Source organism: Pistacia vera, unplaced genomic scaffold, assembly GCF_008641045.1.
Source record: "Pistacia vera cultivar Batoury unplaced genomic scaffold, PisVer_v2 Contig947, whole genome shotgun sequence".
Classification (NCBI taxonomy): Eukaryota; Viridiplantae; Streptophyta; class Magnoliopsida; order Sapindales; family Anacardiaceae; genus Pistacia; species Pistacia vera.
Window position 1 is genome coordinate 621,574 of NW_022196831.1, and position 69,183 is coordinate 690,756.

Sequence of the window (69,183 nt, forward strand, 5' to 3'; positions counted from 1 at the left end):
GATTATTTTACCTTTAAGCTAACGAACAAACTCCGATAAACTTTTGTGTTAAGCTCTACTTATTTTACTTGATATACTGGTAGTTGATTCAAGTCCCCAGTGCTAGCTATCAAGTTAGTGCAACGTCACCTTCCATGCTGATTATATTTGATCATAATAATACCATTTATCAAATAAGTCAAACTAGGCTGCAGTGTCTGTACACTCCGAAACTTCCCTCTTGCCAGTAATGTGATATGCGCGTTGGCCACCGACGAAATTGCCAGGCCACTAACAATACATTTTATTTTATAGAAAATTGTCACATTTATGTTTCTATTTCATAGTCACATCGCTTCCAAAATATCAAACCTCACTTCCCAGCTACCAAAGTTTCTGGGTTGCAAAATTTCAATTGGGAGGAGGGCATTCATAGAACATATCTTAAGAGTATCTTCTAATTATGGATCTTTATCTTTTTATAACTGCAAAAAGGTGAGAAGGGTCCCAAGTTCTCATGATATGAGTGAGACTTTCCCTCTTGATAACATGATTTGACCTCACCAGTCTGTAAAAAGTTTTTTATATGCCTTCAAAACAATGGCATGATGTATGGAGCGGTCATGGTCTCAAAAAATCGATCAGATCATAATTAAAAACCTACATTTAAATATTTTGAAATATTCTAAGTTTGTTTGCACGTATTCTTTTTATTATGAGTATGCACAATGTTGAATTGCAACCAATGGTTGATTGAGGATGGCTCTTTGGTAGGTCTACCTATCAATTTGGATTCTGTCACTTTTCTCTGCCTTTATTTATGCCAGTTATGAAATAATGAATTAGTTAGAACAGTAGCTTAAACAAATGGGCTAAAGAGACAAGGATACTGAGTATACATTTCTTCTTCTTCAACTTTTTATTTTGAATAATTTCTTTTAGTACAATGTACATATCGGACATTTCCAAAGCGAGGAGAGCCAGTGTACAATTAATCTGACATTGTCATAAGTATTGCATTGTATTATAACATCTAGTCATTCCTAATATGGACGTCCGGGAACTTTTAAACCAAAGGTGAGCATTTAGGTATTCACTTCACAAACCCTACAATCAACAATTGAGCTTTAAAGCATTCACTTTTGATCTGCACGTTAAAAATTTCAGAATATCCAGAGAATTTTCATATAACATCTAAATATAAATAGAAGTTAAAGAATGTAACTATAAAAGAAAAACCTTTTTGGCCCATAGTTTTCACCAAGTGATCTCCATGTTATAAAGTAAAGAAATGAGCCACTTTTACATGACGTGGGGAATCAAATATCAAAATCATATGGACGTCCGAAAACTTTTAAACCAAAGGTGAGCATCTAGGTATTCACTTCATAAACCCTACAATTAAAAGTGTGCACCAAGATCTTTACATTTGATCTGCATGTTAAAAATTTCAGAATATCCATATTAAAGAATTTTCATATAACATCTAAACATAAATAGAAATTAAAGAATATATATGTATATAAAGCTAAATACACATATGAGTTGATTGACACGTGACACATTTTTTAAGCTCTAGAGATTAGAATTGCTCTATTTTGACACATTAGATTGACAAGCCAATCAAATTGTTTTATCTTGACACGTTGGATTGATATTTATTCCTCTATCTATAATTATTAATTAATTAAAAAAATGGGATATGTATTAATAATTATTAATAATAATAATAATACAGGTGCATTGCATCAGTATTCTAAAGGTCTAACCATAATAACACCTTGGATTTGTGATTGTCATGTAGTTGAATTTTATTGGTGATAATGTAGACAATATTAATTGTTGCATTGGTATTCCAAAGTCTAAATAAATAGACATAAAGATTGAATTACATAAATGCATTGCATTGATTGTATTAATAATTAATAATAATACTAATTATATAGGTGCATTGCATTGACATTCTAGAGGTCTAAGTATAATGACACTTTGGATTTGTGATTCCCATGTGATTGAATTTTATTGGTGATGATGTAGACAATATTAATTGATGTATTGGTATTCCAAAGTCTAAATAAATGGACATAAAGATTGGATTAGATAGGTGCATTGCATTGGTAGTAAAAGCATACTTATTTATTAATAATTATATAGGTGCATTGTATTGACATTGCAAACATTTTTTCGTATTCAATTCATATTTAATGGTGTTGGCATTTGAATTGTCTAAATAAAGGGTTATAAAAGAGACGTATGTTCAGTTGTGTAGTATCGAATATGTTAGTTGGTGTTAATAATACACCTAGTCTTTTGTTAATTGTTTATAAGTCATGTTAGTTTGTGTCAATAATATGTTTGTTCTTCATGATTTTGTTAATCAATTATTTTTTATTTATTTATGTTTTTGTTGTTGTTTACAGGTCAAAGATTCATGAATTGGCATGGAATAAAGGAAGGATGTTCGATTGACATTGTCAGATGAGTTGTTATTTTGATTTGTTCTTCTGAACTGTAAGTATATCTTCTAATTATTTTAATACGAAATTGTAAGTATATCTCATAACTATTTTAACGGTTATTATTTAGTTGAATGATTGTTTTTGTTCAGTCAATCTATTTGAATGATTAACAATTTTAATATGAAGATTAATTAACTTTTGTTGATGTTGTCTTCAGTTAACGGTTGTTATACGAATGAATAATTGTTCCTTAACAATCTTAATATAAAGATCGATTAAATTTTGTTATGTTTGTTTTCAAGGAAATGTTCATGTACTTTACTAAGATCAAATCGAGGATGATCCTATTGTCAACCCAACTGTGAGTATGTGTCACATCTATATTAGCAGAAACAATTCATTTGTGTTGAATATGTTTTCTGTAAAAAACATCTGTGTATTTTAATTTGTTATATGAATGATTAACTGTTTATGTCCTGCTGATGTGCGAGTATATATGTTAAATTAATTAATTTTGGCTGATTCCATTTGCCAATTAATAGATGTTATTTGAAATATTTCTTATCAGTTCTAATATGATAATCCCTTAAATTTGGGTCAAGTAAACCATGCATTTTATCATCACACGTATTTCGATTTCCACTGAACAATCAGTAGTAAATTGACCATAACTTGCTCAATAAAAATCCAATTGATAGAAGGATTGAATCTTTAGAAACTAGATAGACAGTGCTTTAATTTGATATATTATACGCTTAATTTGGATAACTGTAGCCCACTGTCGAACCATTCATTTTATCATCACACACATTTTGGCTGTCATTGAACAGTTAGTAGTAAATTGATCATAACTTGCTCAATAAAAATCTAATTGATGAGAAGTTTGCATATTTAGAACCTAGACAAACAGAGATTTAAATTGATACACGCTTAATTTGGATAATTGTAGCCTCACTGCTGAACCATTTCTTTTATCATCACACACATTTTGGTTTCCACTAAACAATCAATAGTAAATTGATCATAACATGCTAAATAAAACTCCAATTGATGAGAGGTTTGAATATTTAGAAACTAGACAGACAGGGCTTTAATTTGGTATATTATATACTTAATTTGGACAACTATAGCCCCACTTCCGAACCATTCCTTTTATCATCACACACATTTCGGTTTCCTCTGTTTCTCGATTTCCACTGAACAATCAGTAATAAATTGGTCATAACTTACTCAATGAAAATCCAATTGATGAGCGGTTTAAATAATTAGAAACTAGAAGGATAGAGCTTTAATTTGATATATTATACAATGAATTTTAATAACTACAGACTTGCGGCCGAACCATTAATTTTATCATCACACATATAAAACCAATTCAATTTTAGTGATGGCAAAGGAAAACAAATATTGATATGTAGTTTTAATTGTATTTGTTCTATCTCTTTTTGTTTACTATATAGATAGATATATTATATATATTATATTAGATATATATATATATATATATATCTTATTATATATTATATATATTTTTGGTTACATACATATAAATAGGTTGTTGTTGGATAGAACAAATTTTATTTATATCACAAATATCATCTGATGTTTGTTGCCGAACTATGCGCTTTAGTAAACCATTATAATATGCCGAACAATTATTATTATCCTTAAGGGAAAACAATATTGTATGTAGTTTTAATTGTGATTATTCTATCTCTTTATATATATATATATATAATATAATATAAATATATTATATATAATATATATATATAATATATATATATATAAATTATATATATATATAATATATATATATATATATATATATATATATAACACTTTTTATGTTACATACATGCTGAATATAAGTAATTTCATTTATTTAACACACGTATTTCGGTTTCCACTGAACAATCAGTAGTAAATTGATCATAACTTGCTCAATAAAAATCCAATTGAAGGAAGGATTGAATCTTTATAAACTAGACATACAGTGCTTTAATTTAATATATTATATGCTTAATTTGGATAATTGTAGGCCCACTGCCGAACCATTCATTTCATCATCGCACACATTTCGGCTTCCACTAAACAGTCGGTAGTAAATTGACCGTAACTTGCTCAGTAAAAATCCAATTGATGAGAAGTTTGTATATTTAGAAACTAGACAAACAGGACTTTAAATTAATATATTACATGCTTAATTTGGATAACTGTAACCCCACTGCCGAACCATTCTTTTTATCATCACACATTTCCATTTTCATTAAATAGTCAGTAGTAAATCGACCATAACTTACTCAATAAAACTCCAATTGATGAGAGGTTTGAATATTTAGAAACTAGAGAGATAATTATTTAATTTTATATATTATACGCTTAATTTGGATAACTGTAGCCCCACTGCCAAACCATTCATTTCATTACCACATACATTTCGACTTCCACTGAATAGTCAATAGTAAATTGTCCATAACTTGCTCAATAAAAATTCAATTGATGAGAGGTTTGAATCTTTAGAAACTAGACACATAGGGATTTAATTTGATATATTATATGCTTAATTTGGATAACTGTAGCCCCACTGCCGAACAATTAATTTTATCATCACATATATTTCGGTTTCTACTGAACAGTCAATAGTAAATTGATCATAACTTGTTCAATAAAACTTCAATTGATGAGAGGTTTAAATCTTTAGAAACTAGACAGGCATGACTTTAATTTGGTATAAATATACACTTAATTTTGATAATGGTCTCCCTACTTCCAAACTATTCATTTTATCATCACACACATTTCGGTTTCCACTTAATAGTCAATAGTAAATTAACCATAACTTACTCAATAAAACTCCAATTGATGAAAGGTTTGAATATTTAGAAACTAGACAGATAGGGCTTTAATTTGGTATATTATATGCTTAATTTAGATAACTTTAGCCCTACTACCGAACCATTCATTTTATCATCACATACATTTTGGTTTCCTCTATTTTTTTATTTTCACTTAACAATCAATAATAAATTGACCATAACTTACTCAATAAAAATCCAATTGATGAGCGGTTTAAATCTTTAGAAACTAGAAAGGTAGAGCTTTAATTTGATATATTATATGATGAATTTAGATAACTATAGATCTACGATCGAACTATTCATTTTATCATCACACACATAAAACCATTTCAATTTTAGTGATGACAAAGGAAAACAAATATTGATATGCAGTTTTAATTATATTTGTTCTCTCTCTTTTTGTTGATATTTTTTTTTGTTACATACATATATCAAAAACAGGTTGTTGCTGAATATAACAAATTTTATTTGTATCACAAATATCATTTGATGTTTATTGCCGAATTATGTAGCTTTAGTAAACCATTTATAATATGCCGAACCATTATTATTATCAATTGGAAAACAAATATTGATATGTAGTTTTAATTGTAATTGTTCTATCTCTTTTTGTTGATATTTTTTCACGTTACATACATATATCATGAAAAGAGGTTGTTGCTAAATATAACTAATTTTATTTATTTAACAAATATCAACTGATGTTTGATGCTGAACCATGTAGCTTTAGTAAACCATTCATTTTATCATCACATATATTTAGGTTTTCACTAAACAATTAGTAGTAAATTGACCATAACTTGCTCAGTAAACTCCAATTGATGAGAGATTTGAATTTTTAGAAACTAGACTGATAGGGCTTTAATTTGATATATTATACACTTAATTTGGGTAACTATAGTGCCACTGTCGAACAATTCCTTTTATCATCACACACATTACAGTTTTCACTGAACAGTCAATAGTAAATTGACCATAACTTTCTCAATAAAAATCCAATTGATGAGAGATTTGAATCTTTAGAAACTAGACAGATAGGGATTTAATTTGATATATTATATGCTTAATTTGGATAACTGTAGCCCCACTGCCAAACCATTTATTTTAACATCACACACATTTTCGTTTCCATTGAATAGTCAGTAGTAAATTGAGCATAACTTGCTCAATAAAAATCCAATTGATGGGAGATTTGAATCTTTAGAAACTAGAGAGATAGGGCTTTAATTTGATATATTATACGACAAATTAAGATAACTATAGACCAGCTGCCAAACCATTCATTATATTATCACACACATAAAATAAATTCAATTTTAGTGATGACAAAGGAAAATAAATATTGATATGTAGTTTTAATTATATTTGTTCTATCTCTTTTTGTTAATTTTTGGATTGATTTTTTTGTTTGATTTGTGGGTTTTACAATTATCGTCTTTCTTTAGGATGTTATCATCAAATACTTTTTTTGCTATAGGTAGTGGTCAATTCTAATTTTAGCAATTAGATTTGTATCATAGGACTTTTATCTTCATGGCTTTTTCAATGCTTCAATTAAGTTGCCTTCAGATTATACAGTTGGAGTTGTTGTTGTTTTCTATGTGAGTTGTCTTCTCAACATTCTTAATTTTTTTTTTAATTTCTAAAATAATAATAATAATAATAATTCATTTTTTCTTCTCAACCATCAAAATCAGTTTTTTCCTTAGGCTCTGCAAGTCTCTTGCTTAAAAGTTCACATTTTTCAACAATGTTTCTCTTTCTCTAATTGATTTATAGACTTATCAACAATGGTTATCTTGCAAATTTATTTTTTTGCTTTTCTTGACAAAGTTGTAAACTTTGGTTGCGGATTTCATATGATGACATATTTGAGATGAACCATGATGATATAGACTTTGAGTTCAATTTGTGGATATTTCAATTATTGATTTTTTAATTATCAATTCAATATACAATGAACTGCAACACAAAAATATATATTTAAAACACAAAAAAAAAAAAACCAATAATAATGTAAAAAAATATATAATAAATATACCCGCGCAACGCTACTTGAGAATGAATATAAGTTATAGAAATTGCGAAAAGTCAGTATAAATTTTAAGTTTAAATAGTTGATCTTGATAATATTTAGGTGATCTTAAATATCATACACAATTTGTTATAAAATACTGACATCAAATATCAAAGACATGTCTACAAAAATAATATCAATTGTATAAGATGATGATTCTAAAAATATAATTAGACTATGTAATATTCTAGTGATCTTCTCAAGTTGGATAAATGATTTAATGACATTTACTTATAATTAATATTAATAATTATACAAGTACAATTATTAATTTTATTTTAACACAATTTTGTATATATATAAAATTTATATTTACTTTAAAATTAGTATAATTTAATAATTATTATGTCTTAATCTAAATAATTTATTTTGTTAAAATAAATTTATTTACAATTTATTTCAAAAATATTGAATAAACATATTCACATGCGCGCCTCATATCTAGTGGGTTTATATTATATATATATATATATATATATATATATATTATATTATATATATATCTAATATATATATATATATTATATATTATTTTTGGTACATACATATATAATAGGTTGTTGTTGGATAAAAAATTTTATTATATCACAAATATCATCGATGTTTGTTGCCGAACTATGCAGCTTTAGAACCATTTATAATAGCCGAAAATTATTATTATCCTTAAGGGAAAACAAATATTGATGTAGTTTTAATTGTGATTATTCTATCTTTTATATATATATATATATATATATATATTATATATATATATATATATATATATTAATAATATATATATATATATATTATATATATATATATATATATATATATATATAATTATATATTTTTTATGTTACATACATGCTGAATATAAGTATTTCATTTATTTAACACACGTATTCGGTTTCCACTGAACAATCAGTAGTAAATTGATCATAACTTGCTCAATAAAAATCCAATTGAAGGAGGATTGAATCTTTATAAACTAGACATACAGTGCTTAATTTAATATATTATATGCTTAATTGGAAATTGTAGGCCCACTGCCGAACCATTCATTTCATCATCGCACACATTTCGGCTTCCACTAAACAGTCGGTAGTAAATTGACCGTAACTTGCTCAGTAAAAATCCAATGATGAGAAGTTTGTATATTTAGAAACTAGACAAACAGGACTTTAAATTAATATATTACATGCTTAATTTGGATACTGTAACCCCACTGCCGAACCATTCTTTTTATCATCAACATTTCCATTTCATTAAATGTCAGTAAATCGACCAAACTTACTCAATAAAACTCCAATTGAGAGAGGTTTGAATATTAGAAACTAGAGAGATAATTATTTAATTTTATATATTATACGCTTAATTTGGTAACTGTAGCCCCACTGCCAAACCATTCATTTCTTACCACATACATTTCGACTTCCACTGAATAGTCAATAGTAAATTGTCCATAACTTGCTCAATAAAAATTCAATTGATGAGAGGTTTGAATTTTAGAAACTAGAACATAGGGATTTAATTGATATATTATATGCTTAATTTGGATAACTGTAGCCCCACTGCCGAACAATTATTTTATCATCACAATATTTCGGTTTCTAATGAACAGTCAATAGTAAATTGATCAACTTGTCAAAAAACTTCAATGATGAAGGGTTAAATTTTAGAAACTAGACAGGCATGACTTTAATTTGGTATAAATATACACTTAATTGATAATGGTTTCCCTACTTCCAAACTATTCATTATCATCACACACATTTCGGTTTCACAATAGTCAATAGTAAATTAACCATAACTTACTAATAAAACTCCAATTGATGAAGGTTTGAATATTTAGCACATTTTTGAACCTCTAGAATTACTCTATTTTGACACATTAGATTAACAAGCCAACCAAATTGTTTTATCTTGACACGTTGGATTGGTATTTATTGTTTCATCTATAATTATTAATTAATTAAAAAAATAGAATATGTATTAATAATAATAATAATAATAATACATGTGCATTACATCAGTATTCTAAATGTCTAACCATAATGACACCTTAGATTTGTGATTATCATGTGGTTGAATTTTATTGGTGATAATGTAGACAATATTAATTGTTGTATTGGTATTCTAAAGTCTAAATAAATAGACATAAAGATTGAATTACATACATGTATTGCATTGATTGTATTAATAATTAATAATAATACTAATTATATAGGTGCATTGCATTAATAATCTAAAGGTCTAACTATAATGACACATTGGATTTGTGATAGCTATGTGGTTGAATTTTATTGATGATGATGTAGACAATATTAATTGATGTATTGGTATTCCAAAGTCTAAATAAATAGACATAAAGATTGGATTAGATAGGTGCATTGCATTGATAGTAAAAACATACTTGTTTAATAATAATTTTATAGGTGCATTGTATTGACATTGCAAACCTTTTTTCGTATTCAATTCATATTTAATGGTGTTGGCATTTGAATTGTCTAAATAAGGGGTTATAAAATAGGCGTATGTTCAGTTGGGTAGTATCTTAATATATTAGTTGGTGTCAATAATACGTCTGGTCTTTTGTTAATTGTTTATAAGTCATGTTAGTTTGTGTCAATAATATGTTTGTTCTTCATGATTTTGTTAATCGATTATTTTTTATTTATTTATGTTTTTGTTGTTGTTTACAGGTTAAAAATTCATGAATTGGCATGGAATAAAGGAAGGATGTCCGATTGACATTGTCAAATGAGTTGTTATTTTGATTTGTTCTTCTGAACTGTAAGTATATCTTCTAACTATTTTAATACGAAATTGTAAGTATATCTCCTAACTATTTTAATGGTTATTATTTGGTTGAATGATTGTTTTTGTTCGGTCAATCTATTTGAATGATTAACAATTTTAATATGAAGATTAATTAACTTTCGTTGATGTCGTTTTCAGGTAACAGTTACTATACGAATGAATAATTGTTCCTTAACAATCTTAATATAAAGATCGATTAAATTTTGTTATGTTTGTTTTTAAGGAAATGTTCATGTACTTTACTAAGATTAAATTGAGGATGATCCTATTGTCAACCGAACTGTTAGTATGTGTCATATCTACATTAGCAGAAACAATTCATTTGTGTTGAATATGCTTTTTGTTAAAAAACATATGTGTATTTTAATTTGTTATATGAATGATTAACTGTTTATGTTCTGCTGATGTGAGAATATATATGTTAAATAAATTAATTTTGGCCGATTCTATTTTCCAATTAATAGGTGTTATTTGAAATATTTTTTATCAGTTCTAATATGATAATCCCTTAAATTTGAGTCAAATAAACCATTCATTTTATCATCACACGCATTTCAGTTTTCACTGAACAATCAGTAGTAAATTGACCATAACTTGCTCAATAAAAATCCAATTGATGGAAGGATTGAATCTTTAGAAACTAGATAGACAGTGCTTTAATTTGATATATTACACGCTTAATTTAGATAACTGTAGCCCCACTGTCGAACCATTCCTTTTATCATCACACACATTTTAGCTTCCATTGAATAGTCAGTAGTAAATTGACCATAACTTGCTTAATAAAAATCTAATTGATGAGAAGTTTGCATATGTAGAACCTAGACAAACAAAGATTTAAATTGATATATTACACACTTAATTTGGATAATTGTAGCCTCACTGCTGAACTATTTCTTTTATCATCACACACATTTTGATTTCCACTAAACAGTCAATAGTAAATTGACCATAACTTTCTAAATAAAACTCTAATTGATGAGAGGTTTGAATATTTAGAAACTAGACAGATAGGGTTTTAATTTGGTATATTATATACTTAATTTGGACAATTATAGCCCCACTGCCGAACCATTCCTTTTATCATCACACACATTTCGGTTTCCCTTATTTCTCGATTTCCACTGAACAATCAGTAATAAATTGGTCATAACTTAATGAAAATCCAATTGATGAGCGGTTTAAATCATTGGAAACTAGAAAGATAGAGCTTTAATTTGATATATTATACAATGAATTTTAATAACTATAGACTTGCAGCCGAACTATTCATTTTATCATCACACATAAAACCAATTCAATTTTAGTGATGACAAAGGAAAACAAATATTGATATGTAGTTTTAATTGTATTTGCTCTATCTCTTTTTGTTGATATTTTTTTTTTGTTACATACAAATTTCGAAAATAGGTTGTTGCTGGATAGAACAAATTTTATTTATATCACAAATATCATCTGATGTTTGTTGCCAAACTATGTAGCTTTAGTAAACCATTTATAATATGTCGAACAATTATTATTATCTTTAAAGGAAAACAAATATTGATATGTAGTTTTAATTGTATTTGCTCTATCTCTTTTTGTTGATATTTTTTTTTTGTTACATACAAATTTCGAAAATAGGTTGTTGCTGGATAGAACAAATTTTATTTATATCACAAATATCATCTGATGTTTGTTGCCAAACTATGTAGCTTTAGTAAACCATTTATAATATGTCGAACAATTATTATTATCTTTAAAGGAAAACAAATATTGATATGTAGTTTTAATTGTAATTATTATATCTCTTTTTGTTGATATCTTTTTATGTTACATACACGCTGAATATAACTAATTTCATTTATTTAACACATGCATTTCGATTTCCACTAAACAATCAGTAGTAAATTGACCATAACTTGCTCAATAAAAATCCAATTGATGAAAGGATTGAATCTTTATAAACTAGACAGATGGTGCTTTAATTTAATATATTATACGCTTAATTTGGATAATTGTAGCCCCACTGCCAAACCATTCCTTTCATCATTACATACATTTCGGCTTCCACTAAAAAGTAGGTAGTAAATTGACTATAACTTGCTCAGTAAAAATCAAATTGATGAGAATTTTGTATATTTAGAAACTAGACAAACAAGGCTTTAAATTAGTATATTACACACTTAATTTGGATAACTGTAACCCCACTGTCGAACCATTCCTTTTATCATCACACATTTCCATTTTCACTAAATAGTCAGTAGTAAATTGATCATAACTTGCTCAATTAAACTTCAATTGATGAAAGGTTTGAATATTTAGAAACTAGAGAGATAATTATTTAATTTTATATATTATACGCTTAATTTGGATAACTGTAGCCCCAATGCCAAACCATTCATTTCATCACCACACACATTTTGACTTCTACTATATAGTCAGTAGTAAATTGTTTATAACTTGCTCAATAAAAATTCAATTGATGAGAGGTTTGAATCTTTAGAAACTAGATAGATAGGAATTTAATTTGATATATTATATGTTTAATTTGGATAACTGTAGTCCCACTGCCGAATAATTCATTTTATCATCACACATATTTCGGTTTCTACTGAATAGTCAGTAGTAAATTGACCATAACTTGCTCAATAAAATTTCAATTGATGAGAGGTTTAAATCTTTAGAAACTAGACAGACATGGCTTTAATTTGGTATAAATATACACTTAATTTTGATAATTGTCTTCCTACTTCCAAATAATTCATTTTATCATCACACACATTTTGGTTTCCACTGAATAGTAAGTAGTAAATTAACCATAACTTACTCAATAAAACTTCAATTGATGAAAGGTTTGAATATTTAGAAATTAGACAGATAGGGTTTTAATTTGGTATATTATATGCTTAATTTAGATAACTTTAACCCTACTACCGAACCATTCCTTTTATCATCACATACATTTTGGTTTCCCCTATTTCTTAATTTTCACTTAACAATCAGTAATAAATTGGTCATAACTTACTCAATAAAAATCCAATTGATGAGCGGTTTGAATATTTGGAAACTAGAAAGGTAGAGCTTTAATTTGATATATTATACGATGAATTTGGATAACTATAGATCTATGATCGAACCATTAATTTTATCATCATACACATAAAACCATTTCAATTTTAGTGATGACAAAGGAAAACAAATATTGATATGCAGTTTTAATTATATTTGTTCTCTCTCTTTTTGTTGATATTTTTTTATGTTACATACACATATTGAAAACAAGTTATTGCTGAATATAACAAATTTTATTTGTATCACAAATATCATCTGATATTTGTTGCCGAATTATGTAGCTTTAGTAAACCATTTATAATATGCCAAACCATTATTATTATCAATAGGAAAACAAATATTTATATATAGTTTTAATTGTAATTGTTCTATCTCTTTTTGTTGATATCTTTTTATGTTACATACATATATCATGAAAAGAGATTGTTGCTAAATATAACTAATTTTATTTATTTAACAAATATCAACTGATGTTTGATGCTGAACCATGTAACTTTAGTAAACCATTCATTTTATCATCACACACATTTAGGTTTTCACTGAACAATTAGTAGTAAATTGACCATAACTTGCACAATAAAACTCCAATTGATGAGAGATTTGAATTTTTAGAAACTAGACAGATAGGGCTTTAATTTGATATATTATACGCTTAATTTGGATAACTGTAGCGTCACTATCGAACAATTCCTTTTATCATCACACATATTGCAGTTTCCACTGAACAATCAAGAGTAAATTGACCATAACTTTCTCAATAAAAATTCAATTGATAAGAAGTTTGAATCTTTAGAAACTAGACAGATAGGGATTTAATTTGATATATTATATGCTTAATTTGGATAATTGTAGCCCTACTGCCAAACCATTCATTTTATCATCACACATATTTTGGTTTACATTGAACATAACTTGCTCAATAAAAATCCAATTGATGAGAGATTTGAATCTTTAAAAACTAGAGAGATAGAGCTTTAATTTAATATATTATACGATAAATTAAGATAACTATAGACCAGTTGCCGAACCATTCATTTTATCATCACATACATAAAATAAATTCAATTTTAGTGATGACAAAGGAAAACAAATATTGATATGTAGCTTTAATTATATTTGTTCTATCTCTTTTTGTTGATTTTGTTGTTTGATTTGTGGGTTTTACAATTATCATCTTTCTTTAGGATGCTATTATCAAATTGTTTTTTTTTGCTATAGGTAGTGGTCAATTCTAATTGTAGCAAATAGATTTGTATCATATGACTTTTATCTTTATGGCTTCTTCAATGCTTCAATTAAGTTGCTTTTAAATTATACAGTTGGATTTGTTGGTGTTTTCTATGTGTGTTCTCTTCTCAACATTCTTAATTTTTTTTTTAATTTCTAAAATAATAATAATAAAAATAATTCATTTTCTATTCTCAACAATCAAAATCAGTTTTTTTCTTAGGCTTTGCAAGTCTCTTGCTTAAAAGTTCACATTTTTCAACAATGTTTCTCTTTCTCTAATTGATTTATAGACTTATCAATAATACTCAGTGGGTTATCCTGCAATTTTTTTTGCTTTTCTTGACAAACTTGTAAACTTTGATTGCGAATTTCATATGATGACATATTTGAGAAGAACCATAATGATATAGACTTTGAGTTCAATTTGTGGATATTTTATTTATTAATTTTTTAATTATCAATTCAATATAAAATGAACTTCAACACAAAAAGAAAAAAAAAAACCAATAATAATGTAAAAAATATATATAATAAACATACCCGCGCAACGCTACTCAAAAATGGATATAAGTTATAGAAATTACGGAAAGCCAATATAAATTTTAAGTTTAAATAGTTGATCTTGATAATATTCAGGTGATCTTAAATATTATACACAATTTGTTACAAAATACTGACATCGAATATCAAAGACATGTCTATAAAAATAATATCAATTGTACAAGGTGATGATCCTAAAAATATAATTAAACTATATAATATTCTGGTGATCTTCTCAAGTTGGATGAATAATTTAATGACATCTGCTTATAATTAATATTAATAATTATACAAGTACAATTATTAATTTTATTTTAACACAATTTTGTATATATATAAAATTTATATTTACTTTAAAATTGGTATAATTTAATAATTATTATGTTTTAATCTAATTTATTTATTTTATTAAAATAAATTTATTTATAATTTATTTAAAAAACATTGAATAAACATATCATCGTGCGGCCTCATGTCTAGTGTAATTATATAAAAGAAAAACTTTTTTGGTCCATAGTTTTCACCAAGTGATCTCCACGTTATAAAGTAAAGAAATGGGCCACTTTTACATGATGTGGGAATCAAATACCCAAATCATAAGAAAGAAAAGAGATTAAAAAGCTAATGTTGTGCGCATTAGCTCACTAGGATCAAATAAAGCATCACCAAGTGGTCACAGTTGGAAAATTCTTTCGTTTTCGACGTACCAAATGACAATTCGTGCGCTCTGTTTTGCACTTTCACCATACATTCCCTGATATCGAATATAAAGCACACATTTCTCGATATTCAATAGGAGAATATTATACCTAAATTAGAAGGTTTCAAAATTATCATTTTACGGCAACTTCCGTATTTTTTATAAATAGAGCCTCAAAGTTTGGAAATTCAAAACTAAATCAATAATACCACGTCACTGATCCTCTCACTCAAACAGCATGTAGCAGTCACAAATAATTTGTTGGTTTGGGATTTTTATTTTTGATTTGATTTGGAAGAAAGAAGATTATTCCTTTGTATTTGGAAGGGGCCAAAATCAATTTGTTTTTTTGCTTGTGTTGCTGGTGTTAGATGGATTGAATTGAAGTGGGTGTTCAAGTACTTGTGTTCATATTCTAATTGAGAAAGATTTGACTTGAAAATATTGGAAGATTGTTGTAGCAACAGTGGGGATGGCAAGCTTTTTGATTAATCGAAGCCAATGGGCAACCAACCACGGTCGGGTAGCGACTAAGCCGGCAACGATTATGTAGTATTTTTTTTTTTTAAATTTTTGTATGTTTATAATTTTAAATGAGCGAATTGAGGTTTGAATAGTTTTCGAAGTGTCTTTGTTTATTTAAATAGCATATTATTGTCTTTAATGACTAAATCACTCTTTAATTGTTAAAGTTAACAGTCAAAAATGAAAAATAGATGGAACAGTGATAGTTTCTCAAACCAGGCATTTCACCAAACTTTGGGTGACAAAATGTATTTCAGCCTATATAATAATTTATAAAAAGTGAAGGGTAATTTTCGAGGAGAAGAGATAGCAAAAATTTGTGAGAGTATTGCTTATTGGACAACATCGCCTAAAAGGGAGCAAAAATTTGATGAAGTGACATGTCAAGCAAGGATTGGAAGTACCAAGAAATTGGCTCTTGCCAGTAAGACGTGTTAGAACTCAACATATTTGATGCTTGAAACTGCTTTTATTTATAAAGCAGTATTTACTTGTTTAAAGCATCAGGAGCCACCGTATAAATGTTTGCCAAGTAAGGAAGAATGGGAGTTGGTAGAGAAAATTAGTGAAAAGTTAAAAATATTTTACGACACCACACTCTTATTCTTTGGAATTAAATATCCCATTGCAAATATTTATTTTTTTTAGATTTGTGAAATTAGAATGGAGTTGTCTAGATGGCTTACATGTGAAAATGATGTGATAAGGAACATGACAACACGGATGGACTAAAAGTTTTCCAAATATTGAGATGTGATTCGTGGTGTTATGTTAGTTGCAATTGTATTAGATCCTAGATATAAACTGAAGTTGATAAGTATAGTCTTTCCCATGATCTATGGAGAAGATAATGGTCCAAATGAGATTAGGAGGATTCAAGAATTATGTAGTGATTTGTTTTTAGAGTACCAATCTAAACACATAAGTTGTGAACCTCAACCCTCATTATTTGCAACTTCTTCTTAGTCCGAAGTTCCTAATTCTAGTGGTCATCGGAGGATGTTGGATACTTTAGTTGTGCTTATGGAGAAAGAATCTAGTTCTTTCCATGGAAGTCGGTGTTAGAATGTTACTTAGAGGAGAAACTTGTTCCTAGAACTTGTGACTTCGATATATTGGCTTGGTGGAAGTTAAATGGGTTTAACTATCATACTCTACAAAAGATTGCTTGAGATATCCTTGGAATTCTTGTGTCCATTGTTGCTTTTGAATCGGCATTCAGCACTGCTGGCAAAGTAGTGAGTCTGCACCGCAACAGACTACATTCTGATACATTACAAGCGTTGAGGTGTTCCCAAGATTGGTTTGGGGCTGATATAAAAGGTAATCAAATAAAATTTTGATTTCTTCAATGGAATAAAGATTAAAAAAAAACTGATTATGATTTGTTACTCATTAATGTTTATTTATTCTTATGTCAAGTGAAAATACTTGTTCCACAATTTATGATGACAGTGATGTGGACAATAAGGTGTGGTAAATTTGAGAAATGATTTTCTTTCTTTTTTCTTTAGTCATTTCAACAAAAGATAATACTACTTTATATAACCATATCAATTGAACTATATTTTTTATTTGTTTAATAGGAAATTAAAATGATTGAATTATGATGAAAGTGAAGCTTGATGGTGTTGCGGTGTCTGGGATTTGGGACTTCGTATATCTGGTTGTGTTATTTTGTTGGGATTTTGGGTGCGTGCAAATTACGGAATGCGATGGTTGTTCGGTTGGGATTTTGGGTGTATGTGAAATGTGCAGTCGGAATTTTGTACTTTTGTGAACTTGTGATGTGCTACATGTTGTAGTTGGGTTATGACATTGGCTTTGGCTTGTAGTTTGACTCTCTAGACTTTGCACCAATTTGATAGAAAGTTTCCACAAATGTTAAAAGTGATTATTATGTTTGTTTTTATATATTTATATGGATATATAAATATGACTTCTAATGATTTTTTGGGATTTTTACAACAAAAGGTTCTGAATATAGGTTATGTCCTATGCAAGACTATGTTTAACTTAACATCTAAACTAATTAGCCCTTTTCTAGTTTTTATTTTATTTATTTATTTATTTTGGGTATTTGGATAATTGTTGGACTCATGGCAATTGTAAGTTTCTCACTGTGACTCTTTAAGATGTTTAAGGCATTAAGCTAATGAAATTTATATAGAAAATGACCAACGGTGATTAATCCCCATTCACGGGGAAAATTCCTCAAGTGGACTACTTCCCATTCGGGGGAAAATTCCCTATGGGCAGTATCACCCGAACAGGGCATGTAGGGGATGGGGGATCATCTCATCCTCGCATGTCGGGGATGGGTATTCCCCAACACCCCCAACTCTTGTACAATTATTTCCCCTAGGGTCAGGTACTAGTACTGGGGACCCATTCCTCGTCCCCAATCCGACTCGTGCCCATCTCTATTGGGAAGTAGATGTGTGGGGCAGCTCTATGTTTAGATTGGTTTCCAAGTTGAAAAGGGTGAAAGTGGAGTTAAAAGTGCTTAATAAAAGGGAGTATTGGAATCTTTCGGAGAGAATCAAAGAAGCTAGGGAAAATCTTTTATTAGCTCAAAATGAACTTTCTCATAACCCTCTTCTTAATGAGTTAATTCTTGATGAGAGAGACAAAGCCTTGAAATTCAAGACCCTTAGTAAAGCCAAGGAGCCCCTTGCTAAGCAAAAGTCAAGAATTTAGTGGCTTAACCGCTTAAGGAAGGAGATCAAAGCACAAGTTATTTCCTTAAGTGTATTAATGGCCGCAATAATAGAAACAAGATTACCAAGCTTTTTTCTTGAAGATGGCACTTTTAGAGGATGATTTGAGCATAAAGGAGTCAATAGTGAATCATTTCAATAGGGTGTTCGAAGAGCTGTGTAGTGCTAGAGATTTTGGGGTCTTAGGGACTTAATTGAGTCATGTATTCCAAGTAATATGGCTAATGATATGGTGCCTGAGGTGACGAAGAAGGAAATTAAGAAGACGTTGTTTAGTTTTGGAAATAATAAATCTCCTGGTCTGGATGGTTTTGGAGCCTTTTTCTACAAATAAGCTTGGGATGTTATGGGTGGGGATGTGGTGTGTGATATCAAGAGTTCTTTAGGGGGGGTCGTCTTCTTGAAGAGGTAAATTGCACTTCTATTGCTCTTATTCCTAAGTGTGCTAATCCCTCCTCGTGTAAAGATTTTAGACCCATCTCTTGTTGCAATACCCTTTATAAGTGTATTACTAAAATCATTGCCAATAGAGTAAAGAGTTGTCTACCCCTTTTTATTGATCATGCTTAAGCAACCTTTGTTGGGGATAAGAGGATAGGGAATAATATTCTTCTTTGCCAAGAACTTGTCCACAATTATAATAGGCCCTTGGCCAAGGAGAAAAAGGTGTACTCTTAAGGTTGACTTGATAAAGGCCTATGATTCAGTGAATTGAAGTTTTCTTCTTGAAACTCTTAATTGTTTTGGTTTCCCTAACAATTTGATCTCTTGTATTGCTAGTTGTATTACATCTCCCAAATTTTCGGTGGTTATTAATGGAGAGCTTGTGGGCTTCTTTGGTAGTTCTAGAGGTTTAAGACAAGGGGATTCGTTATCTCCCTATTTATTTGTCATTGTGATAGAGGTTCTATCCCATTAGCTCAATTAAACGGCGGCTCATCCAAGCTTCAAGTTTCATTGGAAGTGTAAGAATTTGGAGATTATGCACTTATGCTTTGCGGATGATCTTATGCTCTTTTGCCAAGCCAAAGGTACATCTCTTTCTCTTTTTAAAAATGTTTTATTGAAGTTTGAATTGTGGTCGGGTTTGAGAGCACCCTGATAAGAGTAATATTTTTCTGTCCGAAGTTTCTAGCGGTAAAAAGAGGGAGCTTTTGAAATTTGGTTGAGTATGCCAAGGACAAATTACCTATAAGATACTTGGGAGTCCCCCTCATTACTTCTAAGTTAACTTATGGCAATTGTCAACCTCTTTTGGATAAAATTTTGGTTAGGGTCTCATCTTGGAGGAGTAGAATTCTTTCGTATGCAGGAAGTGTTATTCTCAAAAAGTTTATTCTTTAGAGTGTTCAAATTTATTGGGCTTTTCTCTTCAGCCTTCCCTCTAAAATTCATAATGAAATTGATGCTTGATTAAGAGCCTTTCTTTGGTCCGTAGTGGATATGAATAGACATAAGGCTAGGATTGCTTGGGAAGACGTTTTTGTGCCTAAACTTGGGGGTGGTCTCTAGTTTATGAAGTCTAAGGAGTGGAATATTGTTGCCTTTTTAAAACATTTTTGGAATTTATGCAACTATAGGAGACCTTCTATTTGGGTGGCTTGGGTGAGGACTTATCTTATTAGAAATAGGAATATTTGGGAAATCAATGTCCCTCAACATTGTTGTTGGTCTTGGAGACATATTCTTAAATTTAAGGTGCTAGCTAGGGAGAGAATAAAAAGCATTATTGGTAATGGTCATCTCACTTCTCTTTGGTTTGACAATTGGCATCCAAATGGCCCTTTAATATGCAAATATGGGGATCGAATAATTTATGATTCGGGTTTGGGAAAAGATTTCATGGTTAGTGAAGTTATTGATAATGATTGTTGGAGGTGGCAAGTGGCTAATTCATGGGCTCTTATGGACATGAAAAATTCAGTCAACTTTAGTCCTTCTTAAGGGGAAGACAAGGTTATTTGGTCTCAATTCTCTTCAGGTTGCTATTCTATTAAATCGGCTTGGGAGGTTATTAGAGGAAGGAAGTCGAGAGTTGTTTGGAGTGATCTAGTATGGTTCCAAAATTCTATACCTCGGCATGCTATGATTTTGTGGATGGCTATGAAAGGTAGGCTTCTTACTAAAGATAAACTCATGAGATATGGTGTTATCTCTAATGTCAATTGTTGTTTTTGTAATGGGGGGCAAGAAACTTTAGATCACCTATTATTTGCGTGGCTGTTCTCTTATTCCTTATGGTGTAGTATTATTGAGCTCCTCATCTAGGCTATTTACTATGACCTTGGCAAGAGGATATCTTGTTTCTTGCTAGTAGATAGAAAAGGAACAAGTTGAAATATGTTATTGGTAAGTTTTGTTTGGGAGCTACCATGTATTGGATTTGGAGGGAGAGGAATAGTAGGATGTTTGAAGGTGAATGTAAGGAGATTCAATCTATAATCGACTCCATCAAATGCCATGTTAGAGAAAGGGCCATGGACTTCAAAATTTTCAAGGCATCTTTCAACAATAGAAGATTGACAGATTCTTGGGGCCTTCGTAGGGCTATTTTCAAGTCGTCATTCTTCAAGCCCGTTCATGTTAATAGAAGCTTCCTTGGAGCAGCTTCGGTATCTTTTGGTGCAAGCTTGTTTTGGTTAGTTCTTTGTTTTTAAAGGAATTTGTGTGTTGTTAGTCTTGTTCTTAACCCAGGGCATGTCCTGAGGTAGGTCTTTGTTGTTTATTTTGTTGCAATTTTGGGTGTGTTCCTGTTGGTTTTTTTTCTTTGGAACTCAAGGTTTGTCTTGAGTTGATTGGCCGTTTTCTTTCGCTTTTGGCCTTTGATTTTGGGTGGGTGGTGTTTTTAGGTCTCCTCTTGTTTCCAATCTCTTTTTGGTAGATTACATAACAAGAGGAGAGTGATTGTGGGGCTGCCTTGTTTGAGTTCTCTTCTTGGGGCTTGCTGCTTTGAATTGATTTTAGCTAGTGTTCTTAGAGATTACTTGATTCTTTTGTATGTAACATAAGGCATGTTCTATGGTAGGTTGGCTGATTTTTTTTCATGGCCTTTTTACATATTTTTCCTTTTTAATAAATATTTACTTAAAAAAAAAAAAAAAAATCTTAATTTCGGTAGTTGAAAGAATTAACAGAAAAGTTTAATTTAAAGAAGTTGAATGAAGAATAGAAGATGTTGTGGACACCGATTGGCGATTACAGTGGAAGAATCAATACGCAAAGCAAATTGATTATAATTTACATTTCTTTATTAACAAGGGGAACTGGAAGAAGATGAAGAAAATCACCTATCAAACCAATAGCGCAAACAAGTCTTCGTTAAGCATAGTCTTCAGTTGGGGCTGGGGAATAGAACCCAATGAAAATGTCACCATAAATAAGCCCAGCCAAGCCTCCTCCAATGAGAGGCCCAACCCAGTAGATCCACATCTGTGAGAAGTCCCCGCTAACAACAGCTGGACCGAATGATCGGGCTGGGTTCATTGACCCACCACTGAATGGGCCAGCAGCGAGAATGTTTGCACCAACTATGAACCCAATTGCAATTGGTGCAATTGTTCCCAGTGAGCCTTTCTTGGGGTCTACGGCTGTGGCATAAACTGTGTACACCAGTGCAAAGGTTATAACGATCTCCATTACAACACCTTCCAGAGCACTCATTCCTGAAGCAACTCCGTGGGTTGGGGTCTGCCGATTCCACCATATCAAAATCAGCTTTTATTATGATAAAATTTTAAAAATATTTCTAATTCAGTAAAGTTTTAAAGCAATATAACCATTTTAGTTATAGCGAATGATATTGACTTATATGTACGTACAGCGGAACTAGTAACGAACTGTCGGAGGAGGCAAGCAACGATGGAGCCAAGGCATTGGGCAATCCAGTAGAAAATTCCGGTAAGGATGGTGATATTGCCTCCAATAGCCAATCCGAAGGTGACGGCTGGATTCAAATGGCCACCAGAGATGTTGGCAGCCATGGAGACACCCACAAATAAAGCAAATGCATGGGCCACAGCCACTGCCACCAGCCCAGCCTCGTCTAATGCTGCATCCGATGTTAACTTACCTAAAACACAAATATACAAAATCAAACACATATTTACCACTGAATAATATTTATCATGATTGTTTTAGTTTTTTCTTATTTTGTGAAAGGTTCGTGCCATGCAACGTCATTCAACTCACCATAAGCAATAGCGGATCCAACACCAGCAAACACAAAAAGAAGAGTGGCAATGAACTCGGAAAGATAAGCCTTCAGTGACCCAACACTGAAAGAGTCACCAATACGGCCAAAAGCTATCTTCACCATTTTGTTTTTAATTAAGAAGAAAACTTAAAGAAGACTCAGGTTGCTACTATTTCTTGAATGTGTGCTGCAGATTAAGCTTGATGGCCTAGCTTTTTATACTGCTAAATAGAATATACAAAGTAAGAAAGGCCACAGCTGGCACCGACTATGGGGCCGCAATGAGTGTAATAGTGATATTATTGGATGCCGACCAACCGCCTTTTATTTGATAAATATAGGAATTATGAGCACAAGACAACATACTTAACTAGTAATTAATGAACATAAAATAAAACAGGTTATTGTTTTATAAGTATATGATTGAGGATAAGCATGTTCTGATGGAATATTTTTCACAAAGTTAGGTCCATTATATGATGATGATGTTTGATGTCATTCTTCCAAACCCAACATTACATTAATAGCAAAAAAAATACGATTACTTTGAGGGAGTTCGTTTTGTTGTAGTTAGTGCTGTGTAAGGAGACATGGTCGAGAGAATTTCAACCAGAAATTTAGTGTATTAAAACAGTTTGAGATCTGATAAAATCATAGGTAAGAATTCATATTTTGTCATATATATATATATATATATATATGCAATGGATCGATATAGAAGTGGCAATCCCATCGATCAAAAGATTCTAAAATGACGTTATAATAACATAATTTCAGTTTTAAATCACATAGAGGTTTGATATTGTTCCTTCATTCAAAAAACTTTCAGTTACAGAAAGAGGATTCAAGAATATTTTAATTAAAAGATGAAATCAATAGATAGGTTAAGTAAATTCATCACGTAATCCACTGAGAAGAACAGGTGTCCTCGAGATTCGCAAAAGTTTCTACTTTCTACCACTCATCCATGAACTATTTAATTGTAATGTATTAGATAAGTTTATACTAATGTATACTTTGGGGATAACATTTAATAACATGTAGTTGGGACTTAGGGTGATATAGTGGAACTTTTTTGGCATTGTGGAAATGTTTTAATAGACTTTTGTTTATAGAATAACCATAAAACAGACTCCACTTTTCATTTAGCTTCAACTGAATTGATTGATTTTCATATTTGATAGGTGAGAATTGATATATTACTATGATAATGTCGTTTCCACCAATCTTAGTCATCTTTAGGTTAAATTAATTACATATTTTAGTAGTGATATGATGTTAATAATTTTTCTAAGATAATAGAAATCTTAGAAAATATATCGTTATCGTTGTGTTGCTTTCAGACTCCATTGAAATATATAAATCCTAGTTGTTATGTGCTTATATAACAATGTTAGCTCATAAATTCTTATAGGATGATTCAAAACAATCCACCAATATATTTGGAAGAAGGCTTATGTGTTGTTTGTATTTTTCACTTATAATTCGTATCTAATTATATTTAATCTTTAGGTTGTTTTTTTTTTCCTTTAATTTATCATTTATTTTCATAACTTTACATTTGAATTAACAACTAAATTTAAATCACCAATTCACTTATATATATATTGTTGTGTGTGATTTTTCCATTAAGCTCGAAGAAGTCAGAGTCTCGCGAGGTTATAGTTCAACCCAAAATCAATTGGGCTTAACACTTGTTTGACCGAGCATAAGCTAGTCATGACCAACTTTGACAATTGTTTGAACAGATCACAGATAAGCTCAAATCTCAGATATTTCAGAAGAGATCAGATCAATAGTAATGATAGCGTGATCTTAGCGCTCAATCGCTTGAATATCGGAGTTGCACTTTCATCTTGATTGTAATTCTTTAATTTTTCTTTCCTTTGTAAGAAACTTGTATATAGACCCCCTCCAACGATGGGAGAGGGTTAAAAAATAATTCTAGGTATATTACAATATTTCTTGTAAGCTCTCTAAGCAATAAGAAAAACAGTAGACTTAGGCTTAAGATTCAAACTTGCCGAACCACTTTAAAAACCAATTGTGTTTATTACATTATTGTGCTTCTTTTATATTCACTTGCTGATTATCTTTAATCATGCACACATACGTTCCGATTCCGCTAAGGTCAATCAAATCACTCTAGTTGGTGTAAATCTTACATCAACATTTTGGTGCTGGAAGGAGGGTCTCCGCCTACTTTACATATTTCTGGCAAGAAACAAGCAATTTCAGTGAACCGATCACCTGAAATTTCAAATGGCTCGTACTAGATCTAAAACCACCACCAAAAATCATGACAACGTGGAAACTATCCATCAAGAGGAGCAACAGATTGCTTCTTCGAGTTGACCACCAGTGTTGCCAGTGCAGTAGGTCGTGAATCAACAGAGAGTAGGGACTTCAAATCCCAAGAATGGCTAGCTGATGGAGATGATAAGGACGATGGTTGCACATGCGGTGGAACAGAACGTGGCTGAAATAAGGAACCAAAAACCGGCCCACTAGGACCTCGATCAGCCATGCTTTATAGAAGTTAGTCCAACGGGTCGAAATAACTCGATCAACACCAAGGAGCGATCGTCACCCTTGACACCACAGGGCACCTTCTGCTCATGAGCATGAAACCCGTGGGCAAGTTAACCCCGGGAGGTGACCAGGCAAACGACCCATGGGGGAAGATGAAGGTAATGGTCGCCAAAGGGTTTCTCACCCTAATCGACAATACAACCAACGCCAACATGCCGATTTTAACCCATGTCAAAGGCAGGCTCAAACTTTGCAAGCTTACGAGATGAGCCATGCACGTCAATCTAGCAATGATCGATGTTCCAGTTTTTACCAACGTCGTAAGCAACACATTGATGAGCATGACAACACCTACCAACCCAACCATCATGACTCCATCTCGCACATTAATGCACACGACAGAGCAAGCTCACAAGCAATTGATCTCCGAACTCATCTACTTGAGGTAAGGCTGAACAGAGCTCGCAGCCAAAATACTCCTCACGATGAGGACTTAGATCAAGTAGGCTCAAACTTTGCAAGCTTACGAGATGAGCCATGCACGCCAATCTAGCAATGATCGACATTCCAGTTTTTACCAACGTCGCAAGCAACACATTGATGAGCATGACAACACCTACCAACCCAACCATCATGACTCCATCTCGCACATTAATGCACACGACAGAGCAAGCTCATAAGCAATTGATCTTTGAACTCACTTACTTGAGGTAAGGCTGAACAGAGCTCGCAGCCAGAATACTCCTCATGATGAGGACTTAGATCAAGTGTAAAAAATGCTCGACGATCTAAGAGCCCACCAGAATAATTCGGTGGAAGAGATAGTAAGTTCTCTGTTCATGGAGGAAGTTTGTCAAGCCCCGCTTCCCAAGGATTCAAGGCCCATGAGAGCAAGTTTGATGGGAAAGGGGATCCCGGAGACCACCTTGATTCTTTCAATGACTTGATAGAGCTACATCAAGTCTTTGACTTGGCAAAGTGTCGTTGTTTCATGGTCATTTTAGTAAGAGATGCTAAAAGGTGGTATAAGAGGCTCAAGGCAAACTCAATACAGTCTTGGCAATAATTCTCCCCGCTGTACTTACAACAATTCCAAGCGAGGAGACAATTCACAATGTTACTCAACTACCTAAGTAGTATTCATCAAGAAAGAGACGAAACTCTAACCTCGTATTTAATGAGGTTCCAGAACGAACAGGCAAAGGTCACAGATGCACCTAAGAAGTCAATCTGCACTTTGCTTATAGCAGAATAAGGCTATAGATGGAACTACGGAAAGAGATTCAAAGCGAAGACCATGTGAGCTTGGCCAAGTTCTATCAAATGGTCGTCAAACATCAACGAGTAGAAAGCTCGATGGTTGCCTTAGCCAGAAGCTTACCTAAAAGAGCCCCCTAACAAACAAAAGGAAGGGCTAAGATCATAACAATAGGGACCGAAATAGGTTCCAAAAAAGGCAGAAAACAGAATCCCGCGAAGAAAGGTAACTTTTTTTGCGGTATGCATTATACACCCTCTTAACGCAAGACGTAGCTCACATCTATGAAGTCTCTCACGAGGCTAGGAAATTACCTGTGCCAGAGAGAATAAAGGGGGCACCAGGCAGAAGAGATCGCTATAAATATTGTAGGTACCACCGAGACATTAGGCACAACACTAATGAGTGTCGGGCTCTGAAAGACGTCATTGAGGACCTGATTAGAAGAGGTCACCTGAAAGAATTTGTCAAGGAGGAGCCAGTTCGCGAAAATCCTTGCGAGTAGAATAATCAGATCCAACAAACCTAGTCGAACAAGGATGTATTGATGGGTATGATCAATGGGGGGGCCCAACATTGCAGAGAGCTCCAAGCTCTCTCGCGAGCAATATTGTGAGAGGCCAAGACAGACTCGGTCCCTAGAGTAATGAATTGTGAGCAAAAGTCGTCAAAGCGACCTAGGCTAGAAAGCAAGGTAATAGGTTTCACCAAGGAAGAATGCGATCAATCCTGCCACCACAAGCATGATGCGATTGTAATCGTAGCGAGGATTGGCAATGCCTGAGTACTCAAGGTAATGGTCGATAACGGTAATACAGCGAACATCATTTTCTTGGGAGCTTTTCAAGAAATGAAGTTCACCGAGTGAGATCTAAAGGCATGTCTGTCGCTGCTATACAGATTCACTAGGGATAGCTTAGCCCCAAGGGAACAATCGAGCTACCTGTAACTCTGGGGAAAAAGCCTCAAATAAGGACAGTGATGGCAGAGTTTTTAGTAGCCGATTGCCCAACCACCTATAATATCATTTTGGGAAGGCCACTCCTAGACGACCTGAGCGCAATCACCTCAGTACACTATCAGGCAATGAGATTCCCTACTCTTGACAGAATCACAATGATCAGAAGTTGTAGGAAAAACTCAAATGAGCGTTACAATCGGGTCATTCATGTTGCACTAAAATGACCACTCCTGAGGACTATGATCATCGTTGTGTCCAAGCCAAAGCCCAGACCATTGGAAGACACCATAAATCCTTGCATCCACATAGAAGAGTCCATAACAAGGCTCACAGAGGAGCTACGAGAAGTACCTGTCAACGAGGAAGACCTAACTCGCATGATGAAAATTGGGAGCAGTCTGAGCAACGAACTGGCAAACAGTCTTGTGGGGTTCCTAAAGAAAAACCTTGACGTGTTTGCTTGGGTACATGCAGACATCATGGGGATCAACCCCAAAGTAATGTGTCATAGATTGAACATTGACTTAGGGGCTCAGCTGATTAGACAAAAGAGAAGGTCTATAGAGTTGATAAGCTCCTGAACATCAACTTCATTCGGGAAATGAAGTGCTCGGACTGGCTCGCCAATCTAGTCTTAGTGAAGAATTTGAATGGCAAGTGGTGAACTTGTATCGACTTCATTGATCTGAACAAGGTATATCCTAAAGACAGCTTTTCGCTACCCCGGATCGATCAATTAGTAGATGCGACAGCAGGGAACGCACTACTAAGCTTCATGAATACTTACTCGAGATATAATCAAATCCTAATGTATCAACTCGATGAAGAACACACCTCTTTTATTACTAACCGGGGTATCTATTGTTACAAGGTTATGACATTTGGCCTTAAGAACGTTGGAACGACCTACCAGTGTTTGGTGAATCAAATGTTCGCCGAGCAAATTGGTAAAACCATGGAGGTATATATTGACGACATGCTTATTAAATCAAAGATCGCGGAAAGCCACATCAAGCACCTGGGGGAAATGTTCGGTATACTCAAAAGTATCGAATGCGATTAAACCCCTTGAAGTGTGCTTTTGGAGTAAGCTCGAGGAAGTTTTTGGGTTTCCTGTTAAATCAGTGAGGTGTTGAAGCTAACCTAGACAAGATTCAAGCTCTCTTGAAAATGCAGAGTCTGACTAATATAAAGCAGGTTTAGAGTTTGGCAGGACGAGTGTCCACACTAAATAGGCTTGTTTCCCAAGCTACATATAGATGTCTGCCTTTCTTTGAAACCCTAAAGGGCAACAAGGGTTTCAAGTAGATAGAGGAGTGCGAGAAAGCATTCCAAGAGTTGAAGAGGCACTTGGGGCAGCCTAGGTTTACAAACGATCCGAAAACGAACAAACACCCCCGTTAGAAACTCATTCGATAAGCACAAAAGGGTGTTCGAAACCGTGTTCGAACTCAAACGAACACAAAATGGCTATTCGAATTCGTTCGATTAACCAAACAAGCAGTTTGTGATCATTCGATTAACTTGTTCAAATAACTTGTAAATATCGGTTCAAATAACTCGATCGAATAACTTAGGGCTGTTCGAATTCATTCAATTAACCAAATTAGGGATGTGATTGAATTGGATTTGGATTTTGGGCCAGGAAAGGGAAAATGTGGAATTGGGTTTGGATTTTTATTTTAAAATTTGGGTGGGGCCGGGTTAGTTTGTTGGTTATATATATATATATTGTGTAATTGTGTATATACAAAATTATTATTATACATATATTAATCATAAATTAAATATGTTTAATATGTTATTAAATTATCAAAATTATAGGTTATCATATATATATATTATCATTACTGTCTATATATATATATTTTGTATCAACACCCATAAATTCATAGTAGTATGAGGGTCTATTATAATATATGATCAATATATATATGTGATTAATTTGTTATATATATATAATGTGTAATTGTGTATATACAAAATTATTATCATACATATATGAATAATAGATTAAATATGTTTAATATGTTATTAAATTACCAAAATTATAGGTTATCATATATATATTATCATTACATAAATTATCATAAATATTTTAAATGTCTACATATATATTTTGTATCAACACCCATAAATTCATAGTGGAATGAAAGTCTATTATAATATATGATCAATACAAATATGTGTTTAATTTAAGTTTAATAAAGCTATTATGTTATTAAATTTGTCATGCTATATATCACTTGATTATATAATATGTTATGTTCATAAATTTGTCATACTATATTTAATTAAGCCATTATATTATTAAATTTGTCATGCTATATATCACTTGATTATATAATATGTTATGTTCATCAATTTACTATGCTATATTTAATTAAACTATTATGTTATTAAATTTGTCATGTTATACATCACTTAATTATACAATATGTTATGTTCATCAATTTACCATACTATAGTTATTATTTATTAATTGAAATGTTATCTCATAATATTTAATTATTGATAACATTTAGAAAAATATGAACCTATTATGTTATTAGATTTGCTATGTTATATATCACTTGATTATATAATTTATTATGCTATTAAATTTGTCATGTTATGTATCATAATAATTTATTATTTTTTAATTAAAATGCTATATACTTATATATTTAATTATTAATGACATTTAAAAAAAATAATCCAAACATATTATAGTAGAACCTTTCGATATTAATACTCTATATAAGAATAACTTTCATATAGTTATAAAAAATTATGGTCCCAACTTGGGCCAGTTATAAATAAGAATAAATTTCACATTATAATAAATTATGATTTTTCTACATCATGTCTTAAGGAACTTGCCTCTACATAGTAATAATTATATGTATATTGCAAAAAAAACATATCCTATGTTACATTAAAGATTTAAGATGAAATAAAATATTTATCTAAAGTTATTTGGGATAGTGATTTATGTTTTAGAGTTGTTACCACATCTTTTATCTTGCGAGTACGTAATAAATCGCCAGCATGGACACCTTCTTGTTGAAGCCAAAATATTTCTAGCTTCTCAAGTATGTTTACAATTTCTTGACATGAAACTTTTGGGTATTTTCGTATTATCATCATTAAGATTATCTCCTTCTTCTTCTTATCTAATTCCAATGATAATTTCTTCTTCAGTTAAAGCATACACGGCTTGTTACTCATTTGGATGATTGGGGAAGACATTAATATCCATTTCATTAGTGTAGTGAATTTATCGAATTTGTTCACTCAATTCATTTGTACTCCTGAAACATGAATTATAAAATAAGAAATCAAAACAATAATTTTTTTAATCAAAACAATAATTCTTGTAACTACACCTCGATTAAGTTATAACCTCCTCATAGTAATAAATTTAGTTGATCCCAACATTATGACTATAAAGAAATTCTATTGTATATATATAAGAAAAACAAAAGCATCATAATATTTTATTATTGATTACCATTAAAAAAATTCATCCAAACTAAACCAAACATAATATCAATATATATATATATAATGTATACCATGTTTTTCGAACATAAACAAATGAATAATCAAACGGATTGTTCGCGAATGGATGGATCAGTCGAATGCAGTATGTCAAACATCCTATGTTTGCGAACATAATCGAACAAACATCCTATGTTCGAACTCGAATCGAACATATTATCAAACGAACATCGAACTGTTCGCGAACAGTTTGTTATCAAGTCGAATCAAACAGTTATCGAACAAACATCGAATTGTTCGCGAACAGCTCAATTCGTTTGCACCCCTAGGGCAACCTCCTTTGTTATCAAAGCCCATCCTGGGTGAGCCCCTGTTATTATACTTATCGATACCTAAGTCCGCGATCAATGCAGCTTTGGTATGCGAGGAAGGGGGAGTGTAGTGGCCAGTGTACTATGTGAGCAAGCCGTTGCTCATTGTCGAGACAAGGTATCCACAGATGGAGAAGCTCACATATGCACTCATATTAGTCGCTTGGAAAATACGGCCATATTTTCAAGCTCACTCCATACATGTTCTGACAAATTTTTCCGCCGAAAAAGATAATACAAAAACCCAGGGCATCGGGTAGATTAATTCAGTGGACTATGGAGCTCAGTTATCATGACATCAAGTATATCCCAAGAACAACAATCAAGGGACAAACTTGGCTGACTTCATCTCAGAATTCTCATTCTAGCCCAAGGGGAGATAAGCTTGCTTGAAGCAAGCACCCCTAAAGAGAACAAGCCAATAGGGCCAAAGCTTGACAATTTATGGCAGTGGACTTTGTAGGTGGATGGGTCCTCGAATGAGAAGGGGGTAAAAGTCGAGCTCTTGCTCTAAGGTCCAGAAGGGAATCCAATCCGAGCTACAGCCGAATTTGGGTTTGCTGCCTCGAACAATGAGGTAGAATATGAGGCTATACTCACAAAAATCCACCTAACCAATGAAATGGGGGCAGAATCAATCAAGATATACAATAACTCCCAGCTCGTGGTCCACCAAAGCTCTAGAGAATGTTAGGCCAAAAAGGATAGAATGGCTTCTTATCTCCAAAAGGTAAAATTTGAGTTTGAGCATTTCAAGAGTTTTTCAATTCTGTAGATCCTAAGGGAGCAGAATTCAGTGGCTGATGTCTTAGCTCGCCTGGCTTCAGCGATGAGCAAAGAAACAACTGATTTTATCCCTATTAAATTCCTCCCAAGTCCGAGCATCCTCGCATCACAAGAATCAGTTTTGGTAACAGGGCAAAGGTACAGCTAGATAGATTCAATAACCATGTACTTAAGAGATGAGACAGTGTCCGAGGGAAGAAATGAACCCAAGACCCTTCAAGCAAAATCAGCTCGATATATGCTTATTAATGACAAGTTGTATAAAAGAGGCTATAACTCCTCATTGTTGCGATATGTTGATTATGAGGATGCGGAGTACATCCTGAAGGAAATCCATGAGGGTATCTATGGAAATCACGTTGGGGGCAAATCTTTGGCATACAAGGTACTCTACTAGGGATATTATTGGCCGACAGTCTTCGACGATTTGGCCGACTTCATACGAAAGTGCAATAAATGTCAGAGGTTCATAGACATTTTGCGAGCTCTACCACAAGAGTTGACCACTCTAACAAGCTCATGACCATTTGCGATCTGGGGGATCGATCTAATAGGCCCTTTGCCTTAGGAAAAAGGAGGTGTCAAGTTTGGAATGGTTGCAGTCGACTACTTCACCAAGTGGGTAGAAGTTGAGCCTTTAGCTGCCATCACTTCGAACAAGCAGAAGGAGTTCATCTACAAAAACATCATTTGTAGATTTGGAATCCCCATACATCATAACCGACAATGGGAAGCAGTTTGATTGCGAAGACTTCTAATCACTCTGTGAAAGCCTCGGCAACAAGAAAAGCTTCTTCGCAGTTTACTAGCCTCAAGCTAACGGTCAAGTAGAAGCCGTCAATAAGGTGATCAAGCACACTATTGAGAAGAAGCTTGACTCTCTTAAAGGAAGATGGGCAGACGAACTGCCCTAGGCCTTATGATCATATAGGATGACGGCCAAAAGCTTGACAGGAGAAACCCCATTCTCTCATATAGGCAATAGCCCTGGTTGAAGTTGGGATTAGTTCATTTTGGAGAGAGGTCTTCAATAAGGAAACAAATGAAGATCTTCTTCGTCTAAGGCTAAATTTAATCGAATAACATCGGGCTAAGTCTTAGTTAAGGGTTGCTTCTTATTAACATTGAGCTAAACTATATTTCAATTCTAAAGTAAAAAAACTGAGACCTTAGGGTGGGAGACCTAGTTCTCAAAAAGGTTATTTCAAGTATACAGAATCCAAACTTGGGGACACTTGGGCCCAAATAGGAAGGTCCTTTTAAGATCTCTGAAAAGCTCGCACTAGGAACTTTTCACCTGGAACACCTCAATGGTGAAGCTGTATTGCAAGCATGGAATGTCGAGCATCTAAAAAAGGTACTACCAATAAGCAACTCGGGTTTCAGTTTTATTATCTCTCATTTCTCTTCAAAATCAAATGTAAGGTCTCTTATGGCCAAATTTCAATTATTAATAAAGAGATATTATTCATAACTTTCTTTTTGTTCACAACCTAAGCTATAACATCTAAAAAACTCAGAGTCAAGAGTTCAAAAAAAGGCAGCTTAGCTTTGTAAGCCACACCACAATTCAACTCATCAAGGGAGACATTCCCCAACGCGATGAAGTTAAAACTTGGAAAACACTCAAGTAAATCACGTCAAAAGAAAATCGATCATAAATCACGACCAAAACATGAGACGGGCAACCAACCCAAACTTGGCGTTGTCGCAAGAAAGATTTTCTTGTTTGTTCGAAAAGCTTTTAAAGAAGTGAGCTACGCATAACTTGGAGCAAATTCAAATTTATTATGCTAAGTTCACTCAAAACAATTAAAATGACTTTGTAGGAATAAAATTATTTCTCGACCACAAATGAGAAAATTTAAATTTTCATTAATCGGTAAATGTTTAGTTACAAAACTAAATTAAAAAAAATATACAAAAGTTTATGTCGCAGGGGGTGGAGCATCTTTGGCAACAGGAGCTTGGGTAGCATCTTCGGGAGTAGGAGTATGAGCGTCTTTTGATGGCTTGCCATGGGGAAGGTCACCGACATCAGTTGAAAGCGGAGCTAGCGAGGTTAGGACCTTGACTTTTTGCTTGATTGCGACCTCTTCCTTTTTGTCGCCTCCTTCTTCATCCTCGCTCTCATCAGACTCAGAGCTGTCTGAGTAAATAAACTCCAAGCCCTCTGCTTCATCCTTCATCCTATCAATTTCTGTCTAGTAGATGGTGGGAAGAAAGGAGAAATCTAGTGAGAGATGAGCCTTCCATAACTGTTGGACCAAGTAGAACGAAGTCTCCCAGGCGTAGTTTTTTATCTCCAAATTCAGTCTTTTAACCTCTTTTTTGAGCTTAACAGCCTCTACTTCTGCTTCCTTACGATCCTCCTTCTCTTGAAAGAGTTGGCCCGAGGCGTCTGTGTACTTGGCTTCCTAGTCTGACGTAGTTTTTTAAGCCACAGTAAGCTCAAAAGCTAACTTATTGTTGGCAGCTAGGTCTCTTTAGGCTTTCTATAGGTTCATCTCAGCTTGTTGTTAGGCAACCTCACTCCCTAAGAGTTTGTCGAGAAACTCTCTCTCTTTGACTGCGAGGGCCTTGGCTTACCCTTCCTTAAGTCACTCAAGCTCAACTTGCAGCAACTCTCTCTCCTTCTTCGCCACCTTGGCCTTCACCAAGGCGTCTTCCTTGAGCTTCTCTGCTTCCTGCCAATCTAGGTGATTGCCTGCCAAGGTTGGATAGCTCTCATAAAAAAGGACCTTGGTCATCGTGCTAGCTGAAAAGGAAAAAAGCAATTAGCAAAAAGGAAGGGAGAAGACCTCTAAATAATGTGAGAAAGGCAAACTACCAATACCTTGGTGACATAGCTATAGAGGCGAGCAAGCTGCTCGTGAGGAGGGGCAGTCTTGAGCATCAGGTAAGTCCACTCCGAAACAGCCTCCCTGACCATCGAGGCTCCAACGCCTATATGCTTGGGAAGCCCGCTGATCCGCTCATCAAGGTCGGCCTCAGCTACCTCATCTGTTTTCCTTATACGACGTCGCGGGGGCGAGCTCCCCCTACTTCCAATAAGGATGGTGGCCTTAGCCATCGGAGCAAACTTCCTCTTAGTCATGCTCTTGACCAAGATTTTCTTTGGGCCACTAGCAGGCCCGATAATCTTTGTTCTTGAGCCTTCTAACTACTCGGTAAACTTATGTTTCCCTGAGTCTCCCTGCTGCTCGGTTGATTTCTTTTGCCCCGAGCCTTCCACCGACTCGGAGTACTTCTTCGTCAAGCCCTCGAGGAGTCTAGAAGTATCTTTTTGCCCAATGCCTTGGAGGCAGTTAAAGGCTTCCTTACACTTGGGCCCTCCCCAAGCTCTCTGCTAGTTCGTTTGATGGCTGGCTGCGAGGAACCAGCCCTAGTCGCCCCGGTAGGATCCACGGGCTATTTCTTCGCCTAGATTATCGATGGTTTCTTGGCAGTCCCACGAGTTTGTGCCTTCTTCTTTAGGTTTTTTTAGCTTATCAACCCATATATCTGCAAAGAAAACATGGTTGTTAGCGACCTATCAAGATGGAGACATAAATAGCAAGCTACTAAACACTTATCTTTCTCAAAGATAGCGTATAATTTTGTGAAGCCATTGTAGAAATTGTAAGCTACCAAGCAAGAAAGTGTGATGAGCTCAGTAACGTCACGCTCGCTGCTTGGAAGCCTACTAAAATGTTGAAGCCGCTCTTGGCTCACTTTAGAGAGAAAGTTTTGCTCGACGTTTACTACAAAACAAAGAAAATCAAGTTAGCTCGTGGGTTCGAATAAAAAAGCGTTAAGCTTTGTGCGAAGATCAGGGATACTTATTGGCCTTTGAGGCAAAAATGCTAACTTCCCCGGCTTCATAGAAGAAAGATTAGGAGCCCAATTCCCAATCTTCTTTGGGAGTCCGACCAAACCATTCAAGTGTACTTTCCTCGCCTTAGAGAGGTAGTATGTCTAATCTTGACTTTTCTTTAACTTATACAGGTGGACAAGCTCGTCCACCGATAGCTCATCCAATTTAGCTATCTAGTATGTCATATACATTCCTACAATTATTATATACGAGTTCCTCGTTAGTTGGAGGGGAGCAATGTCAAATCTTTTCAGTACGTCGGCAATAAAATAGTGAGGAGGGACGGATATCCCACAGCTCATAAGGGTGTCCGAAATCGTCGCCCAACTTCTGGGGGGATTTTTTCGAGAGATATCTTTTGAAGCCATCAATAGAAGTTGAGTCATATAAATATCTTTTATGTGCTCAAGATCATTGGCCCCAATTAAGGAACTTGGTTCCTTCCTAAGTCTAGGAACTGGTGAGCTCCTTAGTGGGGGAAGTTCGGCAGAAGCATTATCCAAGGAGCCCACAGTATCATTGTCCGAGCTCCTTCAAAAAAAGTCCTCAGAAACTTCTTCTGCCTCACGAACAACTGAAGTTGTCGAGGAGTTGAAAAAGTGATCTATACTATGGCTGTTGAACAATGACATGGTGGAAGCATGCCTCTTGATACTTGAAACAGAAGCGAACAAGTGTCAAAGCTCAAAATATTGGTGACCTATCCACACTTTGCTTTCAATTCAGGCATACAAGATAGCTCGCATCGACTAAGAGATACAAGCAAGCTACTAGGATTCTGGCGGCCACCTTCTTAAACCCTCTTAAAACCCAAACTTGTGGGTCTACTTAAAAAACCCTAAAAAACCTAACATGGCCACGACAATGGCCACCCTCAAGAGTAAAGAAAACTTGAAACAAAGAAGAATGAAGACAAGAGCCTTACCGAAGTGCAAAACGCGGTGGGGGTTCGCTGGAAAGTCACCGTAAGTTTGAGAGAGAACCGAAGGAATAAGAAGCAATTGGTTTTCAGATATTGTAAATATGTAATTCTGACAAAGAATGCCCACTTTTATAGTGGTGAGCATAGGAAACAAAGGGGTGGGATTCGACCTCAACCATTGATGTGCAATGAATCTCAACCCTCCATTCGTCAAACAATCTTGACCGCTCGACGTGTCCACATGTCGATCATCCATAAAGGGCGATCAACCGTTAGAATTCTGCAATCATAACTGTTGTTGCACACAGCCTCACTTCGCATGTGGACAACTATAATCGTCCACGCATGACGAAAAGTAACTGTAAAAGTCGGCTGCATTTAATGTGACACGACTATGTGGAAATTACTTGCATGCCCCTCATTTCAAATTCCATGTTCATCACGAATATCACATTAAAAAAAAAGGCTAAGTCTTATTCATGTTGACTGAAACTAAGACCGACTCATGAAGCTCAGCCAAATCTGTATTCAGCATGCAACTTGTGAAGTTCGAGTTAAATATCAAATCGAGCAATTAGTCTTCAAAGCTCGAAACAAGCATCGAACACTAGGGGGCAGATGCTGTGTGTGATTTTTCCATTAAGCTTGGATAAGTCAGAGTCCTACGAGGTTATAGATCCAGAATCAGTTTGGCTCAACACTTGTCCGACCCAACACAAGCTCGTCAAGATATAGCTCGACCCATAAGTTAGTTGCAACCAACTCTGGCAATTGTTCAAACAGATCATAGATAAGCTCAGATCTCAGATATTTCAGAAGAGATCAAATCAACAATAATGATAGCGCGATCTTAGCACTTAATCGCGAGAATATCGGAGTTGCACTTTCATCTTGATTGTAATTCCTTTGATTTCTCTCTTTCCTTTGTAAGAAACTTGTATATAAACCCCCTCCAATGATGGGTGAGGGGTTAGCAAAATTATTCTAGGCATATTACAATATTTCTTGTAAGCTCTCTAAGCAATAAGAAAAATAGTGGACGTAGGCACAAGATTCAAACTTGCCTAACAACTTTAAAAATTGATTGTGTTCTTTACATTATTGTGCTTCTTTTATATTGACTTGCTAGTTATCTTTAATCATGCACACATCCATTTCAATTTCGCCAAGATTAATCGGATCACTCTAGTTGATGTAAATCTTACATCGACATATATATATATATATATATATCTTCTTCATTATATCCTTAAATAACTAAAGTTAAAAAAAAGGTACATATTTGGTTATCATTAAAGTCAACAATTGGTCGTTAGCAATCAACCATCATCACCAAAGCAATTTTGATGACACAGTTTATATCATAATGATGCTCTTAGAACAATCTACACAACTAAGTAACTTTCATAGAGAAAAAAAGTTATTAAATTTGAATAATACTATACATACAACATTCTTACAATATTTTTCATATAATATTATGTGATAAAAGATGATTAAGTGAAAGTTTAATTTTAATTTAAAATTAACCAATTATATTTTGTTACATAATGTTGTATGTATAGTATTACTCATTAAATTTTGGCTACAATAGGAGGAGAGAGAAACTTTGATTGTTACTTTCTCCTCTTAATAAAGCAAAACTATGTCAGTTGAGACTCATTTTTTGTCAAGAAGCCCGATAGATCCAAATGGGCCCAATCAAAGAAACAACTCAATCAAAAGATTTTTTAAAGTCGTTCGACGCTTTAGCGAAGCCATCTAGTTAAATTCAAATGTTTGTTTCTCTTGAAATCTTTTTGGACATCGGTGGACTCAAGCCACTTCAATGGGGTACTATTTGATGGGTTATGGTGTGGCAGATAAGAAAGTCCAACAGGGCTTGTTGGAATTGAAACATTTCTTTGAATGGAGTCTACTTCGGGGAATCCTAATTGAACACTTGGATTTGAATAGAGTCCACTTGGGGGATCCTAACTGAACACTTTGATTTGAATAGGGTCCACTTAGGGGATCCTAATTGAACACTTTGATTTTAATAGGCGTGAAAGCTCTTTCACCAAAAAAAAAAAAAAAAAAAACCCAAGAAATATTTCACCCTTTATTTGCATCCTTGATTTGCAAAAGCTTTATCTGCGAAAATTCACTATTCATCGGCTTCAGTATTTTTCATCCTTTTCATCAATATGATTTCCTAGATTTTCATACTTTTAAAACTCTTCAAAAACCATTAAAAGCTACAAATAGTTTGTTTTATAAAATTCATTCTTTTCCGAAATTTGGCAGTTTTAACACACAATGTCAAATTTTCGCTTCCATTTTCAAAAAACATCCAGGATATTTTATTTACATAAAAATCCCTTCAAAACATATTATTTTCGTGGGGTCAATCTGTAATTATTTTATAATTATCCTATTTTAAAAGGCCCTCAATCTTTGCAATATCATTTCCCCGTTTATTAAAAATATTATTATTTAATTTTTTGATAGGGAAATACCNTAGAGAGTAGAAGAAAGAAACATGTAGTTCTTTTGCATTAATTGCATGTACATCTCATACATGCATGCACCATGAGTTCTTTCATGGTTAGTGAGAGTGTGACGAGAATAAGAGAGAGAACCATGATTTTCCTTAATGGTGAGTATGATGAGAATAAGAGAGAACCATGATTTTCCTTCATGGTGAGTAAGAATAAGAGAAGGAGAAAAGAAAATAAGAACAGAGAGAAAGAAAGAATAAAAAGAGCAGAACAGAGTTAAAGGAGAATAAAAGTATTAGAAAGAAAGAGAAAAACAGTGAGAATTAGAAATAGAAGAACGATAGAGTAAGGAAAGAACCAAAGAATGAGTTGCGGGGATTTACTTACTGAGCATTGTTGTGCTCACCCCATTGTTCTTCCCTGTTTTGCAGGAAATAGGAGCAGCGGTCGGATGAACGTCGAGGAGCGGAGAGTATTGGCACTACTGTCCACCAATTATGATATTTTGTATTAAGTAGAAAGTTTTTAATACATAGTATATTGTATTTGTAAAGAATTATATTTTATTGAGTAAAGAAAAAAATTTAAGCCCACTATTTTTCATACGCTGTGTATATCTATAATTTACATAGTATGAACTATAAGAATAGTAGTAGAGAGCAGGTGTTACATTTTAGCTAGCCTGATGGTACTCACCATGCTTCCCAAATGACTATAGCCCCTTGGTCTTGGGTTCGAGTGGTAAGGGAGGCGAAAGAAATCCCTTAAGGGGGGGACATTACCTAGTGAGTCACGTACCTGTGTGGGCACTGCGAGGAACTCCTGTGTGGGGCCGCGAGCATGACAATAAAAAGGCGCCTTTTTATTGTCACGCCCGAAGATCCACACAGGAATGTCTCTCGGTGCCCACACAGGTACATGACTCACAAAGTACTGTCCCCCCCCTCTTAAGGAATTTCTTTCACCTCCCCCACCACTTGAACCCAAGACCAAGGGGCTATAGTCAGTTGGGAAGCATGGTGAGTACCATCAGGCTAACTAGCCTGATGGTACTCACCATGCTTCCCAACTGACTATAGCCCCTTGGTCTTGGGTTCGAGTGGTGGGGGAGGTGAAAGAAATTCCTTAAGAGGGGGGGACAGTACTTTGTGAGTCACGTACCTGTGTGGGCACCGAGAGACATTCCTGTGTGGATCCTCGGGCGTGACATTTTACCCATATTCTCAACCGGATTTTACAAATAACGTTTGGTTCAATATTTACACAATGCAATCCTGAAAATAAAATCCTGACAGCTATCCTGACAGTTTTTTGACCGTTGAAGATAGTTTGTAGTCCTGCTTTTATTTCACTTTCTCACTTTTCTTCACTGCTTCTTCATTGACAATTCACTTTCTCAGTTCACCATTACCAGCTTCAATGCTTCACCACCGTCACTTTCTCACTTTGCATTACCAGCTTCAGTGCTTCACCACTATCACTTTCTCACTTTGCATTACCACCTTCAGGACTGTAAACGAGCCGAGCCAACTTGGCTCGACTCAATAAAAGCTCGTTTAGAGCTCGGCTCGATAAGGCTCGAGTCGACTCGACTCGAACTCGGTTTGTTAACCAAGTCGAGTTCGAACACAGTGAAGCTCGGCTCGTGGGCTCGCGAGCCTGGTCCGGCTCGCGTAAGCACTGTACACTTACATAGGGTGCTTTGGTGATTTTTTTAAACTATTAGTTATTAAACTGATATTTTCCAATGAAAAAGGTTTAAAAAAATGCAGTTCCCCCACCCACCCCCCCCCCCCCCCCCCCCCCCCCACAGTGCAAATTCTTATAACACGATACACCAAAATGCCAAGTCAATTTCAGTTCCTAATCCCAGTTGCCCTAAATCCCAAATCGCAAACAAAGACCCCCAAATCCCAAATCGCGAACCAAACACTCTGAAAGCGGTAATCTCGTCACCATCTCTGATCTCGACAACAAGAAAATGAGGCCCTGTGATGGCAGTTTGACTTGTTGTGACATTTTCATACCTATTGCCGGTGATTCTATTCATCTTCTAGCCCGTTGCACAGAATCTGAAGTTTCTCTATATACCACATTGAAAGTTTGATTTTCCTCGTTTTACCATTTGAGATGTGAACTTTGTCGATCCTCATAGACTTTGGCATCCAAATATGAAAAGCTTGGAGGTGAAGTGAGATGGATGGGCAAGCGTGATAAGGTCACTTGATCTCTTAGTTCTTGTTGTTCTTATTAGTAAAATTGTCTAGTTCTTTATATTTGTGGATGTATATCATCCTATGCGTGCAGTTGACTTTCCTTTTACGCTTTTCTAATATTTCATCAGATAATATATAAATCAGCAATGAACATGGTTGGTGTTTATGCTTCTGATTCTGTTGCCGTGGGTGATTCTCTTCACCATGATATTAAGGGAGCCAATGCAGCTGGAATCCAGTCAGTATTTACCACTGGAGGGATCCATGCAAATGAACTCAGACTCAACAGTTTTGGAGAAGATGCAGATTTATCTTCTGTCCAAACTCTTGCATCGAAATATGATGCATATCCATCATACGTGTTACCAGAATTCATATGGTAAAATCTTATCATGGTAAGCACTCGAAAACTCAAGATTTCATCATCTCTTAAATTCTTATTTTCATGTTTAACTTTACTTCTTCGACTTTGAGATGATGGTTAAAATCATTGCTAAATCTCAGTGGTAATTGATTTTCAAGAATGCATGAGTGAATTCTTGTTCCCAACTGCGGCAATTTTTTGTAGAAATGGTGGTTTGATCGAGCTTTATCGAGCTCGCCAGCCAGCTCGAGCTCGAGTTCGAGTCTCAATTTTGAGGCTCGCCAGGCTCGAGCTCGACACTATTGCAAATGAGCCGAGCTCGATAAGCCAAAAGCTCGGCTCGGCTCGTTTACAGCCCTAACCACCTTCAGTGCTTCACCACCGTCACAAACCATCTTTCTTCTCCAACATAATCTTCCTCCTGCAAATGCAAAACAAAGCACATTAGAATTCCGACCAGCCACCTGAATCAGAAAACCACCCCACAACACCACCCAATCAATCTGCCAACATCATCACAACAGAACAGCACGGCCACCACCACCCATCACCATCTTCCACCATCATCGCAAACCCACCACGAATACCCACCAACTTAGATATGTCACTGTTAAGCCACAAACCCTCCAATCGTCACAACCCCACCGCAACCACCCACGGACGACTGAGATCTATCACCGTTAAGCCACAAAGCCTCCGATCGTCACAACCCCACGGCAACCACCCACGGACGACTGAGATCTATCACCGTTAAGCCACAAAGCCTTTGATTGTCACAACCCCACCGCAACCACCCACAGATGACTAAGATCTGTCACCGTTAAGCTATAAACCCTCCGATTGTCACAACCCCGCCGCAACCACCCACGGACGACTCAGATCTATCACTGTTAAGCCACAAACCCGTGAAACCGTCACCGGAAATATCTCACTTCCGTGAAGGGAACACCGTGAACAGGAAAGGGAAAGGTGTTTTTTATTATTATTTTTTTCAGGTTTGTACATGTGTTGTCTGTATGATGTGCGCATGAATTTGTTGGGGAATGGAGTTTGCGAATGAGTTTGTAATAAATCTGTTGATTTTTTTTGTTTTGCAGGTTTGTAAATCTGTACCCTTGAATTTATTCAGAGAAGGGAAAGAGACCCGTTGGCTTTTGCGAATCCAATTAGCTTCGGTGACATGTTTGTTTTCAAGACACCCAACGCAATTGTCCTGATTTTTATTTTTATTTTGCCATTGTGTTAGTACTTTTTTTTCCTTTTATTATTCCTTTTAATTTGGACAAAATATTGTGCAGCTTCATATGTTATGCATGTAACATGCTATATGTAATGGATAAATTCTGGGAGTAAAAAATTATTGGATTATTAGAAATATTTTTTTTCGGATTTCACTAACTGATATATTTGTTCTATAGATTCGACATCGTTCTTTAATCGTAACAACAAATTACGCTCATATGCATAGATGTCAGTATAATTTGTCCTGACGTCACAAGATTGATTACTACTTGCAGCAAAGGCGAAAGTTTCGATGTTTTTCCAGACTTGGAGTTCGTCATACACCCTGTTGGTCGACATTGTCTGTTTCTTCCCCTGCATTGACGTCTTCAAGCAGTGTCGGATCGAACGAGGTATAAGTTTATCTGTGTTTACTTGATTACGTTTACATGTGCGTATGTCTATTTGTAATGTGATTGGTGATTCGTATGGTATCCCAATGTTAGTTGTCGTTCTTACCATACTATCCTTAGATGAGTGATAATATGAACTGGTCCGCTGAGATGACCCACAAATTTCTGATCCTGTTGTCTGAGTGAGCAAAAACTTCGCACGGCACTTCAATAAAAACAGCAGATTACCAAGAAATGTTGGATGACTTATCATCAGTGGCTAGGAGGAGACTCAACGTAACACAACTAACCTTCTAAGTACTTTCGCCTACGAAGAGTATATCAAGCATGGCGGAAATGTTGCAACACACGGGGTTCGGGTGGGATCATGACTCGCAAAGTCCAACGTGTCCCGTAGAGGTTTGGCAAGAATATGTGAAGGTAAATTTTCAACTTTTTTAACTAATATTAATCAACAACACCGTAATTATACGCATTTTTTTTTCGGACTGGCAAATATTAATATATTATTCTTTTGCATTACTAGCAAAACCCACTAGCGCAACAATTCTACCATAAGGGACTTCCTCACAAGGAGCTTTATGAAATCATATTTGAGAAGCAAACTGCCACTGGGAGATATGCGTACAACTCTACATCTCAACCGGTGGAGACCTCCACTTATTCCAATTAGGGCGCGATTCCCATGGATGATAGCGACTTTGAACCTGATCCAGATCAGACGATAGGGCAAAAACGGCTAAACACATCTGGCCATGGAAGAGCGAGAAATAGGAGGAGGCGAAGCGGCCCGGGACAATCACTTGCGGATGTCATTGGTAGATTGATGGACAAGCTTGTGGAGAAGCGAACTATGGGATCAAGGGCTAGCAATTGCAGTAGAGATGAGAGGGACGAAGAGAACACCAGTGGTCCATCTGATCCATTTTTCATGAGCAATTGTATTGACATCATGACGGCAATGCAAGTACCCATATAGTTTTACATGCCGGTTGTGAAGTACTTATATCAAAACCGAGGGTGGTGGGAGATATTCATGAAACTCCTGCTCGAGGAAAAGGCTAATTGGATTTATAATGACTTTCGCAATTTGTAGATGACATTATATGTCCTAAGTGTTTGCCAACACTTTTGTATGCGTCAATCGACAATTGTCATTAGAATTAGAATTTATAACACTACTGTATGAACTTATTAATTGTGCTACTGTTTTATGTGAGATTACATGTTTCATATGAGTTTTGGATTGTCATTAGAATTAAATATTGACTGTTATATTTTGCTAAGTAGTACAACAACTGTTAATTGTTGATCAATGTTTTGCAAATGTGCAGGTTTAAATGGCGTCGTCTAGCCGCACAAGAAGAAGATGACATTCTACAGATGACGAAGAAGAAATACTGAGAGATATAGCCATTGCACTCTGCGATGTTGCCACGTTAGAAACAACTGGGCGTCAACTACAACATACGTCCATATTAACTAGTCATGAGTACATGTTGGAAGTACTCAATGGTCATGCTGACAAGATCTTTGATAAGTGATGCATGGACAAAGACTGTTTTACATACTTATTTGACAATTTGTAAGAGCAAGGCAAATTGCGACCAACCAGGAGGACGAGTTTGGAAGAACAAGTTATGATATTTCTAACAATCGTTGGTAAAAACGAGACAATAAGAACGATGATGGAGGATTTCCAACATTCGAGTGAGACAATCTCTAGACATGTTGGTGCAGTTTGCGAGGCGATATGTGAGTTAAAGACAGAGTTTATCAGACCACCTGACTTCAGTGATGTTCCATGGGAAATATCAACCAACCGAAAATATTACCCTTTCTTTAAGGTACTGGTTCATTATGTTTTCTATTAGTGGATAGTTGAGGGTTCGTTTGTGTTATTAATGTTGATAGTCGGTTAATATAAGTAAAATTCAATTTCGATGATAGGACTGTATTGGAGCCATTGATGGCACACATGTATACGCTTCGGTTCCACATGAATTTGCCGATAGGTACCGGAATCGCAAAGGAACGTTGTCACATAATGTAATGGCTGCATGCGACTTTAGAATGATGTTCACTTATGTCGTTATTGGATGGGAAGGATCTGCGCATGATTCAAGAGTTTTAAATTCAATTATTGATGATCCTAATTCTGGATTCCCACATCCTCCACCAGGTATAAGTATTTTCTTGACGTATTATAGCGTATTTGCTCCACTGTTGAGGCCTTGTAATTCAAATAACATATATGATTTTATTAAAAGGAAATACTATTTGGTTGATACGGGTTATCCAAATAGAGAAGGGTTCCTCGCCCCTCATAGGCGAGTGGCTTACCATATTTCTGATCACTGCCGTAACCGAAGGGGGCCACAAGAGTTGTTTAACTACAGATATGCTTCACTCCACAATGTTGTCAAGAGAACCTTTGGTGTTTTGAAAAGACGGTTCCGTATTCTGAATGGAATGAGCAATTACCCGTTGGACAAACAAGGGAAAATTGTTATGGCATGTTGTGTACTTCATAATTTTATCAGAATGTATAATATGGAGGACCCTATCTTCGAACAGTATACTGAAAATATGGGTAATGAGCAAGTATATTGTGATCGCCAAAACGGTGCAGAAGATGGCCGAAATGGAGAAGGACCGAGTCAACTGCAGCAAGGTATTACAGACAAAATGACGACTGTACGGGATAATATAACGAATGCATTGTGGGTAGCACAGTGGACCATGTCGTAGTTGTTAATGGAGTATACGTGTAAGAATGATTGTAAGGGTTGATAATTAGTACTTTTGTCATATATGTATTAATGTGATGTTTTTAAATTGTTGGATTAGTACTTGAAATTAATATGGGTTTACATTTTTTAATATTTATTGGTTACAAAAGTACCAATAAAATGTTTAATATTATTAAAATGTAAATTGATAAGTTTTAAGGTTATAATAATACATTATTTTAACAAAATGCACCAAAATATTATATTAATAAATCATTTATAAAACGATATTTCAATCAAATATTCAACACAAATATCAAGGTCAAAATACTCTACCAAACACATATTCTTCAAATCATATTCTCGTAATAATAACTCTACTCAACTATCCAATATTATTCTCAAAATTCTATCCAAAATAATAAAACAAACGGACCCCTAGATTTTCATACTTTTAAAACTCTTCAAAAACCATTAAAAGCTACAAATAGTTTGTTTTATAAAATTCATTCTTTTCCGAAATTTGGCAGTTTTAACACACAAAGTCAAATTTTCGCTTCCATTTTCAAAAAACATCCAGGATATTTTATTTACATAAAAATCCCTTCAAAACATATTATTTTCTTGGGGTCAATCTGTAATTATTTTATAATTATCCTATTTTAAAAGGCCCTCAATCTTTGCAATATCATTTCCCCGTTTATTAAAAATATTATTATTTAATTTTTTGATAGGGAAATACCTATTATGACGTTATGTTAAGGGGGCGTTTGGTTGGGGGTTATATAGGATTATTGAGGTTATGTCATCTTATATTACTTAATTATCACGTTTGTTTGTCAAGTAATATAAGATTCCGGTAATCTTCCAATATCAACAATAGTTACTGTTGATAATATAAGAGGTCATCTGATAACCTCCATTTTCTTAGGTATTATAAGATTACTTAGTATTTTATATTTGTTACAATTTTATCCCTTAGGGGGTGTTTGGATCATATAATATTTTATTATAAAGGTATATTATATTAACGGAAAAAAAGATCACCTTAAAGATTACTGGAAATATTTAGAAAATATGTTTAGTTGATTCGAATAAATTGGTGAATAATATGTTTGGTTAGGAGGATAAATAGGTGGGTATGTTACATAGATTACTAAATTGTCCTCCTTTTTAAATACTAGTATAATAATATTTTTTATTATTATTTTTTGAATTATTTCTTTTAACTCCCTACATTTGAAATTTTGCTAAAACACCCCAGCCATATAAAACTTTAATTTATAGCAAAATCACCCCCACCCACCCCAAGCCACTGCCCGCAGCCAGCTACCACCACCGGTTGCCCCCAATAGTTGACGGAATGGTGCACAATTGGCCGTATATGGCCGGCCATGCACCGACAAAGCTGGAAATGGCCATGGATCACAAATATATGGTCGGAAAATGGCTAGATCTATGTCCATTTCACGGCCACATCTTTGGTCGTAAAACGACCATAGAAATCCCACTGGCCGTTTTTTGCCATAGATTTGTGATCTATGGCCGAAAAAGGCCTTACCGGCACACAACCAGCCAGATCCTACCGGTCGTGCACCATTACGATGACTGATGCCAACGGCCGACGATGGTCTTGGATGGCTGGGGGTATTTTGTTAACTTTTAAACTTTTTGTAGCTAGAGTGTTTTAGCTAATTTCTCAAATGTATGGGGGTTGGGTAATTGTTATTTGGTAGACATTTGAGAGCAATTATGTCCAAAATGGTTTTTAATTAAGGGCAAAATGGGAAGAAAAATCATATTACCCCGGTAATGTTTTAATAACACCCCCTAACAAGGTAATAAGATTATCCCCCACATTACCAACAGTAAACACTGTTTGCAATAAAATATTACCGTAATATTTTATTACTTGCAAACCAAACACAAGAATCTTGCAAAACAAACGAATATTACCCCCGTTATCTTATTTACCTTCGATCCAAACGACCCCTTATTAATAATTTTTTTGGAAAATAATGCCCTAGTTTTAAAATCAATTTACATGAATTTGGCTTTTACAATTTTACCCCAATTAATTAACTTTTTGGACAAAATTACCCTTGAATTCAAAACAAATTGCAGCTCATCCAAGCCACCACCCCCCACCCACCTGCCACTGCCAGAACGGCACGGAAGGCCAAAAATGGTCGTCGTGCACTGATATGGCCATTTTCGGCCAGATTGTCGATCTGGCTATCAACGGCCAGATCAACGAATCTGGTCAAAAACGACCAGATTAGATCTGGCCATTTTTCAACCATATCAGCGCACGGAGGCCATTCACAGCCTTCCGTGCACTGTTAGGTTGCCAGTTGCTGGTAACCGACAATGGCTAGGTTGGTGGGGGTGCATTGTTGATTTTTCAAACTTTTATTATGGGATTGTTTTTGCTAACTGTTTTAATGTAGGGGGTTGGTGGGGATGCATTGTTTGTTTTTGAAGTTTAAACTAATAATAATATTTAATTAGAGGACAATTCAGTAATTTAAATAATATATCCACCAATCTATTCCTCCCAACCAAACATATTAATATGACATACCCATCAATTTATTCCAACCAACCAAACACATTTCCCTAAACATTCTCAGTAATCTTCAAGGTTATTCTTTCTTTCCATTAATATAATATTCTCAATAATACAACATTTCCTGAACCAAACGCACCCTAAATGTTTTCCAAGTGTCAAACAAGTTACTTCAAAACTTCATAGTATTATGGTTTCCCAAATCATAATTTAGTTCAAACTTCAAAGTATCCATAATATTTTTATTTCACAAATTATTTTAAATTTTTAAATAATATCCCATGTTATTTATCAATAAAATTATATTTATTATGAATTATCTCAATTAATCGCGAAATTAAATTAATTATATATTATGTTTGTGGGATTTCCTTAATAAAAATTCATAATTTATGCATTTTATCTCTTTTATTAATTATTTATAAAATATTGATAACTTTTTCAAAAATTCTATCCAAAATAATAAAACAAACACACCGGAAGATATCTCTTATATATATGCTTGATATAAACAGTTGATTCATTAAAACATTAATATCTTTTATTTATTATTTATCTAAATAAATCTAGCCCCATTCCTAGTTAGTAAATTCGCGAATTATACGCCTACGCGTATAATTCGCGTATTATTCATGAACAGTTGTATTTTTAAGTCCGTCGTATATTCGCGAATTATATACCTCAGCCGTATTATTCGCGATTATATGCCTCGGCCGTATTATTCGCAAATTATTCTCGTATCCGAATTTTTGACGAATTTTTATAAACGTATTTTTCACCATTTTCTGTATCATACCCGTAAAATTCCCGTACCTTTTTTTTGCCGTACTCGTATATTTGAAATGTATATAGATTTTACCAAATGACCCTGAAAAGTGCTAAAACTAGAATTGATTGCTGTATTTTTCAAAACGTATTATTGACAATGTGTCATATTAAACCCGTATATACCCGTATCGTATTTTTTCCGTATCCGAATTTTATGGCCGAATTTTTACAAACTATTTTTTACCATTTGCCGTATCATATCTGTAAAATCTCATACCGTTTTTTGCCGTACCCGTATTTACTAACTAGGGCCACATTTCGTCCTTGTGATTTTTTTCTTTTATTTTTAAATCATTTTATTTCAACAGAATTGTCTATTAAATTCCTTGTTATTTTTAAATAATCTCTCAAATGAACTTAACACATTCTTTGACTTCACAAATCATTGAATTAGAGTTCAAAAAATGAGATATGATTTTCTGAACTTACTACATCGTTCCTAAATACAGAGTTTAGTGTACATAACCCAAAATAGTAACTTGCCCATATTTTCTTTTAATTTTTAATATTTTTTCATGATCTAAGATAGATTCTAATCTATAAAGCAAAAATCACAGAATTTCAAGTTCAATCAAATGAGAAATGATTTTCTAAACCCACTGCATCTTTTATATAATATGTTTATGCTTTCATACTATTTGATGTCTTAGGTACCTTTTTTAAATGAAAATTTCTTTTTTTTGAAATAAGAAAATATCTTTTTATATTTATATAATTACTAAAAGAGATCAAATGTGTAAATTATGAATTATATTAGATAATCCAAAAATTAAATATATAATTAATTTAATTTTATGATTAATTGAGATGATTCTAATCAATACAATTTTTTTTGATAAACGATGTTCATATTATATGCCTTAAAATAATTTGTAGGAATAAAATATTTAAGAAAATAGGAATTTATAAATTGACCCCACAAAAGTATATGCTTTGAAGGGACTTGTATGCAAATAAAGAACCTAACTCCTTTGAAAATGAGTTTTAAAATACGAAGCGAAAATACGGCCCTATGTGCTAAAACTACCGATTTTAGAAGAAGAAAAAAAGGAATTTTTAGAACAAGCTATTTGGAATAAAATTCCGATTTTAATTTGTAGCTTTTGAGGATTTTAGAAGAATTTCAAAATTATGAAAATCCGAAATCAGATTTCTAAAAAGGTGAAAATACTGAAGTCAACGGATAGTGAATTTTCATTTGACTAAGTTTTTGCAATTAAAGGATGAGATGTTGTTCCAAATGATAATAAATATGAGATTGTATTTTTGGGAGGTTTTAAAGTAATTTTCGAAACGTTTTTCTTGGGTTTTTTTTTAGCGAAAAAAACTTAGTAAAGTCAATGAAGCTAATTTAAAGAAACATTTCAATTTTAGTAAGCCTTTCTTACCTGTCACACCAATATAGCCTCATTCATTGAGTGTTCTGGGTCCAAGAGAAACAAACATTTAAATCGGCTTTGAAACTCTTTTTTGTTGTTTTTTTCTTAGGGCATCAACTTCTTTTCGGCACCTTGTTGTAGTCCAGAGAGTAGGGCTGCAAACGAACCGAACAGTTTGTGAACGTTCGTTATTCGTTCGATTACTGTTTGATAATGTTCGCGAACACTTGTTCGCGAACAGTTCGATAGTTTTCGATAATATGTCGATCGAGTTCGAACAGGGTTGTTCTTTCGATTATGTCGTCGAACACTATAAGTTCGACTAATCCATCCGTTCGATTGTTCGTTTTATGTCCGAAAAATATGTTATGCATTATTATAATTAAAAAAAATTTCATTTTTATATTATGTTTGATTAGTTTAGATGAATTTTTTTTAATGGTATCAATAATAAATATTATATGCTTTTGTTTTTCTTATATATATAATTGTTTGAATTTTTTTTGCCAATGTCATCAATATTAAATATAAGTATATAGAATTAATTAAAAAGTAATAATTATATGATACATAGCATGACAAATTAATAACATAATAAATTGTATAATCAAGTGATATATAATATAGTAAATCCAATAATATATAGTCTTCATATTTTTCTAAATGTAATCAATAATTAAATATTATAGATAGCATTTCAATTAATAAATAATAAATATAGTATGGTAAATTGATAACATAACATATGTATAATCAATGATGTATAGCATACCAATTTAATAATATAATAGTTTAATTAAACCTAAATTAATCACACTTTGTATTGATCATTTATTCCAATAAACTCTCATATCATTATGAATTTATAGGTGTTGGTCAAGAATAATATGTAGACAGTAATGATAATAATATATATATATATATATAATATATATATATATATATATATATATATATATATATATTATATATATATATATATATAATATATATATAAAATTAATCACACATATGTATTGGTCATATATTACAATAGATTTTCATTCCACTATAATTTATGGGTGTTGATATAAAATATATATGTAAACATTTAAAATATTTATGATAATTCTGTAATGATAATAAATATATGATAACCTATAATTTTGGTAATTTCATAACATATTTAACCTATGATTAATATATGTATGATAATAATTTTGTATAACACAATTAACAATTATATATAACAAATTAATCACACATATGTATTGATCATATATATAATAGCCATCATTTCACTATGAATTTAGGGGTGTTGATACAAATATATATATACAACAAATTAATCACACATATGTATTGATCATATATTACAATATATTTTATTCCACTATAAATTTATGAGTGTTGATACAAATAATAGTAAATATTTAATATTTAGGATAATTTATGTAATGATAATAATATATATATGTAAACAAATTCCTTTTGTTTGTGTCATGTTTGATATGGAACTAAATTTGTTTTAACGATTTATTGTTCTGTTAATTTGTTTTGAAGTTTTATTATTTATGATGATTAGTTATTTTATTTAGTGAGTTTTTATTGATTTGTTAAATATAAATATGATAAGAGTTGGTTTATTTTCAAATATTATTAAATGTTATGAATTATAAATTGTTGCATATTTGTTTTTTAGAGCATGAATTGGAAAGTTAGTGTACATTTTTTTATTCGAACAAGTTATTCGAACATGTATTTACAAGTTATTGAACGAGTTATTCGAACAGGTATTTACAAATTATCGAACAAGTTGTCGAACAGTATTTACAATTATCGAATAATTATCGAAGAGTTAGTCGAACGTATTTACAAATTATCGAACGAGTTAGTCGAACGAACAAGTTAGTCGAACGATGTAGTCGAACAAGTTAGTCGAACGAACACGAACGAGTTACGACGAACACAACAAGCTTTTTGTTAATCGAACGAACACAAACACACATCTGTGTTCGTTCGAACACAACACAACACGAACAATCGAACATGCTTTCGAACGATTTCGAACGGGCCTGTTCGTCATGTTCGGTTCGATTGCAGGTCTACCAGAGAGGATAGCCAAGTATCATCGGTCACCGACAACCGATCAATGACACAACACAAGTGGTACCTTACCATTTTATGTTAATTTGTTATTAATATATTTTTCACTATTTTATTTGATTTTTTATTATCTTGATTTTAACTCATATTTCTTTATTTTATTAATCTAAATTGATAGATACACTGGATTAAGGCAATAATAGTGCATTATCATTTTATTTTTATCACAGAGGGAAGCCAGATGGTCCATATCAGAAAAAGTGCACTAATTGTTCATAAATTTACTAACCCAGAACCCAATTTATAGCAAGTCAGATAAATCTTGAATTTTGCCGATTATTAGTTATCTGTTGTATGATTTCTTCCCTAAATTTACAAACTCATTTTGTTCTATTTCTCCTGTTTGTTTTGGACTAAATACAACTCTAGACTCCCTTCACGGAGAAACGAAATGCAACTACTCTACATCAAAATTATAAATGAATTGTTTTCGTCTTGTTCAGCTTGGATCATGTGTAACCCCTTTTTTAGCTCATACTCGATCACAGACTCATCAAATTACCTGAGTAAAGCTCAGGCAATAAAACTTAAGAATAAAGAGATATATACCAGATTTAATTAATATAATCCCAACTCATTGGCATCTTAACTGCCCAATTCTATCTAATGTTGTTTTCTAGAGGTTATTATCTAAGATATAACTATCAGTTAAAATGTTGATATATAAGTTCTTAATTTGAACTGGCTCAGAGTTTTTTTAATTTGAAATCTTCCACACCTGTACAAAAACCCGAGTTTGAAACTCCGACGAACCCTATTATTGCTGGAAGCGGTTAAATAAATTTTACTGACCATACAAGTGCCAATGAGGGGACTTTGAACTGTTCTCGGTTTACGTGTAACAAACTTCAGTTCTCAAATTTGGACCGGCATTGTAATAATAGCAGTCTTGAATTTGTTATCTGCAGACTGTAGGAAAAACAGACAGAATTCTGGGGTAATTCACTTGAAGGAGACATGGTCCCAACTGCTTTCAATTTAACATGGTCTCTAAGTCTAACGGTACTCTTGCCAGAGTATGGGAGAGAGACATTGATCACAGATGAAATAAATCGTCTCATTCAATGCACTCAACCACCCAAAAGCCTCAAATTCAATTCTTCCATCACCACAACCGGTCCCATTCTTTGAAGTAAGTAAAGTTATTTACTTTCTCATTCTTTTCCTTTACAAAATTCCATATTCATTTAAACATTCAAACTCTTGCAATTATAGCTTTCCCTATTAACACATTCTTTCTTCCTCTGCCTTTCTCACTAACACCAGTGTCGGGTGAATGTTATTTATAACTCATTAAACTTTGGATTTTGATAGTCTGTGTTGAACAATATTTTATTTTAGACACACAGAATGTGAGTTTAGAGGTGGTTGTAGTGTGGTGTTTTGGAGTTTAATCATGAATCGTAAAATGAATGGCTTCAATGTAGAAGAAGATAAAGTGCAGCTGATGAGAAAGAATGGAAGTTCTTTGTTACGTCCCTATGTTCATACCCAACACAGGCGATCTAAGGGGTGCATTATTTATTTATTATTCATTATTTTTTCTTTTATCGCTGTTTTGTGGCTGGTGGTGGATTTTATTGTAAGTCACCGAACTTGTAAGAATTCATAACGTGTTAATGAGCTTCAATGGAGGATTTCTGTAGGTTCTTTTTCTTGTATTTTGAACTGTAGTTTATCTCAATTTATCTTAATGACCATCTTGTTTAGGATGATCTAAAGGCTAGTTGGATATAAAAAAAAAAAAAATTATATTAAATTAACAAAACCGAAAACTTTATATTTTTTAGAGGTTCAACTGGGTTGGTTATCAGTAGTTGTTTGATATGAAAGGACAAGTGGAAGCAGAGTTATTGAGTAAAAAAAGTTTGTTGTTGAGATTAGGGATTAGGTCTTGGTTCTAGCTAGTCTTGTAGATGGTGAAAATTGTTTTTTACAATCAACATAAAAGTATTTGTGATAAGACTTGGTTAAGTTGAGTTTAATAAGTATAGACTCTTTGTGGCAGAAATACTGAAAATTAGACCTTTTTTACAGCACATTAACGATCATCAATTCAGGTGCATCCTTTCTGAAAGTTTAAGTATGATTCTGGTTATTTTTCCTTTCAGTGCTACTGACAAAAACTTGGATACATCAAAACGTGGAGCTTCACATTCCAGAAAGAAGATGGAACAGAGTGAACTACATGTGAGAACGCAAATATCTTCATTTTGTAATCATCTCATATTTCCTTCTCACATGAAAGCCCATATAATGCTTTGAACTAATAGAGGATCGGAAGTTCAGAACCTGAGCCACGTATTTGTCACTGTGAAAAATATATCGCTTCTCTGTGTTATTTATATATATTTCTTTTCATTTGAATTTAACAGGCTTCACCACTTTCAACAAGAACTTACAGGGCACAAAGCCCTCTTTATGATCAGCCCAGTACTATCAACAAGAATGCTTCATCGAACCACCGAGCCTCTTTGGAAAAAGATGTGAGCATTAGCATAGGAAGTTATTTTTATGTTGACTGTCTCTCACTATTTTCATTGCATAATCCATCTCGAAGTCTAATTTAAGTATTAGATAATTTTAGAATTAAGCAATTGTACTATGCATATGTCATGTAAAATTTCGTCTGTACATAAATAAATCTTGCACTGATGACCTTGTTAATATGGGATGCCCAGATATCAAGATCTGTATTCTATTTCCTGTATAACTTTTAGCTACAGCATGACTTCAGTGTCTTCTGCAAATGAAATAAATTGCAGATTGAACAACTGCAATCAAGTTTGCAACAAGAGAAATCTATGCGCTTGATGCTTGAGAGAGCAATGGGAAGAGTTTCAAGCACCTTATCTCCGGGACACAGACATTTTGCTTCTCAGGTAACACTACCTCTGAGAATTTGAGTTCCCGAGACTGTTGCTAAGTTGGAACCTAGGCAACTTTTTTGGAGCATTTGCCGAATGCCAACGCTAGTTACTAGTGAAGAAAAGTAATAAAATTCTCCCAACCTGTTTGAATCTGTGTCTGCGTGTGTGATACAAAACAGCATTATATATTTTTACTTCTACTTTTCAAAGTCCGACTCCATGCTTTTCAGTCATGCAACAACATCAACATGTAATCTGACTTTTTTTTAGCCATCCATACTTAAAGAACAGTGTCATTGCTTATCATTCCATAAGTGAATCTACATGTATGACTGTCAGAGTAACTAAAAATTACATGACAGTCTTGAGATGTTCTTGTTTTCCTTTGTTCAGCTTGTAAACTAAAAACCTTCAAATTCAGATACTCGACGTGTGCTGCACTTCACTCCTATCAGCATTTCCCCCATCACCTAAATTGTTGGACATTATAAAATGCAGGCCTATAGATGCCAAAGCAGATCATCATTTGTGCTTATCGGAAATTAGTTGTTTTGAGAATACTTAGTAGAATTCTTTCTTCTAAGTAATCAGTGAACTCAGAATGTTATTTATCAAAGTGGACTTGTTGATATTTTATTGTTCTGGTTTATGGTCTAAACAGATTTCATACATAGCTTTTCTAATTTTAATTTCAGCAAAGAAACAGTGAGTTTAGGGAAAAAATAATGTGGAACTGTCTGCGTTGTGTATTCCAGACAAAGGAACTGATTGCTGAGATTGAGTTACTCGAAGAGGAGGTTGCTAACCGCGAGCAGCATGTGCTCTCTCTCTATAGGAGTATCTTTGAACATTGTGTTAGTCGGCCTCCTTCTGAACAAAGCTCAGGCGTGGCTTCTCCAGCTCATACGAAGCATGTATCTAAGAAACATCCAAGTATTATTTCAAGTGCATTTTGCTCATCAAAAAAGTTCCCTTTGAGACCTTTGCAAGCTCTTGTGTCTGTAAATGACTACGGGAAAAGAGCCTCTAAGACTAATAATGCTCCTCAATTCTATGGAAAAAGCAAAATTCACTTTGAAAAGACTTGTTCAGATCCTGTCAAGGTAGGATCTCTAATTTTGTTGATATTCTTTCTGCAAATGTATGTATCCCTCATTGTTGTTATAATGCTTTTGTTAGTTTATATTCATGCGTTTTATTAACTGATAGTTATGAGCACTCCCTATGTTCTGCCCTATGGTTAAAAAACTTCTTGTTCAATCATCAGGAAGAAGAAAAGGTTCCAGCCATGGAGAAAACTTCTATGCTACGAACTCTGAAAGATCATCTCTATCAGTGCCCAAGCAAGTTGTCCGAGGAGATGGTAAGGTGTATGGCTGCAGTATATTGCTGGCTTTGTGGTGCAGCTTCCACCAATCCTGGAAAACATCGATCCCCTCTATTGTCACGGTCATCAACTAATGTTTTACTCCCTCGATGTGGTATTGGAGAAGAATGTGATTGGTCTTGCAAGTCCATGGTTGAAATATCTTGGATATCAACTGACAAGAGCCATTTCTCTCGTGCATCTTATGCAATCAACAATTATAGGTTTGTTCTTTTAATCTTTATGATAAAAGATGATGACCTGTCATTCATTGGAAACTTTCCCTTGACTTTTGGTGGACTATTGCAGTATGATCTGAATCAAATTTAGGTTGAATGTCAGTAAAAACATCACAGCAGTTCAACTTTTACATTATCTCAAAACTGAAATCACCATTCATCCAAAAGCAAGAAAAACAAAAGAAAAGATATTTGTGTGGGATGCGCTTATGACCTAGTAAACTTGAGTTTTAGGACCATGACTTTTCTTATGAAGCTTAGTTATGTGAGTGATGACATTACTTTTGTAATGAACCAACCAGTTATACAGCTGGAAGACCTAATAAATTCTATTTGATCTGCATTGACAATTTTTTGGTTCATAAAGTGTGTCACTTCTTGTATCTAATTGGATACCCCGACTAAGAATATATGCATGAATGGATGCATACACTGAAATTTCTTTTTTATGAAATCACCTTGTTGAAGTGCTGACTTGAATTTTCATTTTCTCAATGCCAGAGTTCTAGTAGAACAACTGGAAAGGGTGACTGTAAGTCAGATGGAAAGCAATACTCGAATCGCATTTTGGATCAATGTGTACAATGCCCTTGTTATGCATGTAAAACTCACATCACTAATCAGCAGATCAATCTAAAGAATTTGTAACTATATATAACCTTCTTGGTTATTTTGCGCAGGCATATTTAGCATATGGAATTCCACGCAGCTCTTTGAGAAGGTTAGCCTTGTTCCACAAGGTAGTGCACTTCTTTATTTAAATCAAAGTAACCATATGTGGAAATAAAATTTACATCGGTTGAATATAGAAAGCATTTTGACACTTGAGAAAGGCTGAGGAGCTCTTGATAAAGATTATATTTTCTGTTTCTAGTAAAATATGCTTTTATAATTTTACTGAAGTACAAGTTTTAGCAGCATTTTTTTTAACTGAATTTCCTTTTTTGTTTAACTTGTGAATGGCAATAGAATAATCAAACCATATGTTATAATCTAAAAACTGTTTTATAATAGGACTTGCATTACAGAGAATTTGATGGTTCTTCTGTATAGTGCAGGCTGCCTACAACATTGGTGGCCATATCATAAGTGCAAATGCAATTGAGCAGTCTATATTTTGCTTCCGCACACCTCGAATTGGACGGGTATTCACATTTCTCATTTAACAAGCAACACACTTTCTCGTCCAGATAATTCTCCATATAAGGCTATTGTCATTGTTGATCAATGAGATAATTTTAATTGACCAACTACCTGAATTAAGAAAATGCTGTTATTATTTTTGAAGTGAAAGCTACTACATGACTCTTTGATCCGCTGTTGTGTATATTACAGTGGATTGAGTCCATCCTTTCAACTGCCTTGAGGAAAAAATGTGGTGAAGAAAGGCAACTTATCAGTTCAAAATTCGGTCTTCCAAACTCTGAACCACTTGCCTGCTTTGCGCTTTGTACTGGAGCATTTTCTGATCCAGTGGTAATTCCTTGTTGCATTGCTATTTTCTTTTGGTTGTCAAGTTAAAGTTAAAATATATATATATATATATCCCTTACTGATTTCACTAGTGGTTTGCACATAAGGGCTCTATTTCAGCCTCAGACTTGGTTGATTAAAAGCTTGATTGTTGGCATTTTGCAGCTAAAAGTCTACACGGCCTCAGATGTTAAAGACGAACTAGATGTTGCAAAAAGAGAGTTTCTTCAAGCAAATGTGGTCGTGAAGAAGTCGAGGAAAGTGTTTCTGCCAAAGGTGCTGGAAAGGTTCGCAAGGGAAGCCTGCATTAGTTCAGATGATCTTCTCAAGTGGGTTACTGAAAATGTTGATAAAAAGCTTCAGGAGTTGATACAAAAATGCATTGATCAGAAGTCCAACAAAAAGGCGTCTCAGATTATCGAGTGGTTACCATACAGTTCAAGGTTCCGATATGTATTCTCCAAGGACTTAATGGAGAAGCCATGGTGTGGGTGTGAATTTCTCTCTTCATGCTTAAGTTCAGGAGGAATCTCAATGTCATTAGCACAAGCCATCAAGAATTGCTAGGCAGATGAGCAACTACTTCAAAATCTTGTGATACATTTCATTGTACATCCATATCTTTAGTTGTTTCAGGGATATCCATGTGATTAGCTGATGGGATTGACTTTCACATCTTTATTCTCATAATTCATAAACACAACCTCCTTTGAGCTTAAATTAAGCATTTTCAAGTATCAGTATTTTATGACTAAAATGTTATCTAACTCAACAGGTTCTTGAAATTCATAGCCAGAAAAGAAAGAACAGTAACTAGTGGGTTTATCGCATAGTGGGAGTTCCAACTTTACATAAAGTTTCTTCAATGAAGTGTTCACAAATTTATCATAACAAAGTTGAGAAGTTGAAATTATTTCATTAAAGGAAATAAAAGCCCATTTTGCTTGCTCTAGGAAGATGTGATGCTATGCTTACTTGTCACTTGATTTAAGGTACAGCTTTAAAACTGCGCATGGCATGGCTACAATTAATTAATTCTTGTCCAACCCCATATTAATTGAGAGATTCCTCTTAAGGGTTGAATTGGTTTAGAGGATGTTAGATTACTGAAAATCTTTAAGAAAATATATTTGATTAATTGGAATAAATTAATAGGTATGTTATATTAATATATTTGGTTGAGATGAATAAATTGGTAAGTATGTTATTTAAATTACTAAATTGCCCTCTTTTTAAATATTAATATAAATTATTTTTATTATTAATTTTTGAATAATTTTTTAACCCCCAACATTTCAGATTTAGCTAAAACACCCCGCTTATATAAAACTTTAATTTATAACAAAATCACCCCAATCCATTGCCTGCCACCGCCATCCACTGTCGGAAGTTGTCGAAAGAAGCTGGAAAACACACCGTTTAGATCGAGTGACCTTGGGGTCTTTGTCAATGGCAGAGATGAGATCGGAGAGGAGATCGACGCAGAAGAGAGGTGATAGAGCGGCAGCGTGTGAGATGGAGACCAGAATAGATCTAGTCGTTAACAGTCATATGTCATCCAGATATGGTCGATAAAGGCCATGGATCTGGCCGTTAACAGCCAGATCCATTAATCTAGCCGGAAATGGCCAGAATAGATTTACCCATTTTCGGTCAGCTCTACTCTAATATGGCATTTTCATGTAAATAAATTTAAAAATAAGGGTATTATTTTCTTGAAATTTTATTAATAAAGGATATAATTATAATAAAAATAAGATTACCTTGGTAATCTTACATTACCCAAGAAAATAGAGGTTATCAGATTACCTCCAATATTATCATAAGTAACTATTATTGGTATTTGAAGATTATCGGAATCTTATATTACTTGACAACTAAACATGGTAATCAAGTACAGTAAAACCTCTCTATAGTGATACTCTATATAGGAATAAATTCTACACAGTCATAAAAAAATTTAGTCTCAATTTAGGATAGTTATAAATAAAAATAAACTCCACATTGTAATAAGTTATAATTTTTCTAATTCCCGTCTTAAGGAAAGCTAACTCCACATAGTAATAATTATTTGTATATTACCAAAATATATATGTTATGTTACATTAAAGGTTTAAAATGAAATAAAATATTTATCTAAAGTTGTTTGGGACAATGATTTATATTTTATAATTGTTACCACATCTTTTATCTTGCTAGTATGTAATAACTTGCTAGCATGAACATTTTCTTATTGAAGCCAAAATATTTTTAGCTTCTCAAGCATATTTAGAGCTTCATGGCACGAAACTTTTTGTATTTCCGTATTATCATCCTTAGGATTATTTTCTTTATCTTCTTGTCTAATTGTAGCAATGATTTCTTCTTCAGTTAAAGCATACATAATTTGTTGTTCATTTGGATGATCGAGGAAGACATTAATATACATTCAATTAGTGTAGTGAAATTGTCGAATCTGATCACTCAATTTTGCAATGACTCTTTTATTTTCCTCGTCCACTTTATTTGTAACTTGCAATTCATCGAAATCGGGGGTCCTAATTTTGCAATGCTTAAAACCATTGGCAATTATCTGTGGCGTCACATCAATTGACCATGCATCAACTGTATTTATAGTTCCATCAATAACACTTATCTTTGCTGGTTCCAAGACACGGTCTTCTATCCATTTCAAAAGTAGGCAATTAAAGGGCTGAATTGAAATCCTAATATTAATAAAATATGAATTGAAATCCTAATATTGTACTACTAAAACATGAATTAAAAAATAAGAAATCAAAACTATAATTTTTGTAACTACACCTCCACTAAGTTATAACCTCCTTATAGTAATAAAATTAATTGGTCCCACCATTATGACTATAGAGAGGTTTTACTGTAATATTAGATGACATAACCCTAATAATCTTATATAACCCCCAACCAAATGCACCCTATTTTGTAAATTCAAGAATAATTTACACACACACACACACACACACACACACACACACACACACACACACACACACACTATATATACTCTATATATATAATTAAATTCTACATAGTCATAAAAAATTCTAGTCCTAATTTGGGATAGTTATAAATAATGTTTTAAAACCCGGTCTGGCCTGGTCGGTTCAACCGGGACCTAAAAGCTTCAACGGGCCGGGTTTATATTTTTCCTATTCACCCAAAACCCTAGGATTTGAGAGGATGATCGGCGAACAATTGACGGTCGAGATATGGGGGCTTTTGAAGAGAAAGTGTCATTGAATGCAATGGTGGTGACGGAGTTGATTTCCGGTGAGTAAATCGACCGAAAATCGAACAAAACTGGGAGCGGCAACAACCGGCTTTTACCGACGATTGGTGAGGCTAACAGGGGTAGGGTGAGGTGGGTTTTGGTCAGGAGGAAGAGGAGATTAATTTCTGGGTGCTGGGGAGGGTTGTCGACGTCGGCATCAACGTCTATGAGATCTGGCTTGGAGTGCCAATGCCGGCGTTGGTGAGATCTAGCCAAAATCGAACCTATTTCGACTAGATTTTGGGTATATTTTAAGGGGAATGGGCTCAAGGGACAATTAGGGTTGCATCTAGGGTGTCGTTGCTGTCAACTAGTCGCCGACCGATTTGTATTTGGAGTGTGTTTGCTAAATTTCAAACCTATAGAGACTTTGCTGTAATTTTTAGGGGTCTATTTGTTAAATTTGAGAAGTTTTTGTCAACTAGTTTGACTGCCGGTCAAACCGGTTAAACCGGTCAACCCAGGACCCGACAACTTTGCTAGGTTTAACCCTGGGTTGAGTTTTAAAACATTGGTTATAAATAAGAATAAACTCTATATTGTAATAAGTTATAATTTTTCTAATTTTCATCTTAAGGAAAGTTCCTTCTACATAAATAATTATCTGCATATTATAAATAAATATATGTTATGTTATATTAAAGGTTTAAGATAAAATGAAATATTTATCTAAAAACAATGACTCATGCTTTAGAGTTATTACCACATCTTTTACCTTGCGAGTACGTAATACTTCGCTAGATTGGACACCTTCTTGTTGAAGCAAAAATATTTATAGCTTCTCAAGCATGTTTAGAGCTTCATAGCAAGAAACTTTTTTATTTCCATACTATCATTCTTAGGATTATGTCCTTTATTTTCTTGTCTAATTGCAGTAATAATTTCTTGTTTGGTTAAAGTATATACGATTTGTTGTTCATTTGGATGATCGAGGAAGACATTAATATCCATTTGATTAGTGTAGTGAATATGTTGAATCTGATCCCTCAATTCTGCAATGACTCTTTTATCCTCCTCATCCACTTCATTTGTAACTTGCAATTCATGACACTAGGGGTCCTAATTTTGTAGTGCTTAAAACCATTACTAATTGTCTATGGCTTCACATCAATTAACCATGGATCAATTGTATTTATAGTTCCATTAATGACACTTATCTTTGCTGATTCCAAGACACGATCTTCTATCTATTTCAAAAGTATGCAATTGAAGAGTTGAATTAAAACCCTAATACTACTAAAACATGAATTATAAATTTAATCAAAACAATCATTTGTGTAACTACACCTCTATTAAGTTATAACCTCCTTATAGTAATAAAATTAGTTAGTCTCACCATTATGACTATACAGAGATTTTACTATATATATATATATATTTATTTATTTATTTTAACTCCTTAACAAATACCAAAACCAATTCAGGCCATTGTAAAGCAACCACTCATTCTAAGAACATACAACTCATAGAATAACAAGTATATTTTAATTATGTAAAAAAAATAATTAGAACATAACAGTAACCAAAATACTTTAGAGTTTATAAGAAATAAAAATACTCCCATGAAAGACCCAATTATGAAGTTTGTACTTAAAATAAAGAAGAAATAAAGCAATAAGATTGAAATTGTCAAGAATCAATAGCAGAATGTGGGTAGCCAATGGAATTACAGAAATTGACTTAAAAAATAGAGTGGGTCACCTTTATATTTTTTACTGATTCCAAGATTAGAATTGTCAATTTTTCCTTAAGGGGGCATTTGGTTGGAGGTAATGAAAGATTACTGGGGTTATGTCATCTTATATTGCTTAATTACCATGTTTGGTTGTCAAGTAATATAAGATTATGGTAATCTTGCATTACCAATAGTTGTTATTGTTGGTAATATTTGAGATAATCTGATTACCTCTATTTTCTTAGGTATTGTAAGATTACTAAGGTAATCTTATTTTTGTTATAATTTTATCCCTTAGGGGCCGTTTGGATCAGGTTGATATTATATAACCGGGGTAATATATTTTAAATTGGGTTGATAACATGTTTGGTTGTTTTGTAAAAAAACATTTCCAGAAAAAAAAAATGTCAAACAGTGCCAAATTTCGGGTAAATCACCGGGAATAATATTACCTGGGGGAGGGTGGTATTAAAATATTACTTCGGTAATCCAAATTTATGTCCAATTTTGCCCCAAAACAGTGGACAATGTGGACGAAAATATTCTTGGCTTTGTTAATAATTACAAAACACCCAATTTGTAAAATGACAAAAACACCCCCACCCACCACAGTGCCAAATTCCGGCCACCACCGCCGAAATCTGGTCGGAATCTACCGTTACGACTCAGACTGGTCGAATTTGGCCGGTGGTGTGTCGATCTGGCCTTTTTTGGCCAGATCCACCACAAATCTGGCTGGAAAAGGCCAGATCTACTGCCAGATCTGGCCGTCGACAGCCAAAAAAAGCCAAATCTGGCCGTCAGAGTCATTAACCGTCAACAACGGCCATTTCTTTGGCTGTCGCTGACAACTAGATCTGGCCGAAAAGGCCAAATCTGTGAATAAACGGCCATTTTCGGTCATTTTTAGGCCGTTATGACAGATTCTAACCACCATTGACAATGGTTGCCGGAATCTGGCAACTATGGGTAAGTGGGGTTGTTTTTGTTAATTTTTAAACTTTTTTTTCTGGGGGTGTTTAATTAAGTTAATAAACTTAAGGGGTCTAAAAGTAATTAAAAAATTGAATAGTATTTTCCAAATAATTAAACAAACAAGTATTTTGGGAATAGGATAGGGAATAGGGTTTGAAATAATAAAACAAACAAACCCTTAATTATTTATATCTAGTAATCATTTAAAGGACATTTAGTAAAATGTAATCAAGACATCTGTTTTTACAGCCAACCAAACAGATTAATTAGTAATACAAGTAATCATCCCAAGGGCATTCTAGTAAAAGGGTATTTCAGGACATCTGTTATTACTATCAACCAAACACATTAATTATTAATACATCCCAATTGAACCAAGCACAATAATAATTTAAACCCAGTAATCTACAATGTAATCTTTCTTTCCGGTAATCTTATTACTAAGATAAAAAAAAACATTATATGATCCAAACACCCTCTTATTAATAAAAATTTTGGACAATAATGCCCCTATTTTAAAATAAATTTACATTAATATACCATTTCAGTGGGAGGCTCCGGGAGGCTTTGATATGGTCGTTTCCGGCTATATTGATGGCTGAAAACGATCATATCAGGCCAGATCTGGCAGTTAACAACCATGGACTTGGTTGTTAACGGCCAGATCTATTATGGCCGGAATAGATCTGGTCGTTAATAGTCAAATCTTGCCTAGATATGGTCGATAATGGCCAAGGATCTAGTCGTTAATGGCCAGATCTGGTCTAATATGGTATTTTTTGCCATCAATATGGCTAGAACGACCATATCGAAGCCTCGTGGTCACAGTGAGCTACTCACGGTGACTTTCGGAGACTTCCGACGTTGGTTTGCAGTACAGGCAAGGGTTGGGGGTGATTTCGCCATAAATTAAAGTTTTATATAAGCGGGGGTGTTTTAGATAAATCTAAAATATTGGGGGTTAACAAAAATTATTCAAAATTAATAATAAAAATAATATTATATTAATATTTAAAAAGGGGACAATTTAGTAATTTAAATAACATACCCACCAATTTATTCCCCTTAACCAAGATATTAATATAACATACTCACCAACTAACTAAATATATTTTCCTAAAGATTCTCAGTAATCTTTAAGGTAATATAAGATCCCAGTAATCTTCAAGGTAAATAAGATTCCAGTAATCCAACATTCCCAGTAATCTAATATTCTCTGATCCAAACGCCTCGTAAGTATTTTGCATGACATGATGAAGCCTTTCAAATATGCATTCATCGATGACAATCACATTAATATATATCCAAAAAAAAGATTAAAAAATGATGGGGTGATATAAGTAAATACTACAATAATATCAAATATTATATCACTTTAATAACAAAGTTTAAATTTATCATTATTCTTGTTCACTTGACAAGAAGCATGTACATTTCATGACCTATCTAATCTCATCTATTTAGAGTAAACAACTTTTTCTCACCCAAATAATGACTTAAATGACACTTTCTCACCCACTTTTAAAATATTACTTTACTCTCTAAACTTGTATTCTGCTTTCAATTCTAGCATCATTGTGACTCCATACTATCACCATTTGCTTCTCCGATCATCACTCATTAAAAGCCCTCAAACACAACTCTCGTCAACCCTACCAATCAGCGGCAACTGAGCGATTTTTCGATCAATCCCAATTCACCATTAAAAGACTAATCGGTCTCCCCTCTTCAAAAGTCCCAATAGCCTAGACCGAGTTTGGTCTATATTCGCCTTCAAAGTATAAATTTGGGTAATAAAATAGTATTTTAAAAGTATATGGGTGGGAAAGTATTATTAAGAGCTTCTCCAATGATGCTTTTTATTTTGAAGAACATATTTCATATAAATAAATAGTATCTTCATTAATTTTTAAATATAAAGAACACAAAAATCCAATAGACTTTTTAAATTTAATGAAAATGCTCTTTATTTTTAAGAAAGAACTTAATGAGAGAGAAAATTAATAAATAAAATGCATAGGAACTTGTAGTTGATTAATTAAAATTATGATAGAGAGTAAAATTTGACTTTCTAAATATGGAGAGACAAACTCACTCTCAAATTTATATTTTAAAGGTAAAGAATATATTAGACTCTTATTTTTATGGATAAACTCTTTATAATAAAGAGTTTGAGTTATATAAAGAATCATTTAGAGATGTTGTAAACCATTATTTGATTAACTCCATCTATTTAGTCCTGATTCGTTTAATATCTCTGGTAAAAGTAAATAATTTTGAAATTATTTATAAACTTTAAAAGAAAAGTGTTGTGAGGAAAGGAACTATAATTTATGCATTAATTATGTGTACTGCCCAATTCAAAAATTGGCTAAAAACTAGTGCAATTAATTATTTTTAATATTTCTCAATAATTACTCCTCGTCGGCTTCAAATAAAATATTGTTTGGTTAAGTGAATTTGGGATTTTGGAATTTATTAAACAGATAGCCAAATTTTAAACAATAAAAATATGGGAAATATATTAAATGCAAATTTTATGTCAAAAAAAATGTTGAAGGAAAGCATATCAGACGGTCCGAAACGATCATCTCATAAGCATTTAAATTTCTGCTCCTTGATAACAGCCATGTACGGCTCTGACCAAGTATAACCATTTTCTGGCACGTGTCCCTTCGATCGATATATGACTTTGGATTTTCTGCATTTGGTTCAAAGATCACTACGCTCGATGCCACAGCAATTCTTCTGTCACTACCTCATCATAACCGTCGATTTCACCAAAGTTTCTCGATTTTTGCCACGTTCCATCAATCAGCAGGCTGTCATTATGATAATCATCACAGACAGTAACTTCCACTCAACTGTGATACTTTTATCAAACGCTTAGGAACAATCCACGTGTTGAATCCATCACATTAATACCCGTCAGATCTTTTCTATTTATTCATATACCCCACCTTTTTTTGAAAATTTGATCACCATCACTCATTTTATAATACTTCTCTCTTTCCCCTGAAAAAACACGAGTCTCATTTTCTTTTGCGAAGAAAACGAAACAACCCAACAAAACCTCTCTCTCTCTCGTTTACTCACAGACTAAAACACTCACCGCTTTTTATTAACGAAACCCTAACTCGATCCGCCGGAAAATTTTCGATATTCCGGTGAGTGTAATTTCTTCTGTTTTAGTACTTGAATTCAATTAATTAATTAGATTTTGTTAGGTTAATGAATAGGATAAGATTTTTACTATGGAGATTGGTTAATTAGGGTTTTGTTGAAGCAGATGAGACTACGATTAAGGAGAAGTTGAGGATCAAACGGGCAGGATTTCGTCACCGAATGGAGGGAGGTAGCGTCTCTAGACTTACTTGTTCTGGTACTGTTCATTTCCAACTTTAATTACAAATTAAGCAATTAGGATTTTTTGTGTTATTAGAGCTTAAAAAGCTGTTGCTTGCTTTGCTTAAAGTGGTGAGTTTTGAAGCTGAGTTGAAAAAAGTTCCTTTTTTCACGCTTTATTATCATAAAAGTTATTATTTGAAGTTAGGTGACTCTTTTGGCGGCTATGTGTGCTTAGCTCACTTTTTAGGTAAACTTATGTGCACCCATGATGAAGTTGAGCTAGGGTTCTTCTG

At 33.7% G+C, this 69,183-nt stretch overlaps 2 protein-coding genes across 2 annotated transcripts; one reads left to right on the forward strand and one right to left on the reverse strand.

Moving 5' to 3' along the window:
- Positions 1 to 22,101: 22,101 nt before the first annotated feature.
- LOC116120796 (probable aquaporin TIP2-2) lies at positions 22,102 to 23,320 on the reverse strand. Its single transcript, XM_031406769.1, has 3 exons — positions 23,136 to 23,320; positions 22,766 to 23,016; positions 22,102 to 22,634 (listed from the first exon to the last, which is right to left on the reverse strand). The coding sequence occupies exons 1-3, from the start codon at positions 23,260 to 23,262 to the stop codon at positions 22,266 to 22,268; spliced, it is 747 nt and encodes a 248-aa protein (XP_031262629.1). The 5' UTR covers positions 23,263 to 23,320; the 3' UTR covers positions 22,102 to 22,265.
- Positions 23,321 to 44,687: 21,367 nt separating this feature from the next.
- On the forward strand, positions 44,688 to 60,285 carry LOC116120794. The gene is made up of 11 exons (XM_031406764.1): positions 44,688 to 44,965; positions 55,767 to 55,845; positions 56,031 to 56,141; positions 56,421 to 56,537; positions 57,281 to 57,628; positions 57,793 to 58,115; positions 58,632 to 58,731; positions 58,811 to 58,870; positions 59,189 to 59,275; positions 59,466 to 59,606; positions 59,769 to 60,285. The coding sequence occupies exons 1-11, from the start codon at positions 44,688 to 44,690 to the stop codon at positions 60,168 to 60,170; spliced, it is 2,046 nt and encodes a 681-aa protein (XP_031262624.1). The 3' UTR covers positions 60,171 to 60,285.
- The last annotated feature ends 8,898 nt before the right edge of the window (positions 60,286 to 69,183 follow it).

Coding starts and splice junctions, on each gene's coding strand:
- LOC116120796 (XM_031406769.1), bottom strand. CDS start 23,262: ATGGTGAAGATAGCTTTTGGCCGTATTGGTGACTCTTTCAGTGTTGGG. Junction 23,017..23,135: donor TGGATCCGCTATTGCTTATG/GTGAGTTGAATG, acceptor TTTGTGTTTTAG/GTAAGTTAACATCGGATGCA. Junction 22,635..22,765: donor AGTTCGTTACTAGTTCCGCT/GTACGTACATAT, acceptor TGGAATCGGCAG/ACCCCAACCCACGGAGTTGC.
- LOC116120794 (XM_031406764.1), top strand. CDS start 44,688: ATGGATGATAGCGACTTTGAACCTGATCCAGATCAGACGATAGGGCAA. Junction 44,966..55,766: donor ATTGACATCATGACGGCAAT/GCAAGTACCCAT, acceptor TTTTCCTTTCAG/TGCTACTGACAAAAACTTGG. Junction 58,871..59,188: donor GGTTAGCCTTGTTCCACAAG/GTAGTGCACTTC, acceptor TGTATAGTGCAG/GCTGCCTACAACATTGGTGG.